We start from the raw sequence: 72,089 nt of genomic DNA on the forward strand, positions 1-72,089 counted from the left end.
TTTTAAAAAATCCACGTTTATAGGTGACCCATGAAAAAAATATTTTAAAAAAATCCACGTTTATAGGTGACCCATGAAAAAAATATTTTTAAAAAATCCACGTTTATAAGTGACCTATGAAAAAAATATTTTTAAAAAATCCACGTTTATAAGTGACCCATGAAAAAATAATTTTAAAAAATCCACGTTTATAGGTGACCCATGAAAAAAATATTTTAAAAAAATCCACGTTTATAGGTGACCCATGAAAAAATAATTTTAAAAAATCCACGTTTGTAGGTGACCCATGAAAAAATAATTTTAAAAAATCCACGTTTATAGGTGACCCATGAAAAAATTATTTTAAAAAATCCACGTTTATAGGTGACCCGTTTATAGGTGACCCATGAAAAAATATTTTTAAAAAATCCACGATTATAGGTGACCCATGAAAAAATATTTTTAAAAAAGGAAATTGAAAAAATATTTTTAAAAAATCCACGTTTGCTAAAGGAACTTGAAAAATATTTTTAAAAAATCCACGTTTGCTAAAGGAACTTGAAAAATATTTTTAAAAAATCCACGTTTGCTAAAGGAACTTGAAAAAATATTTTTAAAAAATCCACGTTTGCTAAAGGAACTTGAAAAAATATTTTAAAAAATCCACGTTTGCTAAAGGAACTTGAAAAAATATTTTTAAAAAATCCACGTTTATTTAAGGAACTTGAAAAAATATTTTTAAAAAATCCACGTTTATTTAAGGAACTTGAAAAAATATTTTTAAAAAATCCACGTTTGCTAAAGGAACTTGAAAAAATATTTTTAAAAAATCCACGTTTGCTAAAGGAACTTGAAAAAATATTTTAAAAAATCCACGTTTGCTAAAGGAACTTGAAAAAATATTTTTAAAAAATCCACGTTTATTTAAGGAACTTGAAAAAATATTTTTAAAAAATCCACGTTTATTTAAGGAACTTGAAAAAATATTTTTAAAAAATCCACGTTTATTTAAGGAACTTGAAAAAATATTTTTAAAAAATCCACGTTTATTTAAGGAACTTGAAAAAATATTTTTAAAAAATCCACGTTTATTTAAGGAACTTGAAAAAATATTTTTAAAAAATCCACGTTTATTTAAGGAACTTGAAAAAATATTTTTAAAAAATCCACGTTTATTTAAGGAACTTGAAAAAATCTTTTTAAAAAATCCACGTTTATTTAAGGAACTTGAAAAAATATTTTTAAAAAATCCACGTTTATTTAAGGAACTTGAAAAAATATTTTTAAAAAATCCACGTTTATTTAAGGAACTTGAAAAAATATTTTTAAAAAATCCACGTTTATTTAAGGAACTTGAAAAAATATTTTTAAAAAATCCACGTTTATTTAAGGAACTTGAAAAAATATTTTTAAAAAATCCACGTTTATTTAAGGAACTTGAAAAAATATTTTTAAAAAATCCACGTTTATTTAAGGAACTTGAAAAAATATTTTTAAAAAATCCACGTTTATTTAAGGAACTTGAAAAAATATTTTTAAAAAATCCACGTTTATTTAAGGAACTTGAAAAAATATTTTTAAAAAATCCACGTTTATTTAAGGAACTTGAAAAAATATTTTTAAAAAATTCACGTTTATGTAAGGAACTTGAAAAAATATTTTTAAAAAATCCACGTTTATTGTATGGCCTTGAAAAAATATTTTAAAAAAATCCACGTTTATTGATGACCCATGGAAAAATATTTTTAAAAAATCCACGTTTATTGGTGACCCATGAAAAAATATTTTTTAAAAAATTCACGTTTATTATTGGTGACCCATGGAAAAATGTTTTTTAAAAAATCAACGTTTAGTGTTAGGCCTTGAAAGAATATTTTTAAAAAATCCACGTTTGTTGGTGACCCTTGAAAAAATATTTTATTTTTAAAAAAATACATTTTTCTTTAAAAAATGTTTTTTCAAATTAATTAAAAAAAACTCACAAATTTTATTTTTTTTAAATATTTTTATTTTTTTATTATTATCTTTTTTTATGTTTTTTTTTTTCATACAAAAATTAATCTCATATTCGATTTCAATGCTCTTGCGTCATCATTATCATAATTGCTTGCTTACTGACTAGTTATAAATGAAATAAAAAAAACAATAATTTTATAGAAAACAAAATAGATTTTTAAACAAATTATTCAAAATTAAAAAATTAGAAATTCGTAGAAAAAAACATAAAAAAACATTATATGGCATTTAATTAAAATTAAAATTATGGGAGAGTGGGGGGAGGTGTCAACAGATGAGTCCTTGGCGGTCGTTTTTTAACCAAATATCTTGTTCTTGATGTTGGAGAAGAATCCGGGCTTTTCGGTTTCGGCTTGGACTTCGATTTGCTGGAAGGGAAGAGGAAAATGTAAGAAATTTTATTAAAAAATGGGAATTTATAAAATTATGGAAATTATTAAAAAATAATTAAAAAACAAAAAAATTAAAAAATTCAAAAACGTTAAAAAAATTAAAAACGTTAAAAAAAATTTAAAAATTAAGAAAAAATCTTTCTCTCCTTCTCTGCATCTTTTTCCCTTTATGAATAAATAAAATATTTTTTTAATTAAATATTTGAAAAAAAAAATATTGATAATAAAATCTGTTTTTAAAGATTTTTATTAATTTTTTTAGAGTTTTTTTTTTAAACTGTTCAAAAGAATTTTCAAAATTAAAAAAAGTTTTTGTTTTCAAAATTATTTTTTTCATTCCTTATTCTCTCCCATTCTCCCTCTTTCTCCTTCTTTTAAAAAATAAATTTTTCAAAATATTTTTGCTCTTCCATTTCTCTCTTTCCCCCTATCCCATCTCTTACCTCTTCCCCTTCAATATATCTCTAACTCTCTTTCACCCCATTCTCACTTTCACTCCATTTCTCTCTTCCTTTCTCTCTCCTTAACTATTCAAAAGAATTTTAAAAATATTTATTTATTTTTTTAAGAACATTTTCTTCCTCTTTTCCCCCCACTCTCTCTCATACCCTTTAAAAAATATATTTTTCAAAATAATTTTTGTTTTTCAATTTTTCTTTTTCCCCTTATCAATTTATCTCTCCTTCTTTCTCCCCCTTTGTCAATCTTTTTCTTTTTTCCTTTCTCTCTCTATCCCTTAACTATTCAAAAGATTTATTATTTTTTAGTTAAAAATTAAAATTTTTCTTATTCCTTTATTTTTCTCTTTTTTCCTCTCTTTTTTGCTCTCTCTCTCTCCTCCCTTTTAATAAAATTTTTCTTAAAATATTTTTTTTAATTTTTATCTTTCTCTCTCTTCTCTCTCTCTCTAACTCATCTCATCACCCTCTCACTTTTACTCTATTGCTCTCTCCCACTTTCTCTCTCCATCTTTCTCTTTCCTTTAATTAGACAAAAAAAAACATTTTTTGAAAATTAAAAATTAAAAAAAAAAAAATTTAAAAATTTAAAATATATTTTTCTCAAAATAATTTTTTTTAATTTTTTTCTTCCTCCCTCTTAATTTTTCTCGAACTCTCTTCCTCTCATTTTCACTCTAATGCTCTCTCACACTTTCTCTCTTTGCACTTTCCCTTTCCCTTATTTATTCAAATTTTTGAAAATGAAAAATTTTAAAATATATATTTTTTTCTCAAAATAAATTTTTCTCCTTCCTGTTCTCTCTCCCAACCTCTCTCTTATTCTCCCTCTCTCCTCCCTTAAAAATATATTTTTCTCGAAATATTTTTTTTTCAATTTTTACCTTCCTCCATATTAATTTTTTTCTAACTCTCCTTCCCCCTCTCTCTTTCATCCTATTTCTCACTTCCTTTCTCTCTCTCTCTCTCTTCTCACCTTTCTCTTTCCCTTATTTATTCAAAAAAATTTTTTTTGAAAATTAAAAATAAAAAGAAATTCAAAATATATTTTTTCCTTCCTTTACTCTTTCCCAACCTCTCTCTTATTCCCCCTCTCTCCTCCCTTGAAAATATATTTTTCTCAAAATATTTTTTTTTTAATTTTTATCTTCCTCCCTCTTAGTTTATCTCTAACTTTCATCTTCCTCTCACTTTTACCTATTGCTCTCTCCCACTTTCTCTCTTCCTCTTCCCTTATTTATTCCAAAAAAAATTTTGAAAAATTAAAAATTATTTTTTTTTGCAAAATATTTTTTTCTCCTTCCTTTTCTCTATTCCAGACTCTATCTTTCTCCCACTATCTCCCTCTCCTCTTGCCTCTTAAAAAAAAAATTTCCGAAAATATTTTTTCTTTAATTTTTTCTCTCTCTTCCTCTCAATTTATCTCTAACTCTCATTTTCACCCTCTCCCACCTTCTCCTCTCTCTTTTCTATCTCTCTCTCGCTCCTCCAACTTACCGCTGTGTGCTCAGCCATTACTTGCTTCTCATTCTGTGCCTGCCTGTGGTTGTTGTTGTGATAATAGGGACTCTGATGTGAGGTAAATGTCCCCGTCAGATCTTCCACCTCCACATCCTGTTGCTGTTGTTGCTGGCCAAAATCATTTAATTCCTCAACCTGTTGTTGTTGTCCAAAATCAGCATCGGCCTGCATGCTGTAGTGGCCACCATATCCTGGCCTGGTATATTCATATTCCTTTTTGCTATAACGACTGGCGGAACCACTTCCTCCGCTCATGGCAGTGTTGTAGTGAGAGGAATATTGGCCATTGCCATCATTGTGGAGTTGGGCAGCAGGGGGTGGGTAGAGGGGATCCTTGCCGGCTACACCTGGTTCATTGGGATCCATTTGTTCGTCATAGACATTGGGGGGTTGGTCACCGCGATCTTTGCTAATTTTGGGATAATAGCCGGTGCTGTTGGTGGGCAACTCGCCATAGGCATGGCCACCGGAACCACCATAGCTAAAGGGTAGACGGGCCTGGGCCAGCAGATAAAGACGACGGCGCCATTGTTTCAATTGTTCTCCGCTGAGATTGACCTTGCGTTGCAGGACATTCATGCGAGCCATTTCACTGTGGGCCCAACGATTCTGCTCCTCGGCACTGCTGGTCTTCTTGTGCATGACATAGGTCAAATAGCGTAGCTCCTTTTCACGGAAATCCTGCAATTGATTCAGGTTCATTTGATAGAAATGGGCCAGGTTTATGAGGCGTTCGAACTCCTCCAATTGCCATTCCTTGAGGGTTTGGGTGGTAATGCCATAGTGACTGGCCAGCCGGGTAAATGCGGTCTCCTGTTTCTGCCAATTCTTGAGGTTCTCGAGGGTATAACTTTTGTCCTTGATGAAGGAGTAGAGGCGATCACGTTCGGCCTTTTGCCAGGGTTCCACCTTGAGGAGTTGGGTGCGATCCAATAGGCCTTCGCGGTTCATTTTGCCAATTTCAATGTTTTGGAAGGGCACCAACTCTTCGAGAGAACAGCCATAGATGCGGGTCAGATGTTGCTGGAAGGCATCATCGGAGGCAATGAATTCAAGGAACTCTTCCTCGGTAATGGAGATTTCCGAGGCAATGGCACGAAGGCGGCGCCTTTCCTCATCCTGCCAATTTTTGCCGCTGCCACTGCTGCTTCCGCTGCTGTTCGTGGAGGTTTGGGTGTTGCGAATGAGCCCCAAATTGAGCAGGCGCTGCAGTTCCCGACGTATCCAAATCTCCACCTCTTCGATGGTCACATGATATTGATCACAAATGCGATTCAGGGTGGTTTGATCGCGCAGCAATTCCGACTCCCATTGCGAATAGCTTTGATAGGGTTTCTGTTTGACCAGTTGATAGATGCGATCCTTTTGATCCTTCTGCCATTGGGTGAGATTCTCGGAAACAAGGCGCCGATCGTTGAGCAATTTTTGCAGCTCCAGGCGATACCAGTTAATGATGTCCTCCACATTGAGGTGATACTGGTTGGCCAACTGCTGTAGATGTTGGCGATCATTGAGTAGCTGACGTTCCAGCTCCTCATAGGACCATTGCTGGCCCTGGGGCTGTTGGTTGAGCAATTGCTGGAGGTAGTTGTATTCCACGGTTTCCCATTCCTCCACAGTGGTCTTGCCATGGATGTAACCCTCCTTGGTGAGCTGCTGGGCCACAGACCTCAACCAGGTTTCAATTTCCTCAACGGTAACATGGAACTGGCGGGCATATTGTTCCAAGCGGGGACGTTCGTCACGGAGATATTTTTCAAATTCCTGCCATGACATGGGTCGGCCTTGGGCCACGGCCACCAAATGGGCCTTGGTCTGTTCCTTCCATACCTCTTCGGTGTTGTATTTATCCCAGGTGGAGGGTGTGGCCGGGGTGGCGGGCACATAGCTGGGGTAATTTGTGGTCACATTCCATTGACGATCGACAGTGTGGCTGTAGGTCCCTGGGCCATGAATGACACCCAACATTTGTAGGCGGGCTCCCTCCTGTTCTATCCAGCTTTCAATCTCCTCCACCGTGACATGGTAGTCCTGGGCAATACGTTCCAATCGCTCCTTGTCTCGGCGTATGAAACCATCCAAATCTTCGGCTGTGGTCAGGCTATTCTGTTGCTTCAACCAATCGAGGAGACGTTCACGTTCGATCTTCTGCCAATAGCTAAGCTGTTCCAGCTGTACCAAACCAGAATCCTTGAGACGTTTCAACTCATCCTTCATCCATTGTTCGATTTCCTGGACGGAGAGGTTATAGTCCATGGAGAGCTTTTCAATTCGGGCCCGATCCTTGGCCAATTGACGTTCGAACTCTTCGTTGGAAATCTCCCGTTGCTGCTGGAGGCAGAGGGCAATCAAACGCTTCTGTTCATCCTCCTGCCATTTGCTGAGATTCTCCACTTGGACCTGGCCGGTGGTCTTTAAGTTTAGCAGCTGCTCTCTTAGCCATTGTTCTACCTCTTCGACGCTCACCGAATACTGTTGGGAGAGACGGCGTATGTGATCCTGTTGCTTCTTGAGTTCCACCTCAAACTGGATGTAGTTCAGCTTATTGTTCTCCTTGATGAGCTGCTTGAGCCTTTCCAACTCCTGTTGCTGCCAGGCAGCCAATTTGGCAATCTGATCTGAGGAGTCCTTGCGCAGGCGTTGCAGTTCGCGAATCATCCATTCTTCGATTTCCTTGACACTGACCTGATAATAGTCCGACAACTGTTTCAAGTGGTCGCGATCGTTACGCAACTTCCGCTCATACTCCTCCGTGCTCAGGGAGTTCTTGTACTGCGTAATCAAATTGCGGATATAGTCCCGCTCCACCAATTGCCAGCCCTTAAGCTGTTCAATCTCAAATTTGCCCTTCTCTTTTAGCTCTTCGATGACCTTCTTCACGTAGGTCTCCACTTCGTTGATGTTCACATTGTACTGCTTGGCCAGATTCATGAGGAAGCGACGATCATTCTGGATCTTGGTCTCAAATTCCTCGGCCGTAATGCTCGATTGCTGTTGCAGCAGATTCATTATCCTCTGGTACTGATCCTTTTGCCATTGGGTCATTTTCTCAATATTTAGCTTACCCTGCTGCTGGAGACGATCCACTTCACCTTGGATCCATTTTTCGATTTCCTCCACCGAGACATGGTATTGGAAGGCAGTGTTCTGCATATGTTCCCGATCCTGTTTCAGGACACTCTCAAATTCCTCCACCGACCAGTTTTTGTTCTGTTTCAGCAGGCGATCCAAACGTTCCTTCTCCGCAATCTGCCACGAAGTCAAGTTGTCAATCTGCAGTTGGCCCTCATCGCGCAGACGCGCCAATTCCTTTTTCATCCACGACTCAATTTCCGCCACCTGGACCTGATAATCCCTGGCCAGTTTTTCCAACAGCTCACGATCCTGCCTCAGACGCTGTTCCAATTGTTCCGTCGAGTGATACTGCTCCTGGGTAATACGTTCCAAATAGCGGCGCTCAACCTCCTGCCAATTGGTCAGCTTCTCGTTGGGCTTCAGCAGACCCATGCTAATGAAACGTTGCTCCTCATTCTTTACCCATTCCTCGATTTCCTCAATCTGGACATTATGCTGCATGGCCAGGGCCTCCAGACGCTTGCGATCATCCATTAACCAGGTGTGGAATTGTTCCACCGTGAAATCACGTTCCTTAATCATGTTCGTCAAATTGCCACGCCATTCCAGTTGCCAGCTCTTGAGCTTCTCAATCTCCAGCATACCCTCATCCTGCAGACGTTTGATTTCCTTTTTCAGCCATTCTTCAATTTCCTCCACACGCACCTGATGCTGATTGGCCGTGGCATACAAATGCGTTTGATCCTTTTTCAACTTCTCCTCCAGCTCCTTAATCGAATAGTTATTCTCCTGCAGCAGCTTCATCAAACGCTCGCGTTCAATAGTTTGCCAATTGTTCAACTGCTCCTTGATTTGTATCAAGCCCAGGCTTTGTAGGCGCTCACCCTCCTTTTTAATCCAGGTCTCAATTTCATGAATCTGCACATTATACGTCCTTGCCAAATCGGCCAGTTTGCGACGATCATTCAACAGCTTATTTTCGAATTCTTCAATGGTCACACGATTGTTTTCGATCAACTTGAAGATTTCATTGCGCTCGGCCTTCTGCCATTCTTGGAGATTTTCAGGCTTGACCAAACCCTGGGACTGCAGGCGCATCAATTCGTTTTTAAGCCAATCTTCAATCTCCTTAACCTGGAAAGGGAAGAGGAGAAAAAAAACGGAATTAAAAATGAAGTCCAAACCTATGCTTCCAAAAAAATATGAAAATGGCGCCCAACGTGGAATTGTTGGTTTTCAATGAAAAAAAAAAAATTAAAAATTAGCGACCAAAACCCAAGGAGAAAAAAACTCTTTAAAAATGACATTCAATTGTATTTTTCCAAAAAAAAAAAAATAAATAAATTGGCGCCCAACGTGGGGCACAAGAGCTAAAATTGTTTGGCTTGAAATGAAAAGTAGCTAAAATTTGGCGCCCAATTCTCAATCTCCTTTAACCTGAAAGGGGAGAAAAGCCCTAATTTAAAATGAAAGCCAATAGCATCCTTCAAAAAAAAATGGCGCCCAACGTGAGGTCCAAAGAAACGGAATTGTAGGTTTAAAATAAAAACAAATTGAAATTTGGAGCCCAATCCTCAATCTCCTTAAACCAGATTAAAAATAACGTCCAATCGCATTTTTCCAAAAAAAAATGGCGCCCAACGTGAGGTAAAAGAACCAAAATTTTTTAGTTTAATTTAAAAAAAGGTTAAAATTTGGCACACAATCCTCCATCTCCTTAACCTGGAATAGGAGAAAAAATCAAATTAAAAATGACGCCCAATTGTATTCTCCCAAAAAATGAATATGGCGCCCAACGTAAGGCTCGAGAACTAGATTTGTTGGTTTAAAATAAAGACAAGTTAATATTTGGTGCCCAATCGCCAAGGGGAAGAAAAATCAAATTAGAAATGATGTCCCTTTGTATTCTTTCCAAAAAAAAATGAAAATGGCGCCCAACGTGGGGTACAACGAACTCCAATTGTTGGTTTGAAATGAAGGTAAAATTTGGCCTCCCAAACATAAATCTCCTTAAACCAAAATTGAAAACGAAGTCCAATCGAATTCTTCTAAAAATAAAAAAAGAAGAATATGGCGCCCAACGTGGGTCCAAGAACTAGAGTTATTTCTTTAAAATAAAAAAAGTAAAATTTGGCACCCAATTCTCCATTTCCTTAACCTGGAAGGGGGAAAACCAAATTAAAAATGTATTCTCCCAAAAAAATAAAATAATATGGCGCCCAACGTGAGGCACAAAAACTAGAATTGTTGGTTTGAAATAAAGACAAGTTAATATTTGTTGCCCAATCTCCAAAAAGGGAAGAAAAATCTAATTAAAAATGACGTCCAATTTTATCCTCCCAAAAAAAATGAAAATGGCGCCCAATGTGAGGCACAAGAACCAAATTTTTTTGGTTTAAAATTAAAAAAAGGATACAATTTGGCACCTATTTCTCAATCTCCTTAATCTGGAAGTGGAGAAACCCCAAATTAAAAATGACGTCCAATTGTATTTTTTCAAAAAAATAAAAATTGAATATGGCGCCCAACGTGGGGCTCGAGAACTAGAATTGTTAGTCTGGTATAAAGACAAGTTAATATTTGGTGCCCAATCCTCAATCCCTTTAACCTGGAAGGGGACAAAAACCAAATTAAAAATGTTGTCCAATTGTATTCTTCCAAAAAAAAGAAAACGTGGGTCCAAGAACTACAGTTATTTCTTTAAAATAAAAAAAGTAAAATTTGGCACCCAATCCTCCATCCCCTTAACCTGGAAGGGGAGAAAAACCAAATTAAAAAAGGTTGTCCAATTGTATTCTCCCAAAAAAAAATGAAAATGGCGCCCAACTTGAGGCACAAGAACTAGAATTGTGGGTTTTAAAGGAAAAAAAAAATAAAATTTGCGCCCAGTCCTCAACCTCCTTAAACTGGAAGGGGAGAAAAAACAAATTTTAAATGATGTCCAACTGTATTCTTCCAAAAAATCAATATGGCGCCCAACGTGAGGCACGAGAACTAGAATAGTTGGTTTAAAATGTAAACAAATTAAAATTTGGCACCCAACCCCCAAGAGGGAGAAAAACCTAATTAAAAATGAAGCCCAATTGTGTTCTCCCAAAAAAAAATGAAAATGGCGCCCAACGTGAGGCACAAGGACAACATTTTTTGGTATAAAATCAAAAAAAGGTAAAATTTGGCACCCAATTCTCAATCTCCTTAAACTGGAAGTGGAGAAAAACCAAATCAGAAATGATGTAAAATTGTATTCTTCCGAAAAAGTCAATATGGCGCCCAACGTGAGGCACAAGAACCGAAATTGTTGGCTTAAAATTTAAAAAGTTCAAGTCTGGCGACCAATCCTCAGTCTCCTCAACCAGGAAGGGGAAAAAACCGAATCAGAAATGAAGGCGCCCAACGTGAGGCACGAGAACAAGAATTGTTGGTTTGCAATAAAGACAAGTTAATATTTGGTACCCAATCGCCAAGGGGGAGAAAAATCAAACTAAAAATGACATCCAATTTTATTCTCCCAAAAAAAAATGAAAATGGCGCCCAACGTGGGTAAAGGTAAAAATTGGCCCTCTAAACATTAATCTCCTCAAACCAAAATTAAAAATGACGTCCAAAAATATGACGCCCAACGTGGGTACAAGAACCCAAAATTATTACTTTAAAATGCAAAAGAAATACAATTTGGCGCCCAATCTTGACTTGGAACTGGCGCTCAATTAAAAACCGGAACATAGCTTCCGATGTCTTCACCAAACTGCCGAGTCGTAGAAAATCCAAACTCTGACGCCAAAGAACTGGAAATTCAAAAAAGGATCCTAATGTTTAAACTGTGGTTCTCAAGTGTTGAACCCTTCCCTTACATTGCGGCACCGCTCCTTCTTCGGATAACTAAATTTGAAAGCGGACTCCCAATATTGACAAGGGCGCCGGTTCTCGAGTCCAGTCAACATCTGAACCTAATTAAATATTTTGCCGCCCAATTTAGGATAGATGGACTAGATGCTCAAAAACTAGGGTTGAGCTAAAAAAACTGGCGCCCAACGTGAAAACAAGACCTAGATTTTAAAAAAAATGGCGCCCAATATTGAAATGAGCTCCGCGAGAATTGGCACTCAATCAAAAACTGAAACATAGTTAAATATTTTGGCGTCAAAATTGGAATTTGTTGCGCTAGACTCTCAAAAGCCGGCGTCGAGTTAAAGAAATGGCGCCCAATCGTAAATATTGGCGGCCAATAGAAAAGTGGCGCCCAAGCTAAATTACAGACATCCAATTTTTAATCCAAAATCATAAGAACTGGCGCCCAATTAAAAACCTGGAGTCCAACTTCAGAAGTCTCCCAGTTTTAGACACCGACAACCAAATATTTTTCCCTTTCTTCCCCACACCGACGCTGAATTTAAAAAAAAAAACTGGCGCTCAATCGTAATGGCAAATATTGGCGCCCAATAGAAAAGTGGCGCCAAAAACTTGGATCGAATTAAAAAAATAGAAAAGTAGCGCCAAAAACTGGGGTCGAATTAAAAAAAAAAAACTGGCGCCCAAGGTGAAAAAAAGACCTAGATTTAAAAAATGGCGCCCAATATTGAAATGAACTTCGCGACAATTGGCGCCCAATCAAAAACTGAAACATAGTTAAATATTTTGGCGGCCAAATTGGAATTTGTTGGGCTAGGCTCTCAAAAACCGGCGCTGAGTTAAAAAAATGGCGCCCAATCTTAAATGTTGGCCCAAATCGTAAACTGGCGCCGAATAGTAAAGTGGCGCCCAAGCTAAATTACAGACATCGCATTTTTAACCCAAAATCATAAGAACTGGCGCCCAATTAAAACCTGGAAACCCAACTTCAGAAGTCTTCGCCCAATTTCAGACACTGACAACCAAATGTTGTTACCTTTCTTCCCCACTCCGACGCTGAATTTAAAAAAACTGGCGCCCAATCGTAATTACAAATATTGGCGTCCAATAGAAAAGTGGCGCCAAAAACTGGGGTCGAATTAAAAAAACTGGCGCCCAAGGTGAACACAAGACCTAGATTTAAAAATTGGCGCCCAATATTAAAATGAGCTCCGCGAGAATTGGCGCCCAATCAAAAACTGAAACATAGTTAAATATTTTGGCGTCCAAATTGGAATTTGTTGGGCTAGGCTCTCAAAAGCCGGCGCTGAGTTAAAGAAATGGCGCCCAATCGTAAATATTGGCGCCGAATAGTAAAGTGGCGCCCAAGCTAAATTACAGACATCCTATTTTCACCCAACTTCAGAAGTTTTCACCCAGTTTCAGACACTGAAAAAAAAAAATATTCCCCTTCTACCCCACATTCCCTCTTTTCCCCCTCCCTTTCCCCTCTCTCCCCCTCTCTCCCCCTCCCTCGTTACCCACCTGCACATTGTAATTGGCTGCCAATTGGTTTAAATGACTCTGATCGGCCTTGATTTTCAACTCCAAATCCTGAACGGTGGCACCGCTCTGCTGAACGATCAACATCAAACGTTCGCGCTCCTTCTTCTGCCAGTCTTCCAGTTCCTTTTTAACTTCGCTGAGGAAACCTTCATTTTTCAATTGGCTCATTTCACTCTTCAGCCACGTTTCGATTTCGGCAATTTGCACATGGTACGTGCGAGCCAAGTTCTCCATACGCTGACGATCATTGATGATCTGCGTTTGGAACTCTTCAATGGTTAGGTCATTGCGGGCAATAAGTTTCTTGAGATTTTCATGTTCCCGCAATTGCCATTCCTTGATGCCCTTTTCGATTTGCATTTGTCCTTCGTTCTGGAGGCGCTCCAATTCCTGACGTTGCCATTTCTCCAGCTCATCAATGCTGACATGATATTTGTTGGCCAAATTCTGGAGATACACGCGATCCTTGGCCATTTGTTGGTCAATATCGGTTACGGAACCTTGATGGAGTTTCACCATGTTTTCGAGACGGGCCCTCTCCGATTTTTGCCATTCGGTAATGCGGGTCATTTCCTCACGGGTCTCGGTGATGATGCCACCCAGCCGAGCCAATTCACCCTTCAGCCATTTTTCCATTTCCTCAACATTGCCCTTGTAGACCTTGGAGATGTCCTTGAGCTTCTCCTGATCCATTTTGATGGAGTTATGCAGCTGATCAATGGTGGCATTGTGCTGACGTATCAACTCCTCGAGGCGGGCCTGTTCCGAACTGCGCACAAAATTATCCGTGGGTAAGGCAATCATGGAATTGTTCTGGTCATTGAAATAGACATAGAGGCGATCGAGTTCTTCGATTTGCCAGTTCTTGAGATCCTGCACCGGTATGTGGTATTGGCGGGCCAGCTGATTTAGTTTGTCGGCATTTTCCCGCTGCCAGCGTTCCAATTCATCGCGTGTCACACTGTTCTGATGGATCAGCCAATCGAGGCGGCCACGTTCCTTGCGTTTCCAATCGCTGGGCTCCTCGGTCTGGGAGTTGTACTGGGCCAGCAGAATCTGATAACGTTCCAATTCGGTGCGATGGAATTTCTGGATATCCTCCAGACTGCAGTGATGACGTTCGGCCAAGCCGAGCAGGCGTTCCTCCTGTTGACGTTCCCAGGCCTCAAGGCTGTGGGGTGTGGCATTGCCGGCTGTCAGGAACCAGAAGAAACGTTCACGTTCCTCACGTTTCCAGTCTTCATCGCGTGGCACCGACCACTCGCCGAAGGGGCGTTCCGTGTCATAGACCAATTTGCCATCAACCCATTTCTTGTGGCTCTCGGAACCCGACACCCGGGTGCCGGTGTGATCCTTGATAATGGTCTTGTTGACACGTTGCACAGTCACCGTGGAGCCGGGACCATAACTGGGTCTATAGCCGGTGTTGAAAGTCTCCACATCGGAGCCATAAGTCTCCACGGGAATGTGTACAGGAGGACGGGTATAGGAGCTAGTTTCCAGGTTCACCGAGGGCCTGTAGCCAATGACACTGGGCTCCATGTTCTGATTGGCCCAATCGTAGACTGTCTTCTTGCGTGTCACCGTGGTTGTGGTGCCAGCGGGACCATAGCTTACACCTCCACTTCCCGCCGTGTAACCAGCCCCGCTAGGCACAACATAGGCTCCGGTGTTATAACCCAAATTGGCGGTATTATAAACTCCAGCTGGGCCATTGGCAATGATGGTGCGATTCCTTTTGATCACCGTAACATAGGGATTATCCAGGGTTCCGGTACCCGAACTCTTGTGGGCCTCGGTAACATTTTTGTGCACCACATAGGTCTTGCCATCGATGACCTTAACTTCGGTGGGATAGCTATAGGTTTTGACATCATCGAAACCGCTCAAATCGACCGGTTTGTAACCCAAATCCAAAGTCTGTTGCTGGCCATTATCCACGGCATAGTAGCGATACAAGGCCTCAGCGGATTTCCAATCAAAGAAGTTGGGTTGGGCAATCAATTGATAACTCAAAACACCACTGCGTTTATCGTTCAGCAGCTCCTCGGCCTGCAGGCGGCAAATGGCATCCAGTTCGCCCGAAGTTTTACCCGTCAGGCTAATGATGCGTTCTGAAATCGGAAAAAAAACAAAATTTCGGATTAAAGACATACCCCTCCAAAGTCTCGAAGACTAACTTACCCGACCACGGGGTATAGGTGCTGCTATAACCATGTCCCGAACCCGTTGACATGCTATTGTATTCCTGTCTCAAACGGGCCGAGAATTCTCGTATCTCTGTCAAGTATTGCTGGGCCCAGGAGTTCAGGGCACAACAGGTGCTGTACGAGGCAGAGGATCCGGATGACGAAGATGTCGACGATGAAGTTTGACTCGAGGTATAGGCCGAATTACTGCCACCAAACGAGCAAGAGGTGCCATCACAATGTCGCGAACCATATGATCCAGAATTGTAGCCGGATCCAGAAACATAACCAGAACCATAACCAGATCCTGAACCATAATTCGATGCAGAACCATAACTGGAGCCTGAGTTATAACCCGTTCCCGATGAACCATAGGCATATGAACCACTGCCATAGCTACCCTGCCCCCCATAGGAACTGAGGCGGCCGTAGGCACTGTAACCGGTACTCCATTGTACCAAAGCCACTAGCACTATAAATAGGCTAAGGCCCTTCATTGCGAGTGTGAGTTGGGGTAACTTTTGTGTTATTGGAGAATTCTATTGGATATCTGAAAGGAGAGGGGAGAAAAATGAGAGTGGGGTTTAAAATGTGTTGAGATTGCGGAAAAGTTTTTGAGTTTTGAAATTGGCGCCCAATTTAAAGTGGCGCCTAATTTTTTTTATTAACCCATGGTCTGGTGTTAAGGTGGAATTCATCGGTCCACTCCTTTTGGTACCTCCTCCACAAAAGGTCGAAATTTTCAAAAAATATATTTTTTGCACAGAAGGAGAAAGGATAATCCGATTTGGCTCCAACTTTGCATATCCTAATATTTACGTCAGTGCTAGGGCAGGTGTGAAAATGGACAATATCGGTCCACTCCATCAAGTACCTCCTCCACAAAAGGTCCAAATTTTAAAAAATATATTTTCTGCACAGAAAGAGAAACGATAATCCGATTTGGCTCCAACTTTGCATATCCTAATATTCGTGTCAGCGCTAGGTCAGGTGTGAAAATGGACAATATCGGTCCACTCCATCAAGTACCTCCACCACAAAAGGTCGAAATTTTCAAAAAATATATATTCTGCACAGAAAGGGAAAGGATAATCCGATTTGACTCCAACTTTGCATATCCTAATATTTACGCCAGTGCTAGGTCAGGTGTGAAAATGGACAATATCGGTCCACTCCATCAAGTACCTCCCCCACAAAAGGTCGAATTTTTCAAAAAATATATTTTTTGCACAGAAAGAGAAAGGATAATCCGATTTGGCTCCAACTTTGCATATCCTAATATTCGCGTCAGTGCTAGGTCAGGTGTGAAAATGGACAATATCGGTCCACTCCTTTTGGTACCTCCCCCACAAAGGGTCAAAGTTTTGATTAATTACAACTCTCATAAAATGTGATGTAAAAGTCCGATTGTCTTCAAATTTCACACATCTGAATATTTTTAATAACCCATGGTCTGGTGTGAAGGGGGAATGCATCGGTCCACTCCTTCTGGTACCTCACCTACAAAATATTGAAATTTTTGAGTATCCATGAAGCTTATAAAACGCCAAATTAACATCCGATTCCATTTAGACTTTGCACATCTGTCGCAATATTTATATCATATTTTTGGGTCAAATAGGAAATGGGCCATTCCTTCGGGACCTGCTCCATCTTTTAGGACGACCTATAACTTTAGTTTAAAAATGGGCAGTATAAAAATAATTAAAAATCATATCTTGCGCCCAATTATACTGAAGTATAATAATTTGAAATTTGGCGCCCAAGTGTTGGTTGTTTTTTTTTTTTTTTTTTTGAAAAAAAAATTGTCAAATTTGGCGACTTCTCACTTTAATTTAAAAATGGGCAATATAAAAAAATTTAAAAATCATATCTGGCGTCCAATTATACTGAAGTATAATAATTCGAAATTTGGCGCCCAAATGTTGGTTGTTTTTTTTAAAGAAAATTCTCATTTTGGAGGACCTATAACTTCAATTTAAAAATGGGCAATATATAAAAAAAATTTAAAAATTATATCTGGCGCCCAATTATACTGAAGTATAATAATTTGAAATTTGGCGCCCAAATGTTGGTTGTTTTTTTTTTTTTTTTTTTTTTTTCAAAAAATATATATTCTGCACAGAAAGGGAAAGGATAATCCGATTTGACTCCAACTTTGCATATCCTAATATTTACGCCAGTGCTAGGTCAGGTGTGAAAATGGACAATATCGGTCCACTCCATCAAGTACCTCCCCCACAAAAGGTCGAATTTTTCAAAAAATATATTTTTTGCACAGAAAGAGAAAGGATAATCCGATTTGGCTCCAACTTTGCATATCCTAATATTCGCGTCAGTGCTAGGTCAGGTGTGAAAATGGACAATATCGGTCCACTCCTTTTGGTACCTCCCCCACAAAGGGTCAAAGTTTTGAATAATTACAACTCTCATAAAATGTGATGTAAAAGTCCGATTGTCTTCAAATTTCACACATCTGAATATTTTTAATAACCCATGGTCTGGTGTGAAGGGGGAATGCATCGGTCCACTCCTTCTGGTACCTCCCCCACAAAATATTGAAATTTTTGAGTATCCATGAAGCTTATAAAACGCCAAATTAACATCCGATTCCATTTAGACTTTGCACATCTGTCGCAATATTTATATCATATTTTTGGGTCAAATAGGAAATGGGCAATATTGGCCCATTCCTTCGGGACCTGCTCAACAGAGGGTCAAACGTTTGAATAATCTTAACACTAGTCTAAATTTAATTTTTAATTTTTTTTTTTTTTTTTTTTTTTTTTTTGAAAAAAAAAAAAATTTTAAATGGGCGATCTCTCACATTAATTTAAAAATGGGCAATATAAAAAAAAATAAAAATCATATCTGGCGCCCAATTATACTGAAGTATAATAATTTGAAATTTGGCGCCCAAGTGTTGGTTGTTTTTTTTTCAATCTGGCGCCCAATTATACTGAAGTATAATAATTTGAAATTTGGCGCCCAAATGTTGGTAGTTTTTTTTTTTTTTTTGTTTGAAAAAAAATTCTCATTTTGGACGACCTCTCACTTTAATTTAAAAATGGGCAATATAAAAAAAATGTAAAATCATATCTGGCGCCCAATTATACTGAAGTAAAATAATTTGAAATTTGGCGCCCAAATGGTCCTTTTTTTTTTTTTTTTTTTTTTTTTTGAAAAAAAGATTCTCAAATTGGGCGACCTCTCACTTTAATTTAAAAATGGGCAACATAAAAAAAATTTTTTAAATCATATCTGGCGCCCAATTATACTGAAGTATAATAATTTGAAATTTGGCGCCCAATGTACTTCGTTTTTCTTTAACAAAATTCTCATTTTGACAACCTATAACTTCAATTTAAAAATTGGCAACATTAAAAAAATATATATAAAAATTATATCTGGCGCCCAATGGTGGCTGAAAACCATCATTCAAAAATATGGCGCCCAATTGCAGAAAAAAAAAAAAAAAACATTTTATTTCCAAGAATTTTAAAATTCCCCAAAACAAAAATAAAATCTCCCTCAATTTATGCATCTTGACCCCCAGAATAATAAAAATCTCTATCTATCTATTTTTTTTTTTTTTTTGTAATAATTTTTCAATATTTAATTAATCAATAATTTTTGCAATAAATTGTTAAGAACAAATTGCTTTTTAAGGCGAGGCTCTGTATTAAATTGCGAATTAATTCTAAAAACATCTTCAACGGCAAGGCTAAGATCATTTATCTTCCAGCAAACTTAGAATAAAAAAATTCAAAATTCAAAATAATTTTCAAAAAAAAATAAAATAACATCACGTTTTGAATATTGAATTTATTGAAATTCCATTAGAAATTCAAAAAAAAACATTTGAAGTTTCTCGGTCAAATTCAAAAAAAAATTTCCATTTCCATATCTAAAAATGGAGAACTCAGTATCCAGCCATCTAACACACCTCCCCCAACAATGTCAAATGCCACAAACAACAATAACAAATGACAACAATTAAAAGTGTATTTTTATTGGCTTACAACCAACAACAAGAACAGCAATAAAACCCCAACACTTTCCATGAGATCTTTAGTTTCCAAAAATAAAAATAGCAACAAAAAAAAACAACAACAACAATAAACGTCATAGAACAGAGAGCCAGCGTTCTAATGCAATTTAAATAAATCTACCCATGCTCCCCCCTCCCCTTCCCCTTTCCTTGCCCAACAAAGTGATGCATTCTAAGTGACTGACTTAGTCAGTCACCATCAGCAATGATGACTGCATCCCCAAAGAGATGCAACCGAATTGCTTGTTTTTGTTTTTTGTTTTTTTTTTTTCTCTCATCCGACCACCAAGAAGCCCGAGCCTCAAGGAGGTGGTAGTCTTCTAATCATCATCGCATGAGGTAAACTATTTTTGACACATTTGGAAATTAATTTAGAGTGGCAGAGACATGAAGTGATGTCATGGCACATTAGGAGAATTTCGGAAATTTTTTTTAGGGAGCAGAGGGTGGGAGGTTGGAGCTAGTGGTGTTAGGGAACATATTTTCTTGGTCTAGAAGCTGTCTAATATTTAATATTAGGGGTAAGGGTAATAGACTGAAAAAAACTTGGATTTCCAAATATGGCGCCCAATCATGGATACACATATAAACTTCGACAACTTGAGGTTCTAATGGGGAATGATCGTGATGGAGATTTGTGTAAAATATGACACCCGAATCTGCACCTACAGAAAAATATAAATCTAAAATTCCCAATGTGGGATATATGAAATTGTGGTTTAAAAAAATGGCGCCCAATCAGGGATATGAAGATGAGATTATTTTAATAAACGCCCAATCGTGTAGATCTTAGGCAGAATTTTCTAAAATGGCTCCCGAATCGTGGGTACATGAATTTTGGCGCCCAATAAGGTGTTTTTTTGATGAGATAATTTTAATTGGCGCCCAATCGTGTAAATCTTATGCAGAATTTTCTAAAATGGCTACCAACCACTTGGCGTTTCACCTTGAATATGTGATTGAGTTTTATAAAATATGGCGCCCAAATATGGGCTTAAAAAATATAATTTTGTAAAATTAGGCATCAAATTTTAATTTTTTTTTTACAATTTTTGATCTGGCGCCCAAGCAGGCATAATTCGATGAGATTCTAAGGAATCGATGAGTATGTGATTGAGAATTGTAAAATATGGCGCCCAAATGTGGACGTAAAAAAAATATTTTTTTTTCGAATATGGCGTCTAATGGTGGTTATATGGGCTTGGCGCCCATTTGGAGGTATTGGAATTAAAGTTTTTAAATCTAGCGCCCAATCAGGGGTATTTAGATGAGATTATTTTAATTGGCGCCCAATTGTGTAGATCTTATGCAGAATTTTCTAAATGGCTACCGACCATGGATATATGATATGGCGCCCAAATGTGGACTTAAGAAATATAATTTTGTGAAATTAGGCATCAAATTTTTGGTTTTTAAATTTTTTTATCTGGCACCCAATCCGACTTAATTCGATGAGAATCTCTGTTAAAGATTTGTAAAATATGGCGCCCAAATGTAGACTTATATCCAATGGTGGTTTCGTGGACTTGGCGCCCAATCGGGGGTATTGAAATTAAAATTTTTTAGTCTGGCGCCCAATCAACGATATTTAGATGAGATTCTTTTAATTGGTGCCCAATCGTGTAGATCTTATGCAGAATTTTCCAAAGTGGCACCCGATTCGTGGATATATGACTTTTGGCCACTTGGCGCTCGACCGTGAATATGCGATCGAGAATTGAAAAAAATGGCGTCCAAATGTGAACTTATAAAATATAATTTTGTAAAATTAGGCATCCGATTTTAAATTTGGTTTTACAATTTCTGATCTGGCGCCTAATCCGGCCTAATTCGATGAAACAGAGATTTCTAAACAGAGATTTCTAAACAAAGATTTCTAAAATATGGCGCCCAAATGTAGATTTATAATTAATACTAATTTTTTAAATGGTGTTATATAGACTTGGTGGCCAATTGGGGATATTGAAATTAAAATTGTTAATCTGGCGCCCAATCAGAGGTATTTAGAAGAGATAATGTTGATTGGCGCCCAATCGTGAAAAACTTATGCAGAGTTTTCAAAAGTGGCACCTAATCGTGGGTACATAAATTTCGGCCTCTTGGAGCTCACCAGCGAATATATGATCGAGAATTGCAGAATATGGCGCCAAAAGGTGGACGTAAAAAAATATTTTTTTTCGAATATGGCGTCCAATGGTGGTTATATGGACTTGTCGCCCATTCGGGAGTATTGGAATTAAATTTTTTAATCTGGCACCCAGTGAAGGGGTATGTAGATGAGATTATTTTAATTGGCGCCCAATCATGCAGATCTTATGCAGAATTTTCTAAAATGGCTACCATGGATACATGAATTTTGACCACTTGGTGCTTCACCTCAAAACTTTACAGCCAAAAGCCAAAATGACAATTGGCAAAAAAAAAATTCGGTCCACCATATCTAGACCCCTTATTAACCCTGACCCCTCAAATTGTTTGCAACCTTAGCCCAAATTTCTAGAGTAGTTCTTCGATTCGATTTCCTGTTTTTCAAATGCATTTATGTTTTTTTTTTTTTTTTTTTTTTTTTGATGACATAATTTCTCTTTTTGGGCGAAGGCCATACACTATTTGCCAATTGCTAGCAAAAAAACGAAAAAAAAGAAAATCATAACTGATAACAAGTTGTTTTAATCTCGTCATGGACGAAGCTTAATAATCTGAAATTCTCATATTTTTCTTGTGAAATGTTTTTTTATTTTGATAAGAACGCCATTTTTTGAAAATTAATATTTCTTTCTTTTTTTTGCTAGATTTTTTTTGAAATTTAAACAGACTCCACTTATCAGCCCACAATTAAAGAAGAATTCATAGAAAATTGACAAAAACAAAAAAAAATTGGCATTGCGAAGATCACAAAGGTGAAAACGATGATTTTGTTTTTTTTTTTTTAATTTGAATATAAAAAAATTATATTAATATTAAATGATCGAATATCCGGTAAATATGGCAACAGATGCGAAACAAGACTATCTTAAAAATTTGAAGAATTTTGAAAATTTAGAAAAAAATATGAAAATTTAAAACAATATTTTTTAGAATTGTTAAACAAAGAATTGTCAAAAGAATTTTCAAAATTTTAATCAATTTTTTCTAGGTTGCATAGTCTTAAATTTTAATCAATTTTTCCTCGAATTTTTTTCGAGTTGACGCCTGAAGGGAACATAAAATCTCGTTTTAGGCAGATAGAAATATTCAAAAAAAGAAATATGTCAAAAAAAGAAATATTCTAAAGAAAATTTTATTATAAATTTCAGAATAAACTGTTTGTCTAGGCTTCATAATTTTTAAGAGAATTTTATTCGAAATTTATAAATTAAAAGAGAATATTATATGTTTACAGCTAAATTTAACACGTTTCAAATATATGTCAAAATCTCCATGAAAACTTCACTATTTGTGAAAAGTGTCAATGGAGGAAATATTCTGCATCAAAATTCACTATGGCTTGCCATTGGAAATAAATATTTACATTCATCCTATATCAGGAAAAAAATGCTATCAATGTTGCCAAAAAATCTAAAATTTCTCCTATTTTTTTGACTAATTTTTCCTCGGCCATTTTTCGAATTGACACCTGAAAGTAATATAAAATCACGTTTTTGGCAGATAGTGTCAATAGAAGAAATGTTATACACAAAATTTCGCTATAAATCTCAAAATAAACTATTTGTCTAGGTTTAATAGTTTTCAAGAAAATTATATTCGAAATTTATAAATTAAAAGAGAAAATTATGTGTTTACGTTTTTTACATCTGAATAAACACGTTTCCAATCTAAGCCAAAATCTCCATAACTACTTCACTCTTTGTGAAAAGTGTCAATGGAGCAAATATTCTCCATCAAATTTCACTATGGGTCACCATTGGATAGAAATCCCTATTGCCATTCTATATCTAGGAAAAAATGCTATCGATATTCCCAAAAAAAAATCGAAAATGTTTTCTAATTTTTTTTGATCAATTTTTTCTCGGGCTTTTTTTGAGTTGACGCCTGAAAGTAACATAAAATCACATTTTTGGCGATCGATGTCAAAAGAAGAAATATTCTATACAAAATTTCGATATGAGACTCAGAATAAATTATTTATCTAGGCTTAATAGTTTTCCTAGAAAATTTCTTTCGAAATGTATGTACTTCAAGTGAAAATTGTGTGTTTGTTTTGTTTTGCTGTTAATTTAACACATTTTCAATCCAAGCCAAAATCTCCATGAATGCTTCACTGTTTGTGAAAAGTGTCAATGGAGCAAATATTCTCCATCAAATTTCACTATGGGTCACCATTGGAAAGAAATTTCTATATTCATTCTATATCTAGAAAAAAATTCTATCAATGTTCCCAAAAAAAAAGAAAATATTTCCTAATTTTTTTTTTTTTTTTTTGATCAATTTTTCCTCGGCCATTTTTCAAATTGACGCCTGAAAGTACCATAAAATCACGTTTTTGGCAGATGGTGTCAATAGAAGAAATGTTCTACACAAAATTTTACTTTAAATCTCAGAATAAAACATTTATCTATGTTTAAAGGTTTCCTAGAAAATTCCATTCGAAATTTTTGTACTTCAAGTGAAAATTGTGTGTTTGCTTTGTTTTGCTGTTAATTTAACATATTTTTAATCCAAGCCAAAATCTCCATGAATGCTTCACTATTTGTGAAAAGTGTCAATGGAGGAAAAATTCTTCATCAAATTTTACTATGGGTCACCATTGGTAAGAAATTCCTATAACCATTCTATATCTAGAAAAAAATTCTATCAATGTTGCAAAAAATATATAGAGAATACATGGGTCCAGTTTTGGCTAGATCCAACTCGCAAGAGATGGAGATATTTAACATATTTATTTTTTTATGTTTTTTTTAATTATTCTAAAATGCCCTTGTTCCACAATTTTTATAAAAGAAAAAATATATATATATTTATACTCAATATAATTATAAAATTGATTTAAAAAAAATATTTTTAATTGTTTTTGTCGCATTGTTGTGGCGTCATAATCAACTATCAATTTACAAGGAAAGCTGTTATCAATTTGATTGATTGAAACTATTTTGAATATGTAATCAATGGATTTGTGTTTTTATTTGTAAAGTCACTATGGAATCAATTGAATACTAGAACACGTGAAAAAAAATATTTCACTTGAAATGTGTTTTTATTTGGAATAGTTGGGAAAATTTTATTATTTAAAAAAAATATTTTTTTCAAAAAATGAAAATTAAAATAATTTTTATTTTATTTTTTTTTTTTATTTATTTATTTATTTATTTTTTTTTTTTTTTTTTTTGAAAATATATGCATTATTTTTTAAATTAAATTTTTTTCAAATTTAATTGAATAAAATTAAAAAAAAATAATAATTATTTTAATTATAATTATTTCCTTTTCAAAAAAGTACATTTTTGAAAAATTTGTTCTCAATATATTTTTTGGCCTTTGTTGACAATAATTTTTATCAAATATTTTTATGTGGTATATGTCTGTTCAAAATATTGTAAATTTTCAATATATATATTTTTTTTTTTTTTTTTTTAAATAATATTTTTATTTTTTTTTATTAATTAATTTCTGAATAGTTTGAATGCTAGAAAACGTGAAAAAATATTTCTCTTTAAATGTGTTTTTTAAATAGTTCAAAAAATGTTATTATTTAAAAAAAAAATATTTCAAAATTTGAAAATATATGCATTATTTTTTAAATTAGAAAATTTTTCAATTTTTATTGAATACTAGAACACGTAATAAAATATTTCACTTGAAATGTTTTTTTTTTTTTATTGGGATAAGGTAGATCGGAAAATTAAAAAAAAATTAATTATTTTGTTTTCAGAAAAAAAAATATTTTTGAAAATTTTTTTTTTTCAATAAATTTTTTGGTCTTTGTTGACAATAAATTTTTTATTAATATTTTTTTATTGATATTAATTTTTTTTTTTTTCAAAAATTTGAATTTTATTTTTTGAATTTTATTTTTTAGTCTTTCTTTAGTTAAGTTTTTAATAGTTTGAATGGTAGAACACATGAAAAAATTTTTCACGTGAAATGTGTTTTTATTTGGAAAAGTTCGGAATATTTTATTATTAAAAAAAAAATTCAAAATATACAAAAAAAAATTAAAAAATTATAACGATTTAATTTAATTTTTTTCTTAAAATTAATTTTTTTCCAAATTCAATTGAATACTAGAATACGCGAAAGAAATATTTCACTTGAATTTTTTATTGGGATTAGTTAGATCGTAAAATTAAAAAAAAAAATTATTATCTTTTTTCAAAAATAAACATTTTTGAAAAATTTGTTCCCAATATATTTTATGGTCTTTGTTGACAAAAAATTTTTTTATTTAAATTAAAAATTAAATTTTTTAAAAAATTGTGAGGTTTCTTAAAAATATTCCAAATTTTCAATATTTTTTTCAAAATCTTTTTTTATTCGTTTTTTATAGTTTGAGTGCAGAAATCGTGTAAAAATATTTCACTTAAAATTTGTTTTCTATTGGTGCAGTTCGTAAAATGTTATTATTTTTAAAAATATTTTTTTTTTCCAAAATTTTCAAAAAAAAATTAAACCTTTTTTTGAAGACATATGCTTTCATTTTTTTTTTTCTTAAAATATTTTTTTTTCAAATTTAATTGAATACTAGAAAACGTGAAAAAAAAATATTCCACCGGAAATGTAATTTTTTAATTGGAATAGTTCATAAAATGTTATTATTTTGAAAAATATTTTTTTTCCAAAATTGTCAAAATAAATGTTAAATCTTTTTTATATTTTTTTTTTCTTAAAAATAAATTTTCTTAAAATTTAATAGAATATTAGATCACGTGAAAAAATATTTCAACTGAAATGTGTTTTTTTTTTTAGTTGGAATAGTTTGTAAAATTTTATAATTTTTTTAAATATTTTTTCAATCATATTTTTTTGGAAAATTTGTTTTCAATATATAATTAGATTTGTCGTTGCTGAAAATATATATTTTTAATTTTTTTTTTTCAAATCTTTTAATGTGTGTCTCTTAAAAATATTGTAAATGTTCAAAATTTTTGTTTTCAAAATTACTTTTTTATTAGTTTTTTAATTGATTTTAGAATTGTTTGAATACTTGAACACGTGAAAAAAAGATTTCACTTAAAATGTGGTTTTATTTGGAAAACAAAAAAATTAAATCATTTTTTATGATTTTTTTTTTTTTTTTTTTTTTTGAAGAAATATGCTTTAAATTTTTTCTTAAAATAATTTTTTCAAATTTAATTGAATACTAGAACATGTGAAAGAAATATTTCACCTGAAATGTGTTTTTTTCATTAAAAACTATTCCAAAAAAAATATAATTTTTAAAAATATTTTTTTCAAACATATTTTTCTGAAAAATTTGTTTACAATATATTTATTAAATTAGATTTGTCTTTGCTGAAAATATTTTTTTTTTTAATTTTTTTTCAAAATTTTTAATGTGGCATAATATGTTTTCAAATTTATTTTTCATAGTTTTTATAACTAATTTAATAATTGTTTAAATACTTGAACACTTGAAAAAAATGTTCACTTAAAATGTGTTTTTATTTAGAATAGTTCGTAAAAGTTTATTATTTTTAAAACATTCTATTTAAAAATTAGTTTTCAATAATTTTTTTTTTTCAGATTTGTCTTTGCTGAAAATATATTTTTTATTTTTTTTGTTTTTCTTCAAATTAATTTTTTTTTTTTTCAATATTTCTATATTGGTATACTTGCGAAGTCTCCTAAAAATATTGTAAATTTACAATATTATTTTTAATTATTTTTTTATATATTTTTTTTAAATTAATTTATGTAAACAATTTTTTTAACTTAATTTTTCTCACTCACTTTTTATGTGTATCCAAAATGGTTTTAATTAATTTCCAAATAAATTGTTTTTGTATTTAATCCTAGAGACAGTTTCACCAATCAGAAACTGCAGGATATTTTGTCTTTTTTTCAAATTTTTTTTTCTTAATTCTTATCACACTTCACAAGTTCTTTAGTAGAACACCTCGATTCTGGAGGGGGTGTTCCAAAACCGAGCTCTTTTTTCCAAGAGGGAGAAACGTATGCGTACACGACCAGAGCAAAAGCTCAACTGACTAACGCATTGCCAAGATCGAGTCTAATATATAAATGAAATCCAATGGATTTTCAATACGAACAATGTCTAACGAAGATCCCCACAGACATATGCTCAGCGCCACACACGGACACACACTCACTAACTCAACCATATACTCACTGAGCAAGAAAGACAAGATACGAAGTAAAGAAACAATATCAGTCAGCATCATCATAATGAGATAGAAAACAATTCACAAATCTCATTGGGAAAGAGAGACAAAGAGATGCGTTGAGAGGCTAGATGATGATAATGGAGCATGAGATCGGTTGTTTTGGTTTGCACACACACACACACACCCAGATGGGTAATATTGATGCCTATATTTTGTTCTTAATCTTGCCGGTAACTCAAAGCTTAAGTTGTTGTTATCAGATTTTCGAATTTTTTTTTTTTTTTTCATAATTTTTTGGGAAATTCAAAACAACTTCTTTTAATTGAGAATCGTTTTTTAGTTCTAGGAACACAAAAAAAATTAGCAATAACGGGGGATTTTGAGTTATTACGCGCAAGGTGAAGATGAAAATCCAGTCCTAGCTTGTGGCCAAGACGAATTGGCATGTGAGTCACAAGGGATGGGAATTCGAAGAAAAATTAATTAATTAAAAAAAAATAATATAAAAATTTATAAAATATAAAATTTTTTTTTTTTAAATTTTCAAATTATAAAAGGTATAAAAATACAGGGTGAGAGAAAAAACTGCAACAAAGTCAAACGCCATTATTTTTACATTTTTTTTAAATTTTATTCAAATTAGAAGTTCGGAAATAGCATCAAATTTTAAAATAAGTTTAAAATTGTTTTGAATTGGTCAACTTTGGCAGGAATTATGGCTTTCAAACGGTCAATGAAACCGTCACACGCTGCCCGAATATTGCTCTGCGGTTGCTTCTGCTGGACAACGAATTTTATCTCATCGGAGAGAGAGAAAAACCAATTCGACAGTTCACCACTCGGCACTCCGCCCAGTTCTGCACTTTTGGGAATTTCAATTACTTTCAAATTGGCCCGAGCTCATTTTCCGAATGGAATATTGCGATATGTTAAGCTCACGAGCCATTTTTGGGCCATTTCCGCTGATTTCCGTCCCTCCGCCTGCTGGTTGGTGCAAACCATAACTCCCGAAGGGATTATCCGATTTGGTCCAAACTTGGTACATCAGAATATTATTATCAAACATAGATTGAGTTCGGAGATGGGCAATATCGGTCCACTCCTTCTGGTACCTCTCCCACAAAAGGTCGTAATTTTCAAAAAATAAATAATTTACTGCACAGAACGAGAAACGCATATCCGATTTTGTTCCAACTTTGCAAATCCTAATATTTGCGTCAGTTCTAGGTTAGGTGCGAAAATGGACAATATTGGTCCACTCCATCTAGGACCTCCCCCATAAAGGGTCAACATTATGAAGGTTATAACTCTTATAAAATGTGATGTAAAGTTCCGATTGTCCTCAAATTTCACACATCCCAATATTTTTAATAAACCAAGGTCTGGTGTGAAAATGGGATATTACGGCGCACTCCTTCTGGTACCTCCCCCACAAAATGTTTCAAATTTTTCAAAGAAAATAATTTACTGCACAGAAAGAGAGGCGATAATCCGATTTAGCTTCAACTTTGCAAATCGCAATATTTGCGTCAGTGCTACGTCAGGTTCGTAGATGGAATATATCGGTTCACTCCTTCTGGTACCTCACCCACAAAGGGTCAAAATTTGGAATAATTATAACTCTTATAAAATTCGAAATAAGCATCCGGTTCTCTTCTTGTTTCACACATCCCATTATTTTTGCTAACACAAAATCTGCTGTGAAGATGGAATATATCGGTACACTCCTTCTGGTACCTCCCCCACAAAGAGTCAAAATTCTGTGAATATCCATGAAGCTAATAAAACGCGAAATTATTATCCGATTCCATTCAGACTTGGTACATTTCAATATTTTCATCAATGCAAGATATGTTATAAAAATGGTAGAGATCGGAAGATTTCTTCTGGTACCTCCCCCACAAAGGGTCAAAGTTTCGAATAACCAACAACACTATAAAACCCGAAATAAGTATCCGATTCTCTTCAAATTTCACACATCTTATTATTTCTACTTACATAAGATCTGCTGTGAAGATGGAATAAATCGGTCAACTCCTTCTGGTGCCTCCCCCACAAAGAATCAAAATTCTGTGAATATCCATGAAGGTCATAAAATGCGAAATTATTATCTGATTCCATTCAGACTTGGCACGTCTCAATATTTCCATCAATGCAAGATATGTTATAAAAATGGTAGAGATCGGAAGATTTCTTCTGGTACCTCCCCCACAAAGAGTCAAAATTCTGTAAATATCAATGAAGCTCATAAAATGCGAAATTATTGTCCGATTCCATTCAGACTTGGTACATCTCAATATTTCCATCAACACAAGATCTGTTACAAAGATGATAGAGATCGGACAATTTCTTCTGGTACCTCCCCCACAAAGAGTCAAAATTCTGTAAATATCAATGAAGCTCATAAAATGCGAAATTATTGTCCGATTCCATTCAGACTTGGTACATCTCAATATTTCCATCAACACAAGATCTGTTACAAAGTTGATATAGATCCGACCATTCCTTCTGGTACCTCCCCCACAAAGGGTCAAAGTTTCGAATAACCAACAACACTATAAAACCCGAAATAAGTATCCGATTCTCTTCAAATTTCACACATCCCATTATTTCTACCAACTGACGATCTGCTGTGAAGATGGAATAAATCGGTCAACTCCTTCTGGTGCCTCCCCCACAAAGAGTCAAAATTCTGTGAATATCCATGAAGGTCATAAAATGCGAAATTATTGTCCGATTCCATTCAGACTTGGCACATCTCAATATTTCCATCAACACAAGATCTGTTATAAAGATGATAGAGATCGGACAATTTCTTCTGGTACCTCCCCCACAAAGAGTCAAAATTCTGTAAATATCAATGAAGCTCATAAAATGCGAAATTATTGTCCGATTCCATTCAGACTTGGTACATCTCAATATTTCCATCAACACAAGATCTGTTATAAAAATGGTAAAGATCGGATCATTCCTTCTGGTATCTCTCCCACAAATCAAGGGTCAATATTAATCTTTGGAGTATTTTTCTTGAAAGTATCTACAAATCCGAAAACATATTTCCCCTCCCCCTCTCCCGCAATAAATTTTACAGCTTATCTACATAAATGGGTTTCGAATTTAGAATATTAATGCCCTTTGTTCAGCAAGAGCTCGGTTGGGATTAGTAACTGAGCCTATAATTCAAGATCTGATCGATTGACTCTGATACTCATCTCTAGCTGTGCGACATTTCGATCAATTAAAACAGTCTACGAAATTTGAATATCAAACACAGTTTTGGCTGGGGATTTTACGTTTGCGTGCCTTTAACACTTCAACTCAGCCGTCAAATGATTCAGAAGAATGACAATCGCGGCAAACGGAACTAATATTAGAATCTTGTGTTTTAAAATATATTCATAATTCATTTGTTTATAAATATAATATTTGTTTTCCATTTTTTATTTTTATTTTGGTTTGTGGTTTTTGTTTCAAGTCGAATCGTTTTGGATGATGATGAGATTTTTTTTTTTTTAAATAGGCAATTATTATAGTTTTGCTAATTTGGAGAAGGGGGGGATCCAGTTCTGTCAATCGTAGCTTGGTAAATACCGCAAATTTTAAATTAAACAGCAATCTGATTCTTTAGAATATTGTGGGTTTTGGATTTTGAGAATTCTCAAAAAAGGTTTATGACATAATTGGAGATTTGAGAAAAAAAAAATGAAAATTAATTAATTAAATTCTCTTTCCTAAAAAAGTCCTTAAAAATTAAAAATTTAAAAAAAAAATCATTTTAATGTTAGGTCTTTGAAAAAATTTTTTAAAAAAAAAAACCACGCAAGTTTTCGGTGTTTGAAAAAATATTTTGAAAAATTCCACGTTGACAATTCTTATTAAAACAAAAAAAAAATATAGAAAATAGAAAAAATATTGAAAAACAATCCACTTTAATATTAGGGATTTTGAAAAAAAAAAACATTTAAATCCAATCAGATATTGGGTCTTTGAAAAAAAAAATAAGAAAAAGAAAATAAAGAAAAATTTATGTTTATAAACCATGTTTATATTAAGTCCTAATAGAATATTTTTAGAAAATGCAATTTCTTTAAAAAATATTTTTAAAAAATGAACTTATTAATGAATCCTTGAAAAAAAAATATTTTAAATAATTTAAAAAATATTTTATATATTTTATAAATTTCAGAAAAATAATCTCCTCGTTAATTTTCGATCTTTAAAAAATATGTAAAAAATTAAAAAAAAAAATTTGGATCTAGGAAAAATATTCATAAAAATCTCATCATTATTTAAAAAAAAAACTATTATTAAAAAAATTTTTATTAATTTTTTTTATTTATTATTATTATTATTTTTTTTTTTTTTTTTTTTTTTTTTTGAAAACATATTATCCTATATTTATATTTTTAGAAATCTAAATTTATATAAAGTCCTTAAAAAATTAAAAAATACATTTTGATGTTAATTTTTTAATAAAAAATATTTTAAGAAAATCCACGGAATTTTAAAAGAAAATAGGTCTTTGAAAAAAAAATTTTAAAGAAAATCTACGAAATTTAAAAAAACCTTTGGAGGTCATTAAGAACAATTAAAAAAAAAAATTACTTTGATGTTTCGTCTTTGAAAAAAATATTTTAAGAAAAACCACGCAAGTATTCGGTGTTTGAAAAAATATTCAAGAATTATAAAAAATCCACGTTAATTTTCGCTTTTTAAAAAATATAAAAAAAAAACTCCAGGGTTCAGAAGAAAAAAGTCCATTAAGTATTGAAAAATTTTTTTTAAAAAATCCTCGTCGGTATTCGATCTTTGAAAAAATGCATGTTTATAAGCCATGTTTATATTAATGCCTAATAGAATATTTTTAGAAAATGCGACTTAACTTAACTTAAAATACCGGATGCTTTTAAAAAATATTTTTTAAAAAATGAACTTATTAATGAATCATTGAAAAAAAAAATATTTTAAATAATTTAAAAAATATTTTATATATTTTATAAATTTCAGAAAAATAAAATCATCGTTAATTTTCGATCTTTAAAAAGTATTTAAAAAATTAAAAAAAATGTTGGATCTAGGAAAAATATTCATAAAAATCTCATCATTATTAAAAAAAAAAAACTATTATTTTATTAATTTTTTTTTTATTTATTATTATTTATTATTATTATTATTTTTTTTTGTTTTGAAAACATATTTATCCTATATTTATATTTTTAGAAATCTAAATTTATATAAAGTCCTTAAAAAACTAAAAAATACATTTTGATGTTCATTTTTTAATAAAAAATATTTTAAGAAAATCCACGGAATTTTAAAAGAAAATAGGTCTTTGAAAAAAAAAATTTTAAGAAAATCCACGAAATTTAAAAAAAAAACCTTTGGAGGTCATTAAGAACAATTAAAAAAAAATTACTTTGATGTTAGGTCTGTGAAAAAAATATTTTAAGAAAAACCACGCAAGTATTCGGTGTTTGAAAAAATATTCCAGAATTATAAAAAAAATCCACGTTAATTTTCGCTTTTTAAAAAATATTAAAAAAAAAACTCCAGGGTTTAGAAGAAAAAAGTCCATTAAGTATTGAAAAATTTTTTTCAAAAAATCCTCGTCGGTATTCGATCTTTGAAAAAATGCATGTTTATAAGCCTAATAGAATATTTTTAGAAAATGCAACTTAACTTAACTTAAAAAACCGGATGCTAAAAAAAAATATTAAAAAAAATAAATTATTAATGAATCCTTGAAAAAAAAATATTTTAAATAATTTAAAAAATATTTTATATATTTTATAAATTTCAGAAAAATAAAATCCTCGTTAATTTTCAATCTTTAAAAAATATTTAAAAAATTAAAAACAAAAAAGGTTTATGACATAATTGGAGATTTGAGAAACAAAGAAATGAAAATATTACAATCCTCTTTCATATAAGGTACTTAAAAACAATTTTAAAAAAAAATTCTCTTTGATGTTATGTTTTTGAAAAATCTTTAAAAAAACCATGCAAGTTTTCGGGGTTTGAAAAAATATTTTGAAAAATTCCACGTTAAAACTTTATTTTTCTAAAATTATAAAAAATTAAAATCCACGTTAATATTTGGCATTCAAAAAAATATTGAAAAAATCCACTTTATATTAGGGTTTTTGGAAGAAAATAAGTTTTTAAAAAAATCCATTTTGGGATTAGGTCTTTGAAAAATATTTTTAAGAAATCCTCGTCCGTATTCGATCTTTGAAAAAATGGATGTTTAGAAGCCATGTATATTATTAAGCCCTAATAGAATACTTTTAGAAAATCCACCTTGACATTCAATCTTCAAAAAAATTTAAAAAAAAATTCACTTGATTTTAAATTGTTGAAAAAAAATATTTTTAAATAATTTCCATTACATTTTATGAATTTCAGAAAAATAAAATCCTTGTTAATTTTAGCTCAGTAAAATTTTTTTTGACAAATTAAAAAAAATTTTAAAACACCACGTTGGTTCTAGGAAAATTATTCATAAAGTTTCCACCTTTTATCTTATTTTTTTTTTTTTTTCAAAAAGCTCTTCATTATTTTTAAAAAAATATTATTAAAAAAAAATTTGATTAAATATTATTATAAAATATTGAACGAAAATTTTTCTTAAATTATTTTCATTATTAAAAAAAATTTTCTTAAAAAATGTTCTTAAAAAACACTTCAGGATGGTTACGAGAAAAATCGTACTTTTATATTTAAATAATAGAAGTCTATTTAAAACATATTCTTATTTTAGGTTATAAGAAAGATATTCTTAAAATATTTATATTCTAGGAAAAACATTCTTAAAGGTCTACACCTTCAAAATAGAACAAATCTTTAAAAACTCCCCGCTGGTTTTGGAAGAAATATTTTTCATATTTTATTTTAAAAACTTTTTTTTTAAATATTCTGGAAAAATATTCTTGGGAAACGTCTACTTTTTTTTAAGAAAAAAAATTTAAATCCAAATAGAAATGTACTGTAACAAAAAAAATATATCGAAAATTTCGCAATTGATTCTTAAAAAAAAGATTGTTAAGAAATGATAAAAAAATTAAAAAAAATAGTTTAAGACATATTTATCCTCTTTGATATTAGTATGGAAAAATAATTTTTTAAGAAATTCGAATTTATATAAAATACTTAAAAAATTAAAAAATGCATTTTGATGTTAGGTCTTTTTATAAAAAAATAAGAAAATCCAAGGAGTTTTAAAAATAATTCGGTCTTAGAAAAATGTTTCAAGGAAATCAATGGCATTTAAAAAAATCGTTCTTTAAGAAATATTTTCAAAAATCCACGCCGACACTTTTTTATTAAATTTAAAAAAATAGATTAAGAAATATAGAAACAAATCCTCTTTAATATTGTGGTTTTTCAAAAATCCTCGATTGTATTCTATTTTCGAAAAAAAATTGCTTTTAAAGCTATTTTTTAAATTTTTACACAAAACCGCTTTTGATATTTTTAGAATTTATGGGAAATCAAAAATTAAATATTCACCTCAGGATTCCGGATGAGAGACATATATTTAGATATAGCAATTTGTAAAGAATCGCTGAGTTGTTTTGCAATTTATGACAGATAAAAGTATTGAAAATGTTGTCCCTTTGTGGGTGAGGTACGAGAAGGGGTTCTTAAATATATAGCATCTTCAGAACAGATCTTGTGTTAGCAAAAGAAATGGTGCGATCTCTACCATATTTATAACAGATCTTATGTTAATGGAAATATTGAGATGTACCATGTCTGGAATGGAATCGGATGTTGATTTCGCGTTTTATGAGCTTTATGGATATTTACGGAATTTTGACCCTTTGTGAGGGTAGTACCAAAAAAAGTGCCCCGATATATCCTATTTTCACAGCAGATCTTCTGTTGATAGAAATAATGAGATGTGTGCAATTTGAAGAGATCCGGGTGCTTATTTCGGAATTTATTATGGTTTTGTTTATTCAAAATTTTGACCCTTTGTGGAGGAGGTACCAGAAGGAATGGTCCGATCTCTACCAACTTTATAACAGGTCTTGTGTTGATGGAAATATTGAGATGTACCAAGTCTAAATGGAATCGGATGTTAAATTCGTGTTTTATGAGCTTCATGGATATTCACAGAATTTTGACCCTTTGTGGGGGAGGTACCAGAAGGAATGGACCGATATATACCATCATCACATCCGACCTTGGGTTAATAAAATTATTGTGCTGTGTGTAATTTAAAGAAAATCGGACTCTCACATCACATTTTATAAGAGTTGTAATTATTCAAAGTATTAACCCTTTGTGGGAGAGGTACTTGATGGAGCCGACCGATTTTGTCCATTTTCGCACCTGACCTAGCACTCATGAAAAAATATTAGGAATTGTAAAGTTGGAGCAAAATCGGATTATGGTTCATATGCAAATTTTTGTATGCAGGTCCAGGTCTTCGTATAGCCCCCATACAAAGCGGTTTTCAATTAAGTGGTAGTTTTCGGATTTTTATACCCTCCACCATAGTATGGAGTTTGTCATTCCGTTTGTAACACCTCGAAATATACATTTTAGATCCCACAAAGTATATATATTCTAAATCAGCATAAAATTATATGTCGATATAGCGATGTCGGTCCGTCCGTCTATCCGTCTGTGGATATCGCTCTAGCTTCCAAACGAATTGAAGTAAATTGATAAAATTTTACTCAAATGTAGATTATGTCTGCAGGACTTTTGGTATTGAAAATCGGCCGTGTAGGTCCACGTTTTGGCCCCCATATAACGGTACCTCCCTATATTCGGTATTTTGATGATTTTAGCTACATTATTCACCGGAATTGTTTCAAATTTGGTATTTAGAGTTCGTAATGGAAAATACATTCTATGCCAGAAAATTGTCTATGCAGTTCCAGGTCTTCGTATAGCCTCCATATAACGGTACCTCCCAATATTCGGTGTCTTGGTGATTTAAGCGACATTATTTACCGAAAATGTTTCAAATTTGGTATTTGATGTTCATAATGCATGCTTCAGCCTATGACAGAAAATTTTCTGTGCAAGTCTACGTCTTCGTATAGCCTCCATTTAATGGTACCTCCCGACATTCCATATTTTGATGATTTTAGAGACAATATTCACCGGAAATGTTTCAAATTTGGTATTTGAAGTTCGTAATGGATACTACAGCCTATGACAGAAAATTGTCCGTGCAGGTCAAGGTTTTGGTATAGACCCCATATAACGGTACCTCCCAATATTCGATATTTTGACGATTTTAGCGACATTATTTATCGGAATTGTTTCAAATTTGGTATTTGAAGTTCGTAATGGATGGTACAGCCTATGACAAAAAATTTCGTATGCAGGTCCACGACTTCGTAAAGGCCCCATATGTCGGTGCCTCCCGATATTCGGTATTTTGTGGATTTTAGCGACATTATTCAAAGGAAATGTTTCAAATTTGGTATTTGATGTTCATAATGAATACTACAGCCTATGACAGAAAATTGTCTGTGCAGGTCTAGGTTTTGGTATAGCCCCCATATAACGGTACCTCCCAATATTCGGTATTTTGGTGATTTAAACGACATTATTCACCGGAAATGTTTCAAATTTGGTATTTGAAGTTCGTAATGGATACTACAGCCTGTGACAGAAAATTGTCTATGCAGGTCCGGGTCTTCGTATAGGCCCCATATATCAGTACCTCCCTATATTCGGTATTTTGACGATTTTAATGACATTATTTACCGAAAATGTTTCAAATTTGGTATTTGATGTTCATAATGCATGCTTCAGCCTATGACAGAAAATTGTCTGTGCAGGTTCACGTCTTCGTATAGCCCCCATATAACGGAACCTCCCAATATTCGGTATTTTGACGATTTTAGCGACATTATTCACCTGTTTTTTTTCAAGTTTCGTATTTGAATATTGTAATGGCTTGCAGGTGCACATATTCGCATAGACCCCAATATAACGGCTATATTCGGTATTTTAAGATTTTAAAAAAATTTTAAATTTTTTTTTTTTTTTTTTTTTTTTATTTTTATTTTTTTTTATTTTTATTTTTTTTTTTTTTTTTTTTTTGAAAAATTCCAAATTTGTTCCAAATGGTGGAGGGTATTAAAATTTCGGCCCTGCCGAACTAATTTCTTTTTTAATTGTTTTTCCTAAAAAGCTAAAGGTAAAAAACATAATATTTCACCTGCGGAAAGGAGATAACCCAATCCCAATTGATAAACAAATTTCAACATCTTTTTCTGGGACCTGAATCCAACTCAAAAATCTGAATTCTTCAAAAAAAATTTTTAATTTAATTTTTTTCTTTTTTTTATTTTATTTCATTTTTTTTTTTTTTTTTTTTTTTTTTTTTGAAATTCAAACCAATTTCGAAATATTTCTTTTTTTTTGTTTTTCAAAAATTTGACAATAAAACCAACCGACCACCACCACGATGTCAGTTGTTGGTCATTTGCGCTTGAAATTGATAAGAATTTTAATGTCTCTTTTCCAAAGAAATTGTGTTTCTGTGCCAAAGTGGTCAAAATAAATAGATTGGAATTAATGCGGATTATTAAACAATTGTCTTGCTTTCATTAGACCTTGACTCACAAAAACACAAACCACAAAAAAAAATTAGCAAAGAAAATAAAGATAGAAAATTTCGCAAAATGGGGCTATGGCAAAGAATGATATACAGTGGCCCGCCAAAAATTAGCAAGGAATTTAAAATTGAAAATATAAAAAAAAAAATTAAAAAATAAAAAAATTAATTAAAAATTTTATAAAAATAAATTAAATATTCAACGAAAAAAAAAATTGTATCTATTAATAACAAATTTTTGAACGGAAATTCCCACACCTGTATTAAAATTAGAAAAAGTATCCAAAAATACTCCATTTGCAGCCTAATTACAATTTATTGCCACCAAACGATATCGACGTCTTTTTTTATCGGCCATTAACAAAAATCAGGTCTGAAATCTCAAAACATTTCAAAAAAGAGAAAAAAAAGCAAAACAAAAATCCAAGTACTCCCAGACACCGGTCATGAGTAATTGATGCTAATTGTTTTTTTTTATTTTAAATTCAATTTTTTTTGTAGTTTTCATTATTCAATGACAATTTTGAAACAAAAAAAAATATTGAAACACAATTTAGCCAACAAAACCAAACATCCGATGCTAATGTGTTTTGCGTTCTGTGGTCCAGAAGTGATTCATATTTGTCGTCCACATCAGATGTATTCATCTGAGACTGAGGGACAGACAGACAGAGAAGGAGATCTATAATTTTTTTATGTTCGGATTACAACCTGTTGCCCGGTAGTGGGTGGTTATTGTCTTTGTCTTTGTTTTTTTTTTTTTTTATTTCAAAATATGGCCAGGAGTTTATTTAATATTCAATTATTTTTGAATCAATGTGGGTACATTAAATTACAATGAATTATTTTAATCATTTTCAAAATATGTCATATTTTTTTTTGGTTCAGGAAACAATTTTTTATAAAAGCCAATTTTATAAAAAATTTTTGTTTAAAGTAATATTTAAATTTAGGTTTTCTAAGAAATTTCTTAGAAAATCTAAATTTGAACAAAAAAAAACTGCGACAAAGTCAAACGCCATAATTTTTACATTTATTCTGATGGCAGGGTCGATTAATACTTAATATACCCTCCACCATAGTATGGAGGGTATTTTAAAAAATCCACGTCTATTGTTAGGCCTTGAAAAAATATTTTAAAAAAATCAACGTTTATTGTTAGGCCTTGAAAAAATATTTAAAAAAATCCACGTCTATTGTTAGGCCTTGAAAAAATATTTTAAAAAATCCACGTCTATTGCTAGGCCTTGAAAAAATATTTTAAAAAAATCCACGTCTATTGTAAGGCCTTGAAAAGATATTTTAAAAAATCCACGTCTATTGTTAGGCCTTGAAAAAACATTTAAAAAAATCCACGTCTATTGCTAGGCCTTGAAAAAATATTTTATAAAAATCCACTTCTATTGTTAGGTCTTGGAAAAAATATTTTAAAAAAATCCACGTCTATTGTTAGGCCTTGAAAAAATATTTTAAAAAAATCCACGTCTATTGTTAGGCCTTGAAAAAAAATATTTTAAAAAAATCCATGTCTATTGTTAGGCCTTGAAAAAATATTTTAAAAAAATCCACGTCTATTGTTAGGCCTTGAAAAAATATTTTAAAAAAATCCACGTCTATTGTTAGGCCTTGAAAAAATATTTTAAAAAAATCCACGTCTATTGTTAGGCCTTGAAAAAAAATATTTTAAAAAAATCCATGTCTATTGTTAGGCCTTGAAAAAATATTTTAAAAAAATCCACGTCTATTGTTAGGCCTTGAAAAAATATTTTAAAAAAATCCACGTCTATTGTTAGGCCGTGAAAAAATATTTAAAAAAATCCACGTCTTTTGTTAGGCCTTGAAAAAGTATTTTAAAAAAATCCACGTCTATTGTTAGGCCGTGAAAAAATATTTTTTAAAAATCCGCGTCTATTGTTAGGCCTTAAAAAAATATTTTAAAAAAATCCACGTTTATTGTTAGGCCTTGAAAAAATATTTTAAGAAAATCCACGTCTATTGTTAGGCCTTAAAAAAATATTAAAAAAAATCCACGTCTATTGTTAGGCCTTGAAAAATTATTTAAAAAAAAATCCACGTATATTGTTAGGCCTTGAAAAAATATTTTAAAAAAATCCACGTCTATTGTTAGGCCTTGAAAAAATATTTTAAAAAAATCCACGTCTATTGTTAGGCCTTGAAAAAATATTTTAAAAAAATTCACGTCTATTGTTAGGCCTTGAAAAAATATTTTAAAAAAATCCACGTCTATTGTTAGGCCTTGAAAAAATATTTTAAAAAAATCCTCGTCTATTGTTAGGCCTTGAAAAAATATTTTAAAAAAATCCACGTCTATTGTTAGGCCTTGAAAAAATATTTAAAAAAAATCCACGTTTATTGTTAGGCCCAAGGCCTAATATTTTTTATTTTTTCAAGGCCTAACAATAAACGTGGATTTTTTAAAAATATTTTTTAAGGCCTAACAATAAACGTGGATTTTTTAAAAATATTTTTTTTCAAGGCCTAACAAAAAACGTGGATTTTTAAAAAAATATTTTTTCAAGTCCCATATATAAACGTGGATTTTTAATATATATTTTTTCAAGGCCTAACAATAAACGTGGATTTTTTTTTTAAATATTTTTCAAGGTCTAACAATAAACTGGGATTTTTTTTTTAAATATTTTTCAAGTCCTAACAATAAACGTGGATTTTTTAAAAATATCTTTTCATGGCCTAACAATAAACGTGGATTTTTTAAAAATATTTTTTCAAGGCCTAACAATAAACGTGAATTTTTTTAAAAAATATTTTTTCAAGGCCTAACAATAAACGTGAATTTTTTAAAAATATTTTTTCAAGGCCTAACAATAAACGTGGATTTTTTAAAAATATTTTTTCAAGGCCTAACAATAAACGTGGATTTTTTAAAAATATTTTTTCAAACGTGGATTTTTTTAAAATATTTTTTTCAAGGCCTAACAATAAACGTGGATTTTTTAAAAATATTTTTTCAAGGCCTAACAATAAATGTGGATTTTTTTAAAAATATTTTTTCAAGGCCTAACAATAAACGTGGATTTTTTTAAAAATATTTTTTCAAGGCCTAACAATAAACGTGGATTTTTTTAAAAATATTTGTTCAAGGCCTAACAATAAATGTGGATTTTTTAAAAATATTTTTTCAAGGCCTAACAATAAAGGTGGATTTTTTAAAAATATTTTTTCAAGACCTAACAATAAACGTGGATTTTTAAAAAATATTTTTTCAAGGCCTAACAATAAACGTGGATTTTTTAAAAATATTTTTTCAAGGCCTAACAATAAACGTGGATTTTTTAAAAATATTTTTTCAAGGCCTAACAATAAACGTGGATTTTTTAAAAATATTTTTTCAAGGCCTAACAATAAACGTGGATTTTTTAAAAATATTTTTTCAAGGCCTAACAATAAACGTGGATTTTTTAAAAATATTTTTTCAAGGCCTAACAATAAACGTGGATTTTTTAAAAATATTTTTTCAAGGCCTAACAATAAACGTGGATTTTTTAAAAATATTTTTTCAAGGCCTAACAATAAACGTGGATTTTTTAAAAAATATTTCCATTCTCTTTTGTATTACAAATCTCATGATGTCACCATTTTAATAAAAATATATTATATTCCAAAACGTTTATTTTTTAATTTATTTGATATATATTTTTATTCTTGCCAAAATTGTTTATGTGATGTCGGTCGAACGGCACATCACACACAAAAGATTAATGACACCCAGTGAGAAAGAGGGGGAGGTAGGTAAGGTGTCATTAAATTAGAAAACCTATTTCCAACATCTGATGGATTGCGGGCCCATATGTTGGACATATGTTGTCGCTTCGTCGGAAGATTACATAGCTCCACATTAGGTTTGTTATTATTTCTTTTTGTGTTTTTATGGAAAATATTCAAAAGTGTGATGTTCAAAATTATGGCCAAAAGAAATTTGGGAAAAAAAACTGTGTATGACACGTGCCAATTGGCTATTATGGCCATAAATAAGGTGAAATGGTTTTCGAATATTTTCAAGAGGGGGGAGGGGGGGTGATTGACAGATGGAAACAATTTTGGGGCAGATATTCCAGTCCTATACAGTTTTCGGATCCATTTGAAAAAATTCTTAGACATTATTTTGATTGTGGTGAAAGGTAGTCGCTGTAGTATAATTTCAAATTCATTTCCAAAATTTTGCTCCTAATTTCAAAAAATTGTTTTCTATGCCAATTTTAAAATCACTTTTTTGTCAATTTTTTTTTTTTTTTTTTTTTTTAAACCTCAAGCACCACCCGACCACTGACCACCCCGCCTCGCCTTCACTCGGCTTCTATTGCCTGTCCTCATCATTTGTTTATTTATGTAAATGTGATTTTGGTTTGTCGTTTATTAATCATTTTCGTAGTGTTTGTTGTTTGTTTTTTTTTTTCGTCTTTTTTCGATTCTAAGAATTTATAGTTTGACGACCAGACGCATAATCTTATTCTGCTCCAAATGAACCGGTTATGCGAATTTCTTTCAAATAAATTTTGGGGATTTTTGTTCGATTTTTTTAAACTTCAATGACATTTTGCCCCCGGCAAAAGAAAGTCAAAACGAATAATTTTTTTATAGAATTAATGAACTTCAAAATAAAGCGGGGAACAGGGAATTGAAAAAAAATAAAAAAAAACAATATTGGATTTTTTAAAAATATTTTTTCAAGACATCGCAATAAACGTGGATTTTTTTTAAAAATAATTTTCAAGCTCTAACAATAAACGTGGATTTTTTAAAAATATTTTTTCAAGGACTAACAATAAACGTGGATTTTTTAAAAATATTTTTTCAAGGCCTAACAATAAACGTGGATTTTTTAAAAATATTTTTTCAAGGCCTAACAATAAACGTGGATTTTTTAAAAATATTTTTTCAAGGCCTAACAATAAACGTGGATTGTTTAAAAATATTTTTTCAAGGCCTAACAATAAACGTGGATTTTTTTAAAAATATTTTTTCAATGCCTCACAATAAACGTGGATTTTTTTAAAAATATTTTTTCAAGTCCCATATATAAACGTGGATTTTTTAAAAATATTTTTTCAAGTCCCATATATAAACGTGGATTTTTTTAAAAATATTTTTTCAATGCCTCACAATAAACGTGGATTTTTTTAAAAATATTTTTTCAAGGCCTAACAATAAACGTGGATTTTTTAAAAATATTTTTTCAAGTCCCATATATAAACGTGGATTTTTTAAAAATATTTTTTTCAAGTCCCATATATAAACGTGGATTTAAGAAAAATATTTTTTCAAGTCCCACATATATAAATGTGGATTTTTTAAAAATATTTTTTCAAGTCCCATATATAAACGTGGATTTTTAAAAAAATATTTTTTCAAGTCCTATATATAAACGTGGATTTTTAAAAAAATATTTTTTCAAGTCCTATATATAAACGTGGATTTTTTAAAAATATTTTTTCAAGTCCCATATATAAACGAGGATTTTTTAAAAACATTTTTTCAAGTCCCATATATAAACGTGGATTTTTTAAAAATATTTTTTCAAGTCCCATATATAAACGTGGATTTTTTAAAAATATTTTTTCAAGTCCCATATATAAACGTGGATTTTAAAAAAATTATTTTTTCAAGTCCCATATATAAACGTGGATTTTTAAAAAAATATTTTTTCAAGTCCCATATATAAAGGTGGATTTTTTAAAAATATTTTTTCAAGTCCCATATATAAACGTGGATTTTTAAAAAAAAATATTTTTTCAAGTCCCATATATAAACGTGGATTTTTAAAAAAAAATATTTTTTCAAGTCCTATATATAAACGTGGATTTTTAAAAAAAAATATTTTTTCAAGTCCCATATATAAACGTGGATTTTTTAAAAATATTTTTTCAAGTCCCATATATAAACGTGGATTTTTAAAAAAATATTTTTTCAAGTCCTATATATAAACGTGGATTTTTAAAAAAATATTTTTTCAAGTCCTATATATAAACGTGGATTTTTAAAAAAATATTTTTTCAAGTCCTATATATAAACGTGGATTTTTAAAAAAATATTTTTTCAAGTCCCATATATAAACGTGGATTTTTAAAAAAAATATTTTTTCAAGTCCCATATATAAACGTGGATTTTTAAAAAAATATTTTTTCAAGTCCCATGTATAAACGTGGATTTTTAAAAAATATTTTTTCAAGTCCCATATATAAACGTGGATTTTTAAAAAAATATTTTTTCAAGTCCTATATATAAACGTGGATTTTTAAAAAAATATTTTTTCAAGTCCCATATATAAACGTGGATTTTTAAAAAAATATTTTTTCAAGTCCCATATATAAACGTGGATTGTTAAAAAAATACTTTTTCAAGTCCCATATATAAACGTGGATTGTTAAAAAAATATTTTTTCAAGTCCTATATATGAACGTGGATTTTTAAAAAAATATTTTTTCAAGTCCTATATATAAACGTGGATTTTTAAAAAAATATTTTTTCAAGTCCTATATATAAACGTGGATTTTTAAAAAAATATTTTTTCAAGTCCTATATATAAACGTGGATTTTTAAAAAAACATTTTTTCAAGTCCCATATATAAACGTGGATTTTTTAAAAATATTTTTTCAAGTCCTATATATAAACGTGGATTTTTAAAAAAATATTTTTCAAGTCCCATATATAAACGTGGATTTTTAAAAAAATATTTTTTCAAGTCCCATATATAAACGTGGATTTTTAAAAAAATATTTTTTCAAGTCCCATATATAAACGTGGATTTTTAAAAAAATATTTTTTCAAGTCCCATATATAAACGTGGATTTTTTAAAAATATTTTTTCAAGTCCCATATATAAACGTGGATTTTTTAAAAATATTTTTTCAAGGCCTAACAATAGAAATGGATTTTTTTAAAATACTTTTTCAAGGCCTAATTTTAGACGTGGATTTTTTTAAATATTTTTTCAAGGCCTAACAATAGACGTGGATTTTTTAAAAATATTTTTTCAAGTCCCATATATAAACGAGGATTTTTTAAAAATATTTTTTCAAGTCCCATATATAAACGAGGATTTTTTAAAAATATTTTTTTGAGGCCTCACAATAATCGAGGAAATACGTTTTTAACGTCCCATATAAATGTGAATTTTTTAAAAGATTTTTCAAAGTTCCATATTTAAATATGGATTTTTTTGCTATTTTTCCATCCTCGCATCATTTTTTTATTTTTTTTTTTTTTTTGCCCAGTTATTTCCTGTCATCTTTCGTTGCCACAATTTTGCAGCATCATTTGGCATTTCAGAGGAATTTAATGTCATTACCGGGCAGTTTTCAATATCATTGACAAGTGATTGTCAATGCCATCACCAGATTACATCAATGTCAATTTTAAGAAAGAGAGGGAGTGAGAAAAAACCCAGACATCTATGACAATCCATCCTTCATTCACTTCGAATAATGAAATAAATATTCTCTGCAGAACTCATTAAATTGTTTGATTTTTTTATTTTTTTTTTTTTTTTTTTTTTTTTTTCAAAAATATAACCATATCTCAACTCGCCTTAATCACCTTTTTTGAAATACCCAAACGTAATGAGTTGTTGTAATTGAAAGTGCAAGGCGACAACAACAACTGACATTTTTATTAAAAGGCAGAGGCGAAGACGAAAAAAAAAACACACAGCCACGAAACGCAATAATTCTAAATATAAAAAAATGATTTCTAAAACGGATCCGATTTGAAATTCATTCAGCGGCATATTCACACACGCGCACAGGTCTGAACTTCGCTTAGATCACACTTGATTTACAACCGCTCGTGCATATGTATACATGTATGTATGTTTGTGTGTAGGGGCCATATAGAAGGTGGTAAAAGATCAACACTGGGCAACAGTTTTGGAATACAAAAATAATTTTTTTTGTTTGTACCCTTGCCTTTAATTTTTTTTTCACAACGTGGATTTGAAAAAAGTCAAGTGTATTTAAATCGTGTATTTTAACATTTCAAATGCCATTAAACATGGCATTTGTAGGGCTTGACCCTATTTTAATAAAAAGTCAATGTTTTTCTCATTGGTGGATATTTTTACCCTGAAATGAAAGAAGTTTTCGTTGGAGGGAAAAATTTTCAATTTTAAGAATATTATTTTTGCTTTTGAGTTAGTCAATTTACCTTTCGTCCTTTAATGGCAACCCTACATGTTGAGAAAATCAAAGAAATCTATTCGTAGTGAATGCCTTCATAAAATAACAGCCGTTGCACTTAACTGTCATTTCTTGGTGCTTTCCACACAAAAAAGAATGTTAATTATATCCACGCTCATCCTTATGATGGGAAAGCAATCTTCGACCTTTCTATTTTTTTTCTGAATTATTCAATTTACCTTTCTTCCTGGATTGGCAACACTATCTGTTGAGAAAATCAGAAGTCATCCATTCGAAGTGAATGCCTTCATTAAATAACAGCCGTTGCACTTAATTGTCATTTCTTGATGCTTTTTACACAAAAAAAGTATTTCATTATTTCCCCACTCACCACTATTGCATTAAAGTAATCTTCGTTTTATTGAAAATGCAAATTATTTAATTTTCCTTTCTATTTCTTTCTGATTCAGTTTTAACCTATGGCCATTTTATTAATTCATGTACTTCTTCCTGATTTATGCAATATACCTTTCATCCTGGATTGGCAACACTACCGTACATGACATCCATTCGTAGTGAATGCATTCATTAAATAACAACTGCTATAGTTAATCGTGAATTCATTTCATTCGCGCCATCCGCACAAATGAGAAAATAAGAAGGTATCCATTCGTAGTGAATACTTTCTTTAAATATCAAATGTTGCAATTAATCATGAATTCATATCATTCGCGCTTTCTACACAAAAAAAATGATTTTTTTTCACCCTTATTAAAGGAAATCAATCCTCCTGGATTGGCAACACTGCCTGTCACCATTTACCTTTCTCTTCCTTTCTTCCTGATTATTATTATTCAGTTTTCCTTTCTTCCTGAATTGCCTATTGAGAAAATCAGAAGGCATCCATTCGTAGTAAAAGACTTCATTAAATTACAACAGTTGCAGTTAAAGGTGGACTTTTTTCATTCGCGCTTTCTACACAAAAAATGATGTTAACTATTTCCCCCACTCACACTTATTTCGAGAAATCAATCTTCCTGGTTTGGCAACACTGCCTGTCGACACTTACCTTTCTCTTTCTTCCTGAATTATTCCATTTTCCTTTCATCCCGTATTGGCAGCACTGTCTGTTGAGAAAATCAAGATACATTCATTCGTAGTGAATGCCATCTTTAAATAATAACTGTTGCACTTTATTGTCATTTCACTCGCGCTTTCAACACCAGAAAGGGTGTTAATTATTTCCCCGTCCGCTATTATTAAGTGAAAGCAATCTTCGTTTCTTTGCAATCCATCTACCTTTCTCCTTCCTCCTGAATTATTCTATTTACCTTTCTTCCTGGATTGGCAACACTGCTGGTTGAGAAAATCAAGATACATTCATTCGTAGTGAATGCCATCTTTAAATAATAACTGTTGCACTTTATTGTCATTTCACTCGCGCTTTCAACACCAGAAAGGGTGTTAATTATTTCCCCGTCCGCTATTATTAAGTGAAAGCAATCTTCGTTTCTTTGCAATCCATCTACCTTTCTCCTTCCTCCTGAATTATTCTATTTACCTTTCTTCCTGGATTGGCAACACTGCTGGTTGAGAAAATCAGAAAGCATCCATTCGAAGTGAATGCCTTCACTAAAAAGCAACTGTTGCATTTAATCGTCATTTCATTTGCGCTTTCACACAAAAACGATGTTAATTATTTACCCCTCTCACCCCTACATTACGGAAAAGCAATCTTCGTTTCATTGCAATTCGAATTATTCCACTTACCTTTCTCTTTCCTCCTGAATTATTTATTTTACCTTTCTTCCTGGATTGGCAACACTGCTGGTTGAGAAAAGCAGAAAGCCTCCATTCGAAGTGAATGCCTTCATTAAACAGCAACTGTTGCATTTAATCATCATTTCATATGCGCTTTCACACAAAAACACAAAAAGGATGTTAAATATTTTCCCCACTCACCCTTATTACGAGAAAGCTATCTTCGTTTCATTGCAAATTCAAATTATTTAATTTTCCTTTATATTTCCTTCCTGAATTGCCAACCATACTTGTTGAGAAGATCAGAAGGCAACCATTCGAAGTGAATGCGCTCTTGAATTAACAACTGTTTGCTATTAGTCCTGATTTAGACTAGGCGAGTTTAATTGTGGCAATTTTTATCGTTCCTCTGTAGGAAACGTCAATGGTGAATCACTACTGACTTACTACTGACTTTTGTCACCATTACTACTGACCAAGTCTAGACAAACAATTCTTTTTTCCCGTATGCATTTTGCATGAGCTTGTCACTCTGAAGTCACTAGTGACATTGTCAGTAAGTAAATCAGTCATGGAGACATTGGGAGTTTCAAGTTTCGTATTTGAATATTGTAATGGCTTATGACAAAAGTTGCCTATGCAGGTCCATGTCTTCGTATAGACCAAAATATAATGGCGATATTTGGTATTTTTAAGATCTTAACAGAATTTTCGACGGATTTTTTTTTTTTTTTTTTTTTTTTTTAAATTTCAAAAATTTGAATCCAAATGGTGTATAGTATTCAAAGTTCGGCCCAGCCGAACTTAATGCTTTTTTACTTGTTTTTTTTAATACTACCGCTAAAATTGTACACTTTTCAAACATTAAAAGAAAAAAGAAGAAACAGGGTTTATCAGCTGTCATGGTTTGTGCTTCTTCTTATTCGGAGAAAATTAAAACATGTTGACAAAGTGCTGCCAATGTCTCATAATTTGTAAACAAAGTAGTGACATGGAGGCATATAAACCCAACCTTACTACAGGGTCTCTTTTGAACCTACCTCTTGCGATTTTAAAGGCCAATTTGGGTTTTCCTTCATTGCCTTTCTGTCATTGCTATTCATATTTGTTTATACAACTAAATACGCCAAAAGAGTTGCCATTACGAGCATTTTTTTCATTTCCCTTACCCCTCTCTCCAACAAACAGTGACTTGTCCAATATAATTCGGACTTAATTTTTATTTTTATGGATTTTTTTGTCAATAAATTTCACGACATGAATTAAAAAATCGAAAACCCCAAAAAAATGCAATTTTTAGAAAATATTTAAAATTAATTTAAATAAAACTTTGTAGTCCAGTGTAATTGAACACAATTCTATGAAATGTCTTGCTTACACGTTTCGATCGACTACATCATCTCTAATGCTAGGAACACAATTGAAGCGAACGACGAATTTCGCCCTACGCGGCGACAAAATGAGCCGCGAAAATTCGTCGTATGGAACACAATACCGACGAAATTATAAAACAGCTGATGAAGTTGTTTACTTTTTGCTTATTTGTTGACTACAATGAATTATACAAGAACACATAATTCTTTACGTTCTCTATTATAATTTCACTTATGTCCATCTTCTCTATTATAAATTCACTGATATCCATCTTCACTCAGGCGCAAGTACACAAATAAATAAACAAATTAATTATGTTTTTTTTATACGAGTAACAGATAGTAGAGTGACCATAACAAATTTTAAAGTAAAAAGTAACTTTATTTACTAAAACACATAAAAATCGTACAAGTATGGCCACCTTGTACTGTTTTGTTCGCCGGTCGCCGGCGTATGAAATAGAAATAAAGCTAATTGAGTTCGCGGCGACCGACGAAATTTTCGCCGGTGCCGTGATTGTGTGCACTTCCATATACACATATGTGTTTTATTTTTGACGACGAACATACGCCGCGAAAAAATTCGTCGTTCGCTCCAATTGTGTTCCTAGCATAATTGTTTGAAGCGCCAATGTCGGTGAGCACACATTAAACACGTCATAACAAACGTCATTGCTTCAGCGTCATAATCTAAGTCTCACTGCCTGGTTCACCTACAACAGCAGCAATACCAGTTATTTGCGATGTTCTTCTGAACTTGCTTAGAGGTCATCTTAGCAAAAAAAAAACACAAGCTCAAAACGGTTAGTCAAGGCACATAAGCCGGCTAATTGATGGGGTTTGGTTGTTGTTGCTGTCAGCAGTTAATCGTATTCAAAATCTGTGGTTATTTTTTTGTTATTATTTTTATTTTTTATTGCAATGGAATGGATACAGGGCGTCACTCACACGGACCATTCGTCAGCTGTGACAACCGGATTGTGATTCACTTGCCTTTGGGAATTGCGATGAAGAATTTTTTTTTTTTTTATTTTTTTTTTTTTTTTTTTTGACTATACAATCTATTTGAAACATAAATCTTTTATTTGTTTATAACTTTTTTTCTATTGTCTTCGAAATTTATTGAAATTATTTTGATTGTTTTGATTGCTACTTTGAAGTAGAATATCCAGATTTTTATTTTTTCTTAAGTTCTTAGAAATTTTATTCTGAATGGGCAATAGGAAATCGTGAGTGGCTCAAATTGGTACGTAAAATATTTAAATATTAAACATGAATGAATAGCAAATTAGAATATTATTTTGCGGAGCTTAAATTGTGTGTTTAAAAAATAATCGAAATAAATCGACAGAAATTTAAAAAAAATGGTTAAACATATTTTAGATAACTCCAAATTTTTAAGCAAAAATGTTATTAAATTTTTTTGGAAAACTCTTAACTGATTTTTGGGATTCTTAGAAAATATTTTCAAAATCCCACCTTCTACGAAAAAAAAAAATTCTTTAAAGCTATGATAACAATTCTTAAAATCTCCACATTTGTTCTAAGAAAAATAGTCTTAGTCTTTTTTTTTTTTTTTTTTTTTTTTCTCAGTCGCTATTCAACTTTTGTTGACGATAGACTTTTTCGCGCCGGTCGCAACCAAGACTTTTTTGCTTTGTCTTTTGTTTACTCACACATACACACACACTGCAGTAACATTTTCATACAAAACAAATCGTTTTTTGGTTTCTTTTTATATTATTGAAACAATTTCTTTTTCTGAAGAAAAGTGTTTTTCCAACTCACCGGATGGATGACGAGGACCCACCTCCTCGTTTTTTGCCGAGGAGGAAATATGAGGCTGGAAGTAACCCGGACAGCAAGAAGTTTAAAAATCTTCAAACACCAACAACAATAAAAAACAAAATGGTTTTTGTTTCGGAAACGAGTTCACCAACACCAACAACATCTACAGCTGCACAAGTTACTGAAGACACCAGTCATCAAAACAATGATACAAATGAAATTATTTCTAAAAATACTAATAACCCCACTACCAATTATCCCAATACCATTATTTCCAACACAAATAGATCCAATCCCAATAATTCAAACAATAGCGCCAACACCGATAAATCCATCATTTCACAATCCATTCATCCCAACAACTCACACTCCAACCATCCCACTCCCATAGCGGCCACAACTAACACCAATCAAGAAGATTTTCACAACTACAAAACATATCAAAATACACAGATTCTCTACAACAAACTGCATCCTGGTCCTTTTTATGTATTAGTTAAGACTGATGAACCCATCAGCTCAAAGAGGAAAAATTCTGAGCTTCATTTATATGCAAAGCTAACTAATGCAAACATAAATTATCATTTTGTTTCAAAAAACATAGCATACAAGACTTTCCGTTTAACTTTCAACAACAGCGATTCAGCGAATAGTTTTGTTTTGGATTCGAAAGTAAAGCAAATTGGCCTTAATGCATTTATACCGGATACATTTGTGCAAAAATTTTATGTTGTAAAATCGGTACCTACTTTTTTCAGCGGCAAAATGATCATAGATCAAATCAATAACAGCGATAATGATTTTAAAGCGGTGTCTGTATACCGATTCAATTATAAGAACGAAAATGGACAATACGTCCCATCACAAACAATTAAAATAGGAATTGTAGCGAACTTCATGGTAAAACAAATACGAATGTTCAATTGTTTAGCTGAGTGTGAATTGTATACCCCACCTACACGTCTTTGCAAAAACTGCGGCCGTCTGGGCCACATTGCAATTAGATGTCGATCATATAAAAGATGTCTTCACTGTGGAAGGAAGATAGATTGTCCTAATAATTGTGGCGAATTAAAATGCGACTTTTGTCTCTCAACCACTAAATGCAATAACTTTTGTTCTATGCCCAGATGTATTTTATGTAACGACGATAAACATAATGCCATGGAATCAAAAAAATGTCCCAAGTACACCGAGGAAAAAAATATTAGGGAGGCTATGGCTATCTCAAATCTGTCCAGAAATGAAATTATTCGCAAAAGCAAGCCCAATTATTATGCAATTTTTGATGACCCACAATATGAGAACGATTTTCCTTTGATTTCTACAATGACTAAGCCTGTACGCAAATCACTGGATGAGGAGCTAAATCGGAAATTAACAAAAACTAAATATAGTAAAGTGGTATCTTCGGTTCCGAAACGGATCCACGTAACAGGAGACGAAGAAAATATAACTCCCAGCAAACCATCATATGATTTTAGAAATTTTTCTAAAGTTACGGAATATGAAAAAATGATATCATCTTTTACAAATCAAATGGCAATTATTTTATCAGAGGCCAATTGCAGTGAAGGATTAGACATGTTAAACTGTTTTGCAAGTGCACTAAAGATAGCTTCAGAAGGAAACTCTGAAGTTCCCCCAAATAAAAACAATGAAAATTTTGCAGTACAACATTCAAAGTCTTAGTAAAAACAAAAACTATCTCGATTTATACATAAATAATTTATCAGTGGACATCTGTATACTAAGTGAAATTTTTAATGTCAACGAAAAAAATAACAACTCTTTCCTAAGGAATTACAATTTGATTTGCAAAAAACGAAGCGATAATTATGGTGGTGTAGCCTTTTTACATAAGAACAATATTTTTATGAAAAAAATCTCTTTCAATACGGATTTGGACATTTTGGTCTGTGAAACCACTAATCTATGCCCCAATTTCACCTTCGTATCAGTATATTTTCCTCATTCTGTTAAATCCAATCATTTAAAGAGAGAATTATCTAAACTTTTTACACTGCTTGAAGGAAAACCAAACGTGTTCATAGCTGGAGATTTTAATGCAAGATGCAGAGATTACGGAGATATCTTTGACACTGTTCGTGGTTCGACTGTGAAAACTTTGTTTGATGGTTCAATATTCCGATGCATTAATGATGGTTCTGCAACTTTCAAGAAAAATTTGTATGACAATTCTCCTGGTTCTGTCCTGGATCTCACTTTTACTAACTCGGCATACCATTTTACATGGAAGGTGCAAAACATTACTATCGGTGGTAGTCATCATAAGCCAATACTACTAGATATTAGTAATATTAAACATAAAGAAAAAACCTTTCTTGCAAAAAAACACCTTTTGAATAATATATGCAATCTTCATATAGGAACGGATATGCATACAATACAATCAGAGTTAAGTCATCAAGTAAAGAATTCTACTTTTGCTATTGGACCGAAAACAAAATTCAATTCATGGTGGAACGAGGATCTAAAAAGGTTACTTCGTCTCAAAGATGCCGCTGAGAAAAAGTTCGAAAGCTATAAAAATACTGAAAATGCCTTAAATGCTATAGAAGCTAAAAATAATTTCAGAAATGCCGTTAAAAAAGCCAAAGCCCTTGCACAAGTTTCCAAAATCAATGAGTTAAACACCATCTCAAACTCAAAGTCTCTTTTCCGCTACATCAAGGGATGTAAGTCCTTTTTTGAAAATCAAACTCATTCAAAGTGGTGTTCCGACAACAATATCGTCTTTCTACAACATTTGAAGGACCAAGTTCCAAATAACAATCAAAATATTTTCAATGACGAATACTTAAAAAAATCCGATGTTTTTTCATTTGCAGAGCTACAAAAAGTTCTTGATATGAAGAAGAAGCCATCTGCAGCTGGCCTGGATGGCATAACATATGAAATGGTAAATAATCTTTCCATACAATCCAAACACCATCTTTTAGTCGCATATAATAAATTATGGAGAAACTGCAATTATCTTGATGAATGGAGAGAAATCAAAATTGTGCCCATTCCCAAAAAAGACAAAGATCTGGATATTCCAACTAATTTCAGGCCAATTGCCTTGATTTCTGTTTTTGCAAAAATAATAAATCTAATGGTAAAGCAACGCCTAAATCTCTATATTGATGATAACAAATTGCTTCCACATAGATCATATGCCTATAGGAAACACGTATCTACATCAACATGCATCAACGACATTCTTCACACAATAAACTTTCACAAGGAAAGAAATGAGAAAGTTGTTATACTATCAATGGATGTATCTAAGGCCTATGAATGTGTAGACATCAGCTGTCTACGAATGATCTTGCAACAATTGGATATTCCCGAGCAAATCAGAACTTGGATCCTAAACTTTCTATGCAAAAGAACACTCAGAATGGGAAACTCCCTGCTAAATATTTACAATGGCATTCCTCAAGGAAGTTGTTTAAGCCCAACTCTGTTTAATTTATACACACTAGGCCTGCATGGTATTTCAGATGGGAACACTAATCTTTTTCAATACGCTGATGACTTCATTCTATTAGTTCACGACTTCGACTTTGATCTGGCAAATAGAATTTTACAAAAAAAAGCAAGTAATTTCGTCAACTTACTTATGAAATTAAACCTTAGCGTCAATATAGAAAAAACAGCTGTTATGTATGTTGCCAAAGGAGGCCGTAAGAAACCTCATGTCATGATCAATGGAAACCAGGTTAAAGTTGTAACATCCATAAAATTTTTGGGTAGACACATTAAAAACAGTCTGTCCTTGAAAGAACATTACGATGAGGTGATACTATCTTGCAAAAACACTTTAAACGCTCTAAAGATGGTAACTGGCCCAAAGAAAGGATTACATCCAGCAAAAGCAGTAAATTTAAGTAAATCTCTGATTTTTTCCAAGACAGAATATGCAATATCATCAATGGCTCACAGACCAGCATACATAAATAAAAAATTAACTTCTTTTCAAAATCAACTTTTAAGAAGAAACTTGGGACTGGTGCCATCAACGCCAAATCATGTTGTATGTGCTCTCGCTGGTATTCTTCCAACGGATTTAAGAGCCCAACAGCTTGCGGCTAAAGAGTTGTTAAGATTAAAAATTTATAATCTTTCTCTATATGATTACTTCACAACGAACTCATCTCAGAAAACGAGCATTGGATACGTCTACAACAATTTCAAAAACATATTTGATAAAACAAGAATTGGTTACAACGTAAAATCGTCAAAAATTGAGACAAAACTAAACATTTTTAATTTCTCAAAAAGTGATGTTGCTTCTGAGTGCATACAATCTCATTTTCGCAAAATGTTTAACGAGCTAAAATCTCAAGGGGTTTCCATTTGGGCAACAGATGCCTCGGTAAACAATAATAACACAGGATGCGCTGTCTGTAACATATCCTCAAGTCAGAACTTCTTATTTAAAATCGAAGAAAAGTTATCTTCTCTAGCTGGAGAACTACGAGCTATAGAAAAAGCTATAGATATAATAATTGAAGACGGAATCAGCATGGCTGCGATCTTCACAGACAGTAAAAATGCGTGTCTTCTTTTACAAGATAACTCCTCCAACAATTACACCACATACAACATAATACAAAAAATTAATAACTCATCTATATGCAAAGTGACTTTTATTTGGGTTCCATCACATGTTGGAATTTCCTTAAATGAAACTGCCGATTTCTATGCAAAACAAGCTACGGAAGCTGGATGTGTTATACCATATGAACTCTCGGTCACAGATGCAATCCAAAAGATTGAAGCAAATCTCTGGAACGATTTTGTTGAACTTTTCAAAGAAACTTCTCTGCACAAAGGATCTTATTTCTTCCGCTTCTTCCCAAATCCTCCCAAACAACCATGGTATAAAAACTCTAGCATGAAACCTGAAAACATAAAAATCATTAATAGACTTTTTACTGGACATACATATACCAAAAAATATTTTCACCGTGTTGGTATTTCCAACTCCAGTTTATGCGAGACCTGCAATGTGATCGAGGATGAAAATCACATTATCTTCCACTGCAAGAAATTTAATAGAGAAAGAAATGAACACAACCTTTTTAAAACACACAATAACTTACCGGATGTCCTCATGGCCAAAGATTTTCAACTCATAGATGATCTCCTGAATTTCATTAGCAAATGTAAAATTGTTTTATGAAATCATTTAATCTTTTTATCCTGTCAAAATCAAAATATTGCTTTTCTTGTTTTGTTTTGCTACACTCCTTTCAAAAAAAAAAAAAAAAACAAAAGCTTTGTTTATACGTATATTCATGTATACTTAGATGCACTAACACATATGTATCCTCATGTAAAAAGAAGAGAAATAAAGAGAGTACTTTTATATGGTTTCAAGTAACCAACAACTAGCACTGGTGAATGAACACTCCGTGTTCCACCAACACACTTGACAACGTATGAAGTACAAAAAAAAAAAAAAAAATGTTTTTTCTCAAAATGTTGTCTGCTGTCAATTAGATTTTCCACAAAAATCAGGTAATTATTTTTAGTCCTTTATTCACTTCGGCTCATGGTAGAAGCATCAACGCTTGGCAACATTGATATATCAATATGTTATTCCTTCGTAGTGAATGGATCCATTCAATAACAGCTGTTTGATGTTTATTGTCAAAATGTTGTTAGTTGCCAACTAGATTCATTCTCATTTTCCACAAAAAATTACTTAATTATTTTCCGTCCTTCACTCATTAAAGCACATGGTAGAAGAATTCAGGTAGATGCTTGGGAACATTGATATGTCAATATGTTTTAATTTTTTTTTTTTCAAAAATAAGTAGATTTTTTCTTATGCGGCATCAATCGGAGCTTGTTATAATATGCAATTTTCAACAATTTTTACTAATTTGAATAATTTTCCAGTCAAAAATTTCAATTTCAAAATTGCTTTGAGAGATCATTGTCCCAGTAGCTGTGTCGATGCGATTACCTATTTTATTCTATGACAATTCAACACCACTTGATGAGAAAATCAGAGGGTATCCATTTCGAGTGAATGCTAGTATCCATTTCGAGTAAATGAAAACTGTTTTTATACAAAGTAACGACAGAATTATTTTCTCGTTTGCTCTGTTAAAAATAATAATTCAAATAATGTTGTTTGGAGAATGGGAACCTAAATTCCATCCATTCAAAGTGAATGCGTTCATTAAATAACAGCTGTTTGCTGTTCATCGTCAAAATTCTGTTATTTGTCAATCCAAAATAAGAGGATATCCATTCAAAGTGAATACTTCATTATTTGCCTCTCTTCCCTAACCCAAAATGTTTGATGCAAATTAAAAATATTTAATTGATCTTTTCCGAATTGGCAACTCAACTTGCCGACAAAATAAGAGGATATCCATTTAAAGTGAATACTTTTAATAAATAATAACATCGTAACAGTCAAAAAGAATATATTTGTGGAAAGATGTCAAAAATCGAGCTTCCCCACAAAAAGGCAGCAGCTTATTTCCCTGACGCTTCCTCATTACTGAGCTAAGAACCGTGGGGTGAATGAAATTGCATATACCATGATAAATAATGGTAAATGGAAATTCAAAATAAGTCAAAAAGCAGTTAAGTTCCAGTACCAAATTTGAAACAATTCGGGTGAATGATGTCGCTAAAATCATCAAATTACCGAATAACAGGAGGTATCGTTAAATGGGGGCTGTACGAACACGTGGAACGACATGGTCCATCATCGAACTTGACCTGACAACACACAAAGGACTGGCCTATCTTAATTCGTTTCGACTCTAGCGTGATTAAAACAGATGGATCGACAGGGCTATACCGTCTTAGAATTTTATGCTGATCAAGAACATAATATACAATTATTAATTCGATATAAAAAACTATTCGCAAAGGATGTAAAACGCATTAATAAATCCAATATTCGTCTGTCTATAAAACTCTAATAACATTTGATATTTCTGTTCGATTTCACATATTTATTCCCATTTTTCATATGTCGGCTTTTACTCAAGATATGCCATATTGCGTTGTTATTTACTCCGTATCTATGATTTTTTGTGTGATTGTTGGGGAGTGTCGTTTATTTTATATTTAATTTATGTTTTATAGATAATTTAATAAGATTTTGTGGATTTCAATATTAAAAAATAAAATCCATACACCACAGCCCGAGTTGCCAACCACCCAAAAACGGATTCTACAACCCTAACAAACCATATCGATCTTGTGATCCCTATACGACGTCAGCTGTTGTTTTTGTTTCTGCGTACACGTCAGATCCATCCAGTGCATACCACGTACATTCATTCAAGCAATTGAATTGAAAATAATAATGGAAATTTTAATAAATTTGTATAAAACATTCCGGAAAAACGAAAACTTATAGAAATAATTTTCCATTGGAACGAAAGAGAGAGAAAGAGAGGGGAGAGTCAACAAGCAAGCAGCCAAAACTCCACTCACAATATGACAAAACCCAGGCGCCTGTCCGCCTCCACAAAGGCAGCTGGTCACAAAACATCAAATATGTGCTTAGACAGACAACCCACATTCCCCATGGAGGTCAGTGATTTTGTGGTGGCAGCAGCAGCCACAGCAACTGGACCCAGAAATTCATTGGTTTTACATTTGACCTATCATCATTTGATTGTGTTCCTGTCAGGAGTGCTGGCAGCCTGTATCTATTATCATATGCCATGGGCGGCACAATACCCACAACGTCAGCTGCAACACTTGCCAGCCGAGCATTATTTGCAAATACGTGACGATTTTGCCATTTATTCCAAGGAAGCAGAAGAAAATACCCAACCACAACAGGCCATAAAGGAATTCTATGGAGAAAGTGGGGCGGCCGTGGCCAAGCTACCGCCAGAGGATGACACGAATGTCAAAGAGGCCTTGGCCAATTTGAAAATTGCCCAACAAATGCATCAGTCGGGCAGGGAGGAAAAGGCACAGCGTTTATTTGAACATGCCTATGCGTTGGCGCCCAAACATCCCGAGGTCCTACTGAGATTTGGTGAATATTTGGAACAACGAGATGTTGTCTTGGCAGATCAATACTACTTCCAGGCTCTTACCATAAATCCTGGCTGCTCAGAGGCTGTGGCCCATCGCCAGCGTACCGCTGCCATTGTACAATCCATTGATGAGAGACGTCTACTCGAATTAGATCGCAAGCGGGATGCCCTCTCGGGTATACATGAATCGAACGCTGCCCTAAGACGGGCAAAGAAAGAGGCTTATTTTCAACATATCTATCATTCGGTTGGTATTGAGGGCAATACCATGACATTGGCTCAGACTCGTTCCATACTCGAGACTCGCATGGCTGTGGATGGGAAATCGATTGACGAACACAATGAAATTTTGGGTTTGGATTTGGCCATGAAATTCATCAATGCCAGTTTGGTTAATAAGTAAGAAGCTCAAACATTAAAATATTCCTCACAAATAATATCATGTACTTTATCCTCTATCTAGAATGGAAATAACCCTAAAGGACATTTTGGAAATACACCGTCGTGTCTTGGGCCATGTGGATCCCATTGAGGGTGGGGAATTTCGCCGCACTCAGGTTTATGTGGGCGGCCATGTTCCCCCAGGTCCCGGAGATTTATCTATTCTTATGCGCCATTTTGAAAATTGGTTAAATTCAGAACAGAGTCTATCCTTGCACCCAATCAAGTAATTTTTGAAAAATAGTTATTTGAAGGATATTGTATTAAATTTTAAATTTTGTTTCCCTAGACATGCCGCTCTGGCCCACTACAAATTGGTACACATTCATCCATTTATCGACGGCAATGGCAGGACTTCCAGGCTATTAATGAACACACTCTTGATGAGGGCCGGTTACCCTCCAGTTATTATACCAAAGCAACAAAGGTAAGGAAGATAATTGAAGGGAATTCTATGTCGATTTAGCAATGTCCGTTCGTCTTTCCGTCTGTGGAAATCACTCTAGCTTCCGAAGGAAATGAAGTAGATTGATACAACTTTACTCAAATGTATATTATGTCTGCAGGACTTTTGATATTGAAAATGGGCCATGTAAGTGCAGGTTTTGGAAAAGTCCCCATATAACGTACCTCCTTATTTTCGGTATTTTGGTGATTTAAGCGACATTATTCACCGGACATGTTTCAAATTTGGTATTTGAAGATCGTAATGGATATTACAGCCTATGACAGAAAATTGTCTGTGCGGGTCTACATCTTCGTATAGCTCCCAAATAACCGTACCTCCCGATATTCGGTATTTTCATGATTTTAGCGACATTATTCAGCGGAATTGTGTCAAATTTGGTATTTAAAGTTCGAAATCGATATTACAGCCTACGACAGAAAATTATCCGTACAGGTCCACGCCTTCGTATAGCTACCGTATAACGTCATCTCCCGATATTCGGTATTTTGATGATTTTAGCGACATTATTCACCGGAATTGTTTCAAATTTGGTATTTGAAGTTAGTAATAGATACTACAGCCTATGACAGAAAATTGTCTGCGAAGGTCATCGTCTTCGTATAGCTCCCATATAACGCTACCTCCCGATATTTGGTATTTTGATGATTTTAGCGACATTATTCACCGGAATTTTTTCAAATTTTGCATCTGAAGTTCGTAATGAATACTACAGCCTGTGACAGAAAATTGTCTGCGAAAGTCCTCGTCTTCGTATAGCTCCCATATAACGCTACCTCCCGATATTCGGTATTTTGATGATTTCAGCGACGTTATTCACCGGAATTGTTTCAAATTTGGTATTTGAAGTTCGATATAGATACTACAGCCTATGACAGAAAACTGTCCGTGCAGGTCCACGTTTTGGTGTAGCCCTCATATAACGTCAACTCCCGATATTCGGTATTTAGATGATTTTAGCGACATTATTCACCGGAATTGTTTCAAATTTGGTATTTGATGTGCGTAATAGATACTACAGCCTATGACAGAAAACTGTCTTCGAAGGTCCACGTCTTTGTATAGCCCCCATATAACGCTACCTCCCGATATTTGGTATTTTAATAATTTTTGCAATATTTTTCGCCGCAATTGTTTCAAATTAGGTATTTGAAGTGCGTAATGGATACTACAGCCTATGCCAGAAAATTGTCTGTTTAGGTCCACGTCTTCGTATAGCTCCCATATAACTGTACCTCCCTATATTCGATATTTTGATGATTTTAGCGACATTATTCACCGGAATTGTTTCAAATTTCGCATCTGAAGTTCGTAATGAATACTACAGCCTGTGACAGAAAATTGTCCGTGCAGGTCCACGTCTTCGTATAGCCTCCATATAACAGCACCTTCCAATATTCGGTATTTTGATGATTTTAGTGACATTATTCACCGGAATTGTTTCAAATTTGATATTTGAAGTTCGTAATGGATACTACAGCCTATGACAGAAAATTATCTGCGAAGGTCCTCGTCTTCGTATAGCTCCCATATAACTGTACCTCCCTATTTTCGGTATTTTTGGTGATTTAAGCGACATTATTCACTGGAATTGTTTTAAATTTGTTATTTAAAGTTCGTAATGGATAATACAGCCTATGACAGAAAATTATCTGCGAAGGTCCTCGTCTTCGTATAGCTCCCATATAAGGCTACCCTCCGATATTCGGTATTTTGATGATTTTTGCTACATTATTCACCGGAATTGTTTCAAATTTGCTATTTGAAGTTCGTAACGGATACTGCAGCCTATGACAGAAAATTGTCCGTGCAGCTCGACGTCTTCGTGTAGCCCTCATATAACGTCAACTCCCGATATTCGGTATTTAGATGATTTTAGCGACATTATTCACCGGAATTGTTTCAAATTTGGTATTTGATGTGCGTAATAGATACTACAGCCTATGACAGAAAATTGTCTGAGCAGGTTCACGTCTTCGTATAGCCCCCATATAACCGTACCTCCCGATAATCGGTATTTTGATGATTTTAGCGGCATTATTCACCGCAAATGTTTCAAATTTGGTATTCGATGTTCGTAAGGAATACTAGAACCTAAGGCAGAAAATTGTCGGTGCAGCTCCACGTTTGAGTATAGCCCCCATATAACGGTACATCCCTATATTCGGTATTTTGGTGATTTAAGCAACATTATTCACCGGAATAGTTTCAAATTTGGTATTCGGAGTTCGTAATGGATACTACAGCCTATGATAGAAAATTGTCTGTGCATGTCCACATTATCCACCTCATTTTTTTCAAGTTTCGCATTTTAATATTGTAATGGCTTATGACAAAAATTGAACCCCCTTTTTCTGTTTTTTTTTTTTTCAGACACAAATATTACCAATATCTCCAGGTGGCCAATGAGGGTGACATACGACCCTTTGTACGTTTCATTGCTGAATGTACGGAAAAAACTCTAGACCTGTACTTGTGGGCCACCAGTGATTTGCCGCAGCAAATACCAATGTTGGAACAAACCGAAAATACCCTAGCCAACATTGATAAACTACTAACCCCATCTACGAATAATGCGGCGGCAGATACCTCACCGGCAACAACGACGAGTCCATCGCCCAGCAGCAGCAGCACTAATGACTTTGAAGAAGATTTCTTTGAGTCCGGTTCGGGAGATATTTCCTAGCGGTTGCTTCTAAAGCTTTTCATATTCCACATGATATTAAAACGACTCATAAAAATAACTGTGATCCAATATTTTTCTCTTTTCCATAACCGAAACTTTGTAAATATGTATAGATGAATTGTGGAGACTAAACCAAAGCTATGTAATGAATTATTGACAATGATGACCATGTGTGTATTGTACATACGAAAATGTTATATTATGTTGTTCTAGTTGTTAAGTAAGTTAGAAGAAATCTACTTATAAAAATTATTTAATTTTATTTTTTTCCATTAGTTTCTAAAACACACATCCTTCCCTCAAAAACTAACAGCAAGTGTAGAACGCACAGTAAACCATTTTTAAGGTATAAAAAAATAACAAAAATTATATTTATTTATATTACAACAAAAACAGTATTTTTTCTAATTCTTTTAAAAAAATATTTTTTTTTCTAATTTCTCACAGCCTGTCAAGCCTTACATCTTGGCTTTCTTGATATAATTTTTGTAGGTAACTTCACGCCACCATTCAGGGCGTTCAAAGACACCAGGTGTGGAGACAATTGCCCTTTGCAAATGTTTGTAGACCTGCAAGAGGGAAAATTCAACATCACCTCAGTTAAAATGAAATAAAAAGAAAAAATTTCCAAATTCCACTTACATTGCCATCACTCATACCCAAGGGAGAATTCAAAATAAAATCTGGTGGGGCAATGGCATCCACCAGGGTAATGGCTTCATCCTTGATCAATGGCAACAAATTCAAAATTGCCTCCTGATACAATTCCAATTGTCCATTCTGACGGAAATAACCACCTTGATAGAAAATACTGGCATTTTTGGTAACCATATGACAGCCATACATGGAGAGCAATTTCAAAAGAACCTGCTTTTCATTGCTGTCGGGTAAATTCATTACGAAGTTATAGAAAACAGCATAGATGGTGCGTTGGGCATAGACAATGGACAGGGTTTGGGCATTGAACACCTGCATATTGTTACGGGTCTCAAAGGCATCCAGACCTTGAGATTTCAAGGTCTCCACACGTTTTACCGTATGTTCCAATTGATAGGCCACCAACCAATTCAAAGCCTTGAGGAGATCTGGAAGGGAAGAAAAGGAAATTAAAGTTTTTAAAAACTAAAATCGAAATTGATGTCTTTGTTTTCAAAAAATTCTTAGAATGCCCCAGTGGGCTTCTAATAATTTTTTTGGAATGTCCCAATGAATGCCCCATTTTTTGTAGATTTTATAAAAAAAATAATTTTTGCAGGTTCCATTGGGCATCGATATTTTTTTTTTTCAATATTCCTTTTCCCCCCCCAACTCCAACTTACTGTGCGGACAAGCCACCTCCTTGGCATTCTTCTCCTCTGCCTTGTGCTTCAATATCTGTGCCATATCCTTGAGGAAGCTCACAGTGTTCATGGGTGAGACTTCAGCAAAATTGGCATTGGACCGCTTCAAGCCGACCAGCCAATTGGAGGCCTGTTGTATTAGGGTATTATTTTCACCCTCATATGTGCAGTTGGCATCGTTGTCGTTACGCAAGTCACCCAAACCGGAGGCCTTCAAGTAACCATGACCACCACAGGCTTCACGGCACTCCTGAATACCATCACGGGCCGACCATGTGCAGATGGGTTTACAGGCCGAGGAGGCAGCATGGATTTCCATGCCCACCGCTGAGGTATCTTCGCCCATAAACGAACGCATTGTCATGTCGACATTTTGATGGCCCAACCACAGGCTGAAAACGTTCAGGGCATAGGCGGTGGCCAGGTGGGGGAAGAGACGATATTGCTGGAAATATTAAAAAATTAATTTTATTTTCAATTTTTTCAGAGATTTCTAAAAAGTTCGTCTCACCTGTGATTGATATTCCAGGACAGGCCACTCCTCAGAGGTCTCATCGGGACCGAACTGCTTGCGGGCAGCCGAATATCTGGTGGCAATGGTAATGGCCTTGCCCAGGGCCACATTGGCCAAATTGCAAATATTTACACGGCCAGCTGACAAAGCGCCCAAAGAGGCACCCAAACGTTTGCGGCTATCCTTAATGGGACTGCTGTAGTTGCCCTGTTCATCAATATCTCCAGTCTTGGACAACAGATTATCCTTGGGAATGCGATAATTGTTGAACATGACAAAGCTGGAAAGGATAGCAAGAATCCGGATTAGTTTTAAGTATTTCAACAAAATGTCACGAACTCACCCATTATCAATGCCATTGAGACCGATCTTTTCACCCAAATCTCCCACAGTCACGCCGGGGAAGGCCATCAAAGTCCTCTCATCACGTATGGGCACCAGGAAGGCACACAAACCCACATACGTGTCATCGGGCACATACAACTGCGCGTAGACAATGGCATGCGTACACGTCTTACCCAAATTGCCAACCCAACACTTGGCTGCCTCAAAATCGGGCGTATGAATGATGAACTCCTTTGTCTTCTTGTCATAGGTAGCCCGCGTACGCATACCACGGGCATTGGTACCATGCGAAATTTCCGTCAATGCAAAAGCACCAACAATTTCACCATTTTGAATCTTACTGGCATACGAACCCAAACGTTCGGTACCCAACGACAATATCGTACTGGGGAACATACCAATCGAAAGGGAATATTTCACCGAAAAACTGAATTCATAGCTGAACATGGCCTGGGCAGCGGCCAACGAGAGGTGAGGATTGGAAATGTACTCAGCCAGACCATAGAAATTCTGATGATACAACAAATGTTGACGTTTGTTGGCCAACTGACGTTGGCGCTCCAGGGAGGGAGTTTCGGGTTCACGTTGGAAATCTTCCTGTTTTTCCATAAACTGCCAAATGCGATGCTGAAAGGAGGGGGAGGAGAAGAAATTAATTTAGAAATATTTTTTAAAAAATAGTTTTTTTTTATTTAAAATTATTTTCTAAACATAGTTTTTTTTTAATAAAAAATATTTTCAAAATATTTTTTTATTCAATAAAATAATTTCAAAAAAGATTTTTTGAAAAAATTTTTTGTAAAAAATATTTTAAAAATGTTAAAATAAAAAATAGTTTTTGATTAAAATATTAGTAATAATAACATACAATTATTTATTATATATTAAAATATTTTTTAATTAAAAATATTTTCAAAGAATATTTTTTTAATAAAAAACACTTTCAAATAATTTAATAAAAAATATTTTCATAATATTTTTTTATTCAATAAAATAATTTCAAGAAATATTTTTTAATAATTTTTTTTTTTCAAAATATATATTTTTTTTAAAAGAAATATTTTAAAAATTTTAAAATTAAAAAAAAAATTTTGATTAAAATATTAATAATAATATACAATTATTTATAAAATATTAAAATATTTTCAAAGAATAGTTTTTAATAAGAAACATTTTCAAAAAATATTTTCTATTCCAAAAAATTTAATAAAATATTTAATAATTAAATAAAAAATATTTAAAAATTATTTTTTTTAATAAAATTGTTTCTTTAAAAAGGAATTTGAAAAAAAAAACAATTTTTATAAATATTATATATTTTAAACAGCATAGTGAATTTTCAATTGATTTTTTTTTTCATTTTTTTAAATATTTGTATTTATTTATAAAATATTATTATATATAAAATATTTTTTAATTAAAAATATTTTATTAAAATTTTTTGAAAATTTCTTTCCATTAAAAAATAAAATTTTCAAATTCCTTTTTAAAGAAATTTTTTTATATAATTTTTTTTAATAAAAAATATTTTCAAAATGTTTTTTTTATTCAATAAAATAATTTCAAGAAATATTTTTAATAGAGATTTTTTTTCAAAATACATTTTTTTATAAAAAATATTTAAAAAATTTAAAAATAAAAAATATTTTTTGATTAAAATAATAATAATAATACACAATTATTTATTAAATATTAAAATATTTTTTAATTAAAAATATTTTCAAAGAATATTTAAAAAAAAAAACACTTTCAAAAAATATTTTCTATTTCAAAAAATTTAATAAAATAATTAAAAATTAAATAAAAAAATATTTAAAAAAAATTCTTTAAAAAGGAATTTAAAAAAAACAATTTTTATAATTTATTTATTTTTTTTTATAAATATATTTTAAACAGGATAGTGAATTTCAATTGATTTTTTTATTTAAATTTTTTTAAATACTGAAAAGGGGGAGGAGAAGATATTAATTTAGAAATATTTTTTAAAAAATAGTTTTTTTATTTAAAATCATTTTCTAAACATAGTTTTTTTTTAATAAAAAAAATTTTCAAAATATTTTTTAATAATTTTTTTTTTATAATATATTTTTTTTATAAAAAATATTTAAAAATTTTTAAAATAAAAAATATTTTTTGATTTAAATAATAATAATACACAATTATTTATTAAATATTTAAATATTTGCAAAGAATTTTTTAATAAAAAACATTTTCAAAAAATATTTTCTATTTCAAAAAAATTAATAAAATAATTAATAATTAAAGAAAAATTATTTAAAAAAATTTTTTTTAATAAAAATGTTTCTTTAAAAAGGAATTTGAAAAAAAAAAAACAATTTTTATAAATATTATATATTTTAAGCAGGATAGTGAATTTTCAATTGATTTTTTTTTTAAATTTTTTTTAAATATTTATATTAAATGGAAATAAATTTTCAAAAAATATTTTTAATTAAAAAATATTTTTAATTATTTTTTATTGAAAAAAAAAAATATTTTATATAAAACATTTTTAAATTGAAATAAATTTTCAAAAAATATTTTTTATTAGTAAAATATTTTTAATTAAAAAATATTTTAATATTTAATAAAATATTTTAATATTTAAATATTAAAATATTTTTTAATTAAAAATATTTTACTAATAAAAAATATTTTTTGAAAATTTATTTCAATTTAAAAATAAATTTTTCAAATTCCTTTTTAAAGAAAATGTTTTATATAAAATATTTTTTTTTTTTTCAATAAAAAATAATCAAAAATATTTTTTAATTAAAAATATTTTTTGAAAATTTATTTCCATTTAAAAATAAATTTTCAAATTCCTTTTTAAAGAAAATTTATTATAAAATATATTTTTTTCAATAAAAATATAATTTTTATAAAAAAAATATTTTATATAATTTTTTTAAAGGAATTTTTAAAATTTTATTTTTAAAAGAAAAACAAGTAAAAAAGCTGTAAGTTCGGTCGGGCCGAACTTTGCATACCCTCCACCATTTGCAACGATTTTGGCAATGCTCAAAAAAAATACAATCCGTTAAAATCTTAAAAATATCGAATGTAGTCGTTATTTTGGGGCTATTCGAAGACGTGGACCTGCACAGACAATTTTCTGTTTTAGACCGTAGGATTCAATACGAACTTCAAACACCAAATTTGAAACAAATCCGGTGAATAATGTCGCTAAAATCATCCAAATACCGAATATCGGGAGGTAACGTTATATGGGGGCTATACGAAGACGTGGACCTGCACAGACAATTTTCTGTCATAGGCTGTAGTATCCATTACGAACTTCAAATACCAAATTTGAGACAATTCCGGTGAATAATGTCGCCAAAATCATCCAAATACCGAATATCGTTATGTACCGATATATGTGAGTGACAGACGGGCTGACGTCGCAAAATCGACGTAGAATTTTATGCTGATCTAGTATATATAAATATATATACATTGTGGGGTCTATAAAATGTATATTTCGAGGTGTTACAAACGGAATGACAAACTTAATATACCCTCTCCCCTCCCTTGCATTTCTTATTCCAAAATATGTTCGCCAAGAGTACGAACATGCCCTCTTCCTCTTCTTAACTACTTTATTGAAATTTATTCATTTAATGTGGGCCGAAATCCCGGCGGTACTGCAATACCGGGCCAACCCGCGACAGGAGTGGAGCAAGCCCCTAAACATCCCGTCTATTTCCAAAAATCAGTTTAACATTTGTTGTCCTCCGATGGAGGATCTATCAGATGTTAAGCTGATAAGAACAGATACTACACTTTGATCTTAGCCATAAGGCCGAGAAGCGATAACTCTACCACTCACTAAGCGAATGTTAAGTATTTAGAGCACTACAAGGTGAATGAGAATTATAAGTGAACAGCAACGGAAAGAACAATTCGAAATGTGCATTGAATTGAAAAACGACAACGTGTCGCGGGATTTTTGTGTGTGTCTGCTGCTATCGATTCAAGCAGTCGAAAGAAACCATGTGGTGGTTGCTTGGTGATGTGTCACAACTCAGTTATGTTGTTGTTGTAGTTTGAGTGGTTGGTAGTGCGCAGGTATGTTCAATGTTTGCATCGATTCAAGCAGTTGATAAAAGTACGTTGAGTTGTACAAAATGTTACAATGCTGAGTATTTCTTTTCAAATAAATTCAGAGATATTTTCGAAGATTTTTGAGAATATTTTTTTTCGGAGATTTTTTTTTAATTTTTTTAAAATTATTTTTAAGAGCGTAGATCAAACGTGGATTTTTTAAAAAAAATATTTTTAACAACCTATATCAAACGTGGATTTTTTAAAAAAATATTTTTAACAACCTATATCAAACGTGGATTTTTTAAAAAAATATTTTTAACAACCTATATCAAACGTAGATTTTTTAAAAAAATATTTTTAACAACCTATATCAAACGTAGATTTTTTAAAAAAAATATTTTTAACAACCTATATCAAACAGGGATTTTTTAAAAATATTTTTAAGAACCTATGTCAAACAGGGATCTTTTAAAAAATATTTTTAAGAACCTATGTCAAACAGGGATCTTTTAAAAAATATTTTCAAGAACCTGTATCAAACAGGAATATTTTAAAAAATATTTTCAAGAACCTATATCAAACAGGAATATTTTAAAAAATATTTTCAGAACCTATACGTAAATTTTTTTAAAAATATTTTCAAGAACCTATACGTGGATTTTTTAAAAACATATTTTAAAAAACCTATATCAAACGTGGATTTAAAAAAAAATAAGAACCTATATGAAACGTGTATTTTTTTTTAAAAAAAATATTATTAGAACCCATATCAAACGTGGATTTTTTAAAAAATATTTTTAAAAACCTATATCAAACGTAGATTTTTTAAAAAATATTTTTAACAACCTATGTCAAACGTGGATTTTTTAAAAAATATTTTTAACAACCTATATCAAACGTGGATTTTTTAAAAAATATTTTTAACAACCTATATCAAACGTGGATTATTTAAAAAATATTTTTAAAAACCTATATCAAACGTGGATTTTTTAAAAAATATTTTTAACAACCTATGTCAAACGTGGATTTTTTAAAAAATATTTTTAACATCCTATATCAAACGTGGATTTTTTAAAAAATATTTTTAAGAACCCATATCAAACGTGAATTTATTAAAAAATATTTTCAGGGACCTATATCAAACGTGGATTATTTAAAAAATATTTTTAAAAACCTATATCAAACGTAGATTTTTTAAAAAATATTTTTAACAACCTATGTCAAACGTGGATTTTTTAAAAAATATTTTTAACAACCTATATCAAACGTGGATTTTTTAAAAAATATTTTTAACAACCTATATCAAACGTGGATTATTTAAAAAATATTTTTAAAAACCTATATCAAACGTGGATTATTTAAAAAATATTTTTAACAACCTATGTCAACGTGGATTTTTTAAAAAATATTTTTAACAACCTATATCAAACGTGGATTTTTTAAAAAATATTTTTAACAACCTATATTAAACGTGGATTTTTTAAAAAATATTTTTAAGAACCTATATCAAACGTGGATTTTTTAAAAAATATTTTTAAGAACCTATATCAAACGTGGATTTTTTAAAAATATATTTTTAAGAACCTATATCAAACGTGGATTTTTTTAAAAAAATATTTTTAAGAACCTATATCAAACGTGAAGTTTTTTTAAATTACGTTTAAGAATCTACATCAAATTTGGTTTTTTAAACAAATATATTTTTAAAAGAAAAAGTTCTTGAATTTTCTAAACAACCTTTAGAGCTTTATGTGTGAATTTTTCGGAACTTTTTAATGAATTAAAAAATCTTAATTTTTCATATTACTTGAATGAATTTTTTGAGATGACAGACTTGAATTTTTGAACGGCCATCAGAGCTTTAGCCTATTTATCTCTATATATTTTTTATTTGATATATTTTTATCCTCTCCACTATAGTATGGAGGATATATTGAATTTGTCATTCAGTTTGTAACTCTTCGAAATATTCATTTTAGACCCCACAAAGTATATATTCTTGATCACCATAAAATTCTATGTCTATTTAGCAATGTCAGATTTTTTCAAAAATTGTGGATATTTTCTAAACTTTTTGAGGAAGAAGTTTTCAGAAATTTCCAGAAGAATTTTCGTAGTCACTCATAGAACTTTCTCTGTGAGATTTTTATAAAAAATAATTTTTCAGATAATTTTTGTGAATTTGGGTGTGGACTTAAAAAAAAAATGATACACAAATTATGAATTTTTCAAGAACTCTTGTTTAAAAATTCTTAAAAAGTTTTCGAAAATATCGTTTTAGAAAACTCTTCGAAAAATCAATTAAAAATTCAATGAAAAATTATTTTGAAAAATCATTAAGCAATTTCTTAGGAAATTCCAAAACATTCTTGGAAAAGTTACTTAAAAAAATCTTTGAAAATTTTTTAAAAAATTACAAAAAAATCACATGTTCTTTATGAAAAATTAACAGAGGTCCGGTTCACAAAAAATCCAAAAATATCAGACAAATTCTTTGAAAAACGTGTTTCAAAAAAGTTGTTTGAAATCCACAATTTGTACATCAAATTTGCAAAAAATCTCTGTTAGTCCATTCAAAAAAAAAAAAAAAAAAATTATTTTAAACAAGTAAGCAAAGGCTACAGTCGAGCGGGGCCGACCGTTGAATACCCTACAACTCTACAATAAACGATACAGTTTATATAGGCGAGATACTCGAAAGAATTGCACAAGATATTGTGACAAATAATAAAAGAAAACCATCAGGTTTCGTTCTCTAATTTTCGAATAATAGCAACTTAAACTAATTTGCTTATTTCCAATTTATTGGTAGATGTTGCACTTAAATGGTCTTCCTAGATCTGGAACCAATATTTCCCAAAGACCTATAATCTTTCAGAAGTGGCAAAAGATTAACATTTATTATTGGTTTTTGACTGAAACGCATCTATATGAGATACAGCCATTTGACTATATTCTGCAACTAAATCAGCGTTAACGAAATAGTCAGAAGTGCGTCTTTCCTGTATTTGTGAATTCTCCAAGAAGTCACTGTAATGGACATTTTCGTATTTTGTCTACAAAAGTTGGCAAACTATTTCACACATTGAATATTTTTGGATGGCCATCCAAAACTGTTTGGCTTTTGCAATGTCCGGTAACCCCCATTCAAATGTGCCTGAGGATCGGGCGATAATTACGACCTGCTGAC

The 72,089-nt window shown here is 32.0% G+C and overlaps 4 protein-coding genes, 1 long non-coding RNA gene and 1 other non-coding gene across 10 annotated transcripts in view; 2 read left to right on the forward strand and 4 right to left on the reverse strand.

Moving 5' to 3' along the window:
* Window positions 1–2,012: 2,012 nt before the first annotated feature.
* On the reverse strand, window positions 2,013–27,225 carry LOC101894989 (tiggrin). Its single transcript, XM_005187263.4, has 5 exons — window positions 26,963–27,225; window positions 15,020–15,574; window positions 12,815–14,949; window positions 4,343–8,575; window positions 2,013–2,363 (listed from the first exon to the last, which is right to left on the reverse strand). Exons 2-5 carry the CDS (start codon window positions 15,519–15,521, stop codon window positions 2,292–2,294), a joined length of 6,942 nt encoding a protein of 2,313 aa, XP_005187320.1. The 5' UTR covers window positions 15,522–15,574; window positions 26,963–27,225; the 3' UTR covers window positions 2,013–2,291.
* A 23,603-nt stretch (window positions 27,226–50,828) lies between these two features.
* LOC131800371 (conserved oligomeric Golgi complex subunit 8-like) lies at window positions 50,829–56,448 on the forward strand. 4 transcript variants are annotated; one of them, XM_059132135.1, is made up of 3 exons: window positions 50,829–51,693; window positions 51,780–51,921; window positions 56,343–56,448. In XM_059132135.1, exons 1-2 carry the CDS (start codon window positions 51,025–51,027, stop codon window positions 51,807–51,809), a joined length of 699 nt encoding a protein of 232 aa, XP_058988118.1. In that variant the 5' UTR covers window positions 50,829–51,024; the 3' UTR covers window positions 51,810–51,921; window positions 56,343–56,448. The 4 variants fall into 4 exon arrangements, with proteins under 4 accessions (XP_058988118.1, XP_058988117.1, XP_058988116.1 ...); XM_059132134.1 differs by having other exon boundaries at window positions 50,829–51,921; XM_059132133.1 differs by lacking the exon at window positions 56,343–56,448 and adding an exon at window positions 53,874–55,503 and having other exon boundaries at window positions 50,829–51,921.
* Window positions 55,658–56,349, reverse strand: LOC131807127 (uncharacterized). 2 transcript variants are annotated; one of them, XR_009344297.1, is made up of 3 exons: window positions 56,136–56,349; window positions 56,000–56,073; window positions 55,658–55,934 (listed from the first exon to the last, which is right to left on the reverse strand). It is a non-coding gene; the product is annotated as an uncharacterized LOC131807127 (long non-coding RNA). The 2 variants fall into 2 exon arrangements; XR_009344298.1 differs by having other exon boundaries at window positions 55,658–56,073.
* A 1,834-nt stretch (window positions 56,449–58,282) lies between the features above and the next one.
* LOC101894822 (protein adenylyltransferase Fic) lies at window positions 58,283–62,958 on the forward strand. Its single transcript, XM_005187262.4, has 4 exons — window positions 58,283–59,456; window positions 59,521–59,724; window positions 59,788–59,925; window positions 62,338–62,958. Exons 1-4 carry the CDS (start codon window positions 58,504–58,506, stop codon window positions 62,648–62,650), a joined length of 1,608 nt encoding a protein of 535 aa, XP_005187319.1. The 5' UTR covers window positions 58,283–58,503; the 3' UTR covers window positions 62,651–62,958.
* Window positions 62,959–62,988: 30 nt separating this feature from the next.
* Window positions 62,989–72,089, reverse strand: part of LOC101894665 (peroxisomal acyl-coenzyme A oxidase 3) — a 20,308-nt gene continuing 11,207 nt past the window's right edge. Inside the window, exons 3-7 of the mRNA XM_005187261.4 lie at window positions 64,848–65,476; window positions 64,502–64,784; window positions 63,970–64,435; window positions 63,293–63,735; window positions 62,989–63,219 (exon numbers count right to left, since the gene is read on the reverse strand). Coding sequence (XP_005187318.1) covers window positions 63,109–63,219; window positions 63,293–63,735; window positions 63,970–64,435; window positions 64,502–64,784; window positions 64,848–65,476 — 1,932 coding nt within the window. The 3' untranslated portion in view covers window positions 62,989–63,108. The remainder of the gene's footprint in view (window positions 63,220–63,292; window positions 63,736–63,969; window positions 64,436–64,501; window positions 64,785–64,847; window positions 65,477–72,089) is intronic.
* Window positions 68,470–68,666, reverse strand: LOC131807136 (U2 spliceosomal RNA). The gene has a single exon (XR_009344305.1). It is a non-coding gene; the product is annotated as a U2 spliceosomal RNA (small nuclear RNA).

This window comes from Musca domestica, unplaced genomic scaffold, assembly GCF_030504385.1.
Source record: "Musca domestica strain aabys unplaced genomic scaffold, Musca_domestica.polishedcontigs.V.1.1 110, whole genome shotgun sequence".
NCBI lineage: Eukaryota > Metazoa > Arthropoda > Insecta > Diptera > Muscidae > Musca > Musca domestica.

Coding starts and splice junctions, on each gene's coding strand:
- LOC101894989 (XM_005187263.4), bottom strand. CDS start 15,521: ATGAAGGGCCTTAGCCTATTTATAGTGCTAGTGGCTTTGGTACAATGG. Junction 8,576..12,814: donor CAGCCAATTACAATGTGCAG/GTGGGTAACGAG, acceptor TTCCCTTTCCAG/GTTAAGGAGATTGAAGATTG. Junction 2,364..4,342: donor TAATGGCTGAGCACACAGCG/GTAAGTTGGAGG, acceptor CTTCCCTTCCAG/CAAATCGAAGTCCAAGCCGA.
- LOC131800371 (XM_059132132.1), top strand. CDS start 51,787: ATGATCATAGATCAAATCAATAACAGCGATAATGATTTTAAAGCGGTG.
- LOC101894822 (XM_005187262.4), top strand. CDS start 58,504: ATGACAAAACCCAGGCGCCTGTCCGCCTCCACAAAGGCAGCTGGTCAC. Junction 59,457..59,520: donor AATGCCAGTTTGGTTAATAA/GTAAGAAGCTCA, acceptor TCCTCTATCTAG/AATGGAAATAACCCTAAAGG. Junction 59,725..59,787: donor CTATCCTTGCACCCAATCAA/GTAATTTTTGAA, acceptor TTGTTTCCCTAG/ACATGCCGCTCTGGCCCACT.